Source organism: Salvelinus alpinus, chromosome 33 (assembly GCF_045679555.1).
Source record: "Salvelinus alpinus chromosome 33, SLU_Salpinus.1, whole genome shotgun sequence".
In the NCBI taxonomy this organism is placed as follows: domain Eukaryota; kingdom Metazoa; phylum Chordata; class Actinopteri; order Salmoniformes; family Salmonidae; genus Salvelinus; species Salvelinus alpinus.
In genome coordinates, this window is record NC_092118.1 from 26,069,348 (window position 1) to 26,141,436 (window position 72,089).

The 72,089-nt window shown below is 42.9% G+C and overlaps 1 protein-coding gene across 4 annotated transcripts; it reads left to right on the top strand.

Annotated features, from left to right (window-relative positions):
* Positions 1-5,340: 5,340 nt before the first annotated feature.
* On the top strand, positions 5,341-37,194 carry LOC139563320 (ubiquitin carboxyl-terminal hydrolase CYLD-like). 4 transcript variants are annotated; one of them, XM_071381932.1, is made up of 19 exons: positions 5,341-5,806; positions 8,576-8,952; positions 14,286-14,452; positions 17,411-17,654; positions 18,628-18,936; positions 20,458-20,563; positions 22,515-22,616; positions 23,185-23,301; positions 24,714-25,117; positions 25,371-25,536; positions 25,712-25,853; positions 26,033-26,155; positions 26,325-26,416; positions 26,515-26,581; positions 26,758-26,890; positions 29,687-29,795; positions 29,946-30,064; positions 34,864-35,080; positions 35,368-37,194. In XM_071381932.1, exons 2-19 carry the CDS (start codon positions 8,875-8,877, stop codon positions 35,550-35,552), a joined length of 2,880 nt encoding a protein of 959 aa, XP_071238033.1. In that variant the 5' UTR covers positions 5,341-5,806; positions 8,576-8,874; the 3' UTR covers positions 35,553-37,194. The 4 variants fall into 4 exon arrangements, with proteins under 4 accessions (XP_071238033.1, XP_071238032.1, XP_071238035.1 ...); XM_071381931.1 differs by having other exon boundaries at positions 5,344-5,806; positions 14,283-14,452; XM_071381933.1 differs by lacking the exon at positions 23,185-23,301 and having other exon boundaries at positions 5,351-5,806; positions 14,283-14,452.
* Positions 37,195-72,089: the final 34,895 nt, after the last annotated feature.

A 72,089-nucleotide genomic window follows, 5' to 3' on the forward strand; every position in this document is an offset into this window, starting at 1 on the left:
ATGGCTCCCAATCAGAGACAACAATAACCAGCTGTCTCTGATTGAGAACCAAACCAGGCAACCATAGACTTTCCTAGAACTCTCTCCTGAACACAACCCCATATACTATACAACACCGCCTAAACAATACACACACCCTAAACTAGACAAAACACACAAACTTCCCATGTCACACCCTGACCTAACTAAAATAATAAAGAAAACAAAGAATACTAAGGCCAGGGCGTGACAGTACCCCCCCCCCAAAGGTGCGGACTCCGACCGCACAACCTGACATAGAAAGGGGAGGGTCCGGGGTGGGCCCCATCATGGCGGCGGCTCGGGTGCGGGACGTACCCCCCACTCCACCATTGTCAATCCCCGCTTTTGTAGCCTCCTCCCAATGACCACCCTCCAAATTAACCCCACTGGACTAAGGGGCAGCACCGGACTAAGGGGCAACACCGGAATGAGGAGCAGCTCCGGACTGAGGGACGGCAGCTCCGGACTGAGGGACGGCAGCTCCGGACTGAGGGACGGCAGCTCCGGACTGAGGGACGGCAGCTCCGGACTGAGGGACGGCAGCTCATGACTGGAGGGCAGCTCATGACTGGAGGGCAGCTCATGACTGGAGGGCAGCTCATGACTGGAGGGCAGCTCATGACTGGAGGGCAGCTCATGACTGGAGGGCAGCTCATGACTGAGGGACGGATCTGGCTGCTCATGGCTGGCTGACGGATCTGGCTGCTCATGGCTGGCTGACGGATCTGGCTGCTCATGGCTGGCTGACGGATCTGGCTGCTCATGGCTGGCGGACGGATCTGGCTGCTCATGGCTGGCTGACGGATCTGGCTGCTCATGGCTGGCTGACGGATCTGGCTGCTCATGGCTGGCGGACGGATCTGGCTGCTCATGGCTGGCGGACGGATCTGGCTGCTCATGGCTGGCGGACGGCTCTGGCTGCTCATGGCTGGCGGACGGCTCTGGCTGCTCATGGCTGGCGGACGGCTCTGGCTGCTCATGGCTGGCGGACGGCTCTGGCTGCTCATGGCTGGCGGACGGCTCTGGCTGATCCTGTCTGGCGGACGGCTCTGGCTGATCCTGTCTGGCGGACGGCTCTGGCTGATACTGTCTGGCGGACGGCTCTGGCTGATCCTGTCTGGAGGACGGCTCTGGCTGATCTTGTCTGGAGGACGGCTCTGGCTGATCCTGTCTGGAGGACGGCTCTGGCTGATCCTGTCTGGAGGACGGCTCTGGCTGATCCTGTCTGGCGGACGGCTCTGGCTGATCCTGTCTGGCGAACGGCTCTGGCTGATCCTGTCTGGCGGACGGCTCTGGCTGATCCTGTCTGGCGGACGGCTCTGGCTGATCCTGTCTGTCGGACGGCTCGGGACAGACGGGCAGCTCTGACGGCTCGGAACAGACGGACAGCTCAGACGGTGCTTGGCAGACGGGCAGCTCAGACGGTGCTTGGCAGACGGGCAGCTCAGACGGTGCTTGGCAGACGGGCAGCTCAGACGGTGCTTGGCAGACGGTGCTTGGCAGACGGGCAGCTCGGACGGTGCTTGGCAGACGGGCAGCTCGGACGGTGCTTGGCAGACGGGCAGCTCGGACGGTGCTTGGCAGACGGGCAGCTCGGACGGTGCTTGGCAGACGGGCAGCTCGGACGGTGCTTGGCAGACGGGCAGCTCGGACGGTGCTTGGCAGACGGGCAGCTCGGACGGTGCTTGGCAGACGGGCAGCTCGGACGGTGCTTGGCAGACGGGCAGCTCGGACGGTGCTTGGCAGACAGCAGACTCTGGCCGGCTGAGGCGCACTGTAGGCCTGGTGCGTGGTGCCGGAACTGGTGGTACCGGGCTGGGGACACGCACCTTCAGGCTAGTGCGGGGAGCAGGAACAGTGCACACTGGACTCTCGAAGCGCACTATAGGCCTGGTGCGTGGTACCGGAACTGGTGGTACCGGGCTGGGAACACGCATCTCAGGGCTAGTGCGGGGAGCAGCAACAGGACACACTGGGCTCTCAAGGCGCACTATAGGCCTGGTGCGTGGTACCGGTACTGGTGGTACCGGGCTGAGGGCACGCACCTCAGGGAGAGTGCGGGGAGAAGGAACAGTGCGTACAGGGCTCAGGAGACGCACAGGAGGCTTGGTGCGTGGTGCCGGAACTGGTGGTACCGGACTGGAGACACGCACCTCAGGGCTAGTGCGGGGAGCAGGAACAGGGCATGCTGGACCCTGGAGACGCACATCAGGCCTAGTGCGTGGTGCCGGAACTGGTGGCACTGGGCTGGAGACACGCACCTCAAGGCTAGTGCGGGGAGCAGGAACAGGGCATACTGGACCCTGGAGACGCACAGTAGGCCTGGTGCGTGGTGCCGGCACTGGTGGTACCGGGCTGGGAACACGCACCTCAGGGCTAGTGCGGGGAGCAGCAACAGGACGCACAGGACTCTGGAAACGCACAGGAGGCTTGGTGCGTGGTGTAGGCACTGGTGGTAATGGGCTGGATACACACACAACAGGGTTAGTGCGTGGAGGAGGAACAGGGCTCTGTTGACACACAGGAGCCTGCCCAACCTTACCTGGTTGTATGCTCCCCCATATTAACATCTCTCTCTCTTCGCTCTCCTCCAATAACACCAACAACTCCTCAAATGTCTCATAATCTCCCATCCTTTCACTTTCCTCCAATCTGTCCAATAACTCCTCCACATTCTCCGACTCGTACCTTAGTTTAGCCAATTGCTACTGATGGTAAGCACGGTGAACTGGCTCAATTCTCCCACTTGACCCAGCCACACTCCCCGTGTGCCCTCCCCCAATAAATTTTTGGGGGAGCCTCTCGGGCTTCCAGCCACTCTGCCTTGATTTACGCTGCTTGGTCCGATGTGGGTGGGAGATTCTGTCACGATCGTCTTGATAAGAGAGAGAGGACCAAGGCGCAGCGCGTGAAAAATACATCTTCTTTTAATGAAGGAAAAAACAAATACTTACAAAATGAACAAAACAACCGATCGTGAAGCTAAGAAACATACGTGCTGACACTAAACACTTAGACATAGACAATCTCCCACAATCACCTAAAGCCTATGGCTGCCTTAAATATGGCTCCCAATCAGAGACAACAATAACCAGCTGTCTCTGATTGAGAACCAAACCAGGCAACCATAGACTTTCCTAGAACTCTCTCCTGAACACAACCCCATACACTATACAACACCCCCTAAACAATACACACACCCTAAACTAGACAAAACACACAAACTTCCCATGTCACACCCTGACCTAACTAAAATAATAAAGAAAACAAAGAATACTAAGGCCAGGGTGTGACAAGATTATACAAAGACCTTAAAAGATGCACATATTGATTGTTTTAACAGCTTTTTTATTAGAAGAATGTAGAATGGTCTTAATGTACTGCTTGAATTCCTTATAGAAAACACGTAAGAGTGTTTTTTTATTAGTGAATTTACATTTATGATTATGACATTTTGCCATTAGCACAATTAGATTTATGAGATAAAATTGTTTTTCATTATCCTTATTATAGTTAAGGAAACCGAGCAGCATATTCTCCCATAAAAAACAAAGTCATCAAGAATATTAACAGTTATAAAACTGTGAATACCTTTCCATAATTGTTTTACATGTAGACAATGCCAAAAGAAATGCAAAACTGTTTCTGGATGCTCAACACAAAAAGTACAGTCAATGTTAATGTCTTTTTTGAGTTTCTTCAGGTAATGATTCGAAGGGTAATACTTATGGATTATTCTGAAAGAGACCTCTTTGACCTTGTTAACAAGCAGGTATTTGTGTGGTAATAACCAAACTTTTTTCCAACAGATATTATTGACAAATGTATTCCAGTAAATTGTGACAAGGAATGGATACAATATCAATTTGAAATAAAGCACGTATAGAACTGTTGTTCTGAGGGAGTAAGCAGAAACAAATGTCTCCTATTGGAGAGTCAACTGGATTAAGCGAGGGTAGGTCAAGAAGGTGAGGTCTGGTTACACCTCTAAACAACATGATAGTTCCAGATGGAATAGCATCAAAGACTATGGCGAACTCTAGGTGTAACAGGGATATTGTAACAAGAAAAATTGAGTAACAATCCTGCATTAAAAAGTTGACTCACCAGCAGGATATGATTATTATACCAGTTCTAAAAAAATGAAGACTTGTTTCTATACAAAATATCCGTATTGTTTCAAATGGAATACCTATGCGGGGAAGCAATGTGTTAATATAATAACTACCACACTAAGAATGCTTGTCTATGAAAAGCAGATAATTTTGTAGGAATCTTATCAATGTTATAGTTACAAAGTAACTTAAAATTGAGGCCACCAAAACGGGATAAGTTATATTGAGGGATGAAATTCCAAAATTAAATTGGATTCTTTAAGAAATGTTTAGCACAATTTATCTTAAAAGAATTATTCAAAGTAGGAAAATCACCATATTCTTATGTGTTCATAACGACAGATTTCCAAATTATAATGTGTATGATTTTTACAGCTGAAGTTGAAAAGCATATGGTCAACAGCTTTAACTATTTTGTTGTCAACATGTAGAGGCCGGGCTGCATAAGTAAGTCTGGAGATACATTCAGCTTTAGAAAGCAATACTCAACCTTTCAAGGATAAATCCCTCTGGTTCAATTTATTTTAGTTTTTTTCAATAAAATGTATGAAATTTAATAAGCATCTTTCATGTTGATCCTTATATTTCTTTATTTTATCTTTATTTAACTAGGCAAGTCAGTTAAGAACAAATTCTTATTTTCAATGACAGCCTAGGAACAGTGGGTTAACTGCCTTGTTCGACAGCTCGGGGATTTGAACCTTTCGGTTACTAGCCCAACGCTCTAACCACTAGGCTACCCTGCCGCCCCAAATATATAGTAATCCCAAGGTATGTTACTTTCTTCTTGACTGGAATATTGCATATAGAGGGTATCACTTTAAGATCAGGCCAAGATGGAGGCACAGTGGCTTCAACACAGCGCCCCCTATCAGTAATCTAGTGTACAGGGTCTGCCAGGGTTATCACTAGTTACCACAGCGTCAAAATGGGCAATTCCGTAAAAATTCACGAAAACGAAAATGTGCCTTTTGGTCTTCATTTAAGGTTAGGCATAAGGTTAGCAGTGTGGTTAAGGTTATGGCTAGGTTTATATTCACTTTTTAAGAAGATACATTGTAGAAATATGTGGGTTTTAAGACTTTGTGGCTGTGGTAACTAGTGAAGACCGTCTGCCAGAGAGACTAGTAGCACGGTTTTGAAAATGCTAGTAGACAACCCCTCATTCGCAGATTCTTCAATACCCGTCAACCAAACTCGTGGGAAAACCCCGGGGGGTGGGACTTAATGACTAACCTGAAGCCCAGCCAATTGGCACTTGTGATGGATGCAGATTGGCCAATGTTTTTTTAATTGGCACAATCTCAGGCGACACACATTTCGGTGTCTATTGGTTCTGTAAATAATATTTATTCCTCTCGCTATAAGGGCTGCTTCGTTTGTCTGTCAGTATTTAATAGTATAGTCTAAGAGTCGTTCAGAAAAATAGTTATCTACATTAAATGCCGTAGATACCATGTTCTGTGTTGCATGGTGGCAGCTAGCTAGCCAGCAATACTAGCTACTTTGGCTAGCTAATTTCGAGGCTGTCATATCAGTTCTCAGCTGGTTTGCTATCAACAAACTAGCCAGTTAATTGTACAAACGTATCAAAACCTCAGCTACTAAAGGACAGCATTGGAATGAGCAGGTGACATGACACTCCAGCACCGAACTGACGTTTGAATAAGGTAAGAAAACGAGCTAGCTAACGACGTTATGTCAAAATGATAGCTACATTTCGTGTTTGCTTCCTCGTCATACGTCAGATTGCATGGTTTCCTATACTGGCTAGTTAGCCCTACAGCAAACATGTGCTAGTATATGTGCTGTTTTACACTAATTGACATGTTCCATGGGTGTATTCTCAATGAGTGTCCTTCCTCAGCCATGATTTAGCAAGGCCTGGCAGTGACACATTCTTCCTTCTTCTCTCACGCGTCATCATCACTCGCTGCTGCTGACTGGCTTTATTCAGTGATGTCACTGATGGAACTTGCAAGACAACTGCAATAATGATACAATTACTCTGCTGTTAATAATATTGTATTTAATCTGTTGGGGCTTTTGAATGTTGTGATTGAAAATGGAAACATGATGGTGTGTTGTTTAGATAGTCAGTGTTGCATCCCAGTCATTTTATATTCAGGATGTCATTTTGTAAGTCGCTCTGGATAAGAGCGTCTGCTAAATGACTTAAATGTAAATGTAATGTCAGCACCATCAGTACGTGGCAACGTTATACATCACACATTCACACTGTTAAAAGGCAAAGCAAACGGGACCAGTGGGCTACTTTCAGATGTAGTTGTCATGTCAGATAATGCCCAAGTAAGCAGTGCTTCTTATTTGGGCATTATCTGACATGCAGTAGTGCATGTTGTTGACCAAGGGTCATTCAATAATGTGTATTTTGAAAGGGCAAAAGGCCACTCCTTCCTTATGGTAGACTGCTAGAATAACATCACAACATAGTAAAATTCTGTCACGTTCTTTTGCTCACTCCATGCTCCCTCCTCAAGCTCAAATAGGGGCATGGTCAACATTGCATGATAAACAACAAGTCCTCTGTGAAATTTGAAATGTGAAAATTGATGTTAAGCACAGATACACAGCCTAAGAGGAGTTGCAATGCAAACCAAGGCTAACACAGCTGCACCCTGTCATAGATTTTTTTTTTTTTTTAAATAAGGTTTTATTTAACCTTTATTTAACTAGGCAAGTCAGTTAAGAAGAAATTCTTATTTACAATGACGGCCTACCCCGGCCAAACTCTAACCTGGACGACGCTGGGCCAATTGTGCGCAGCCCTATGGGACTCCCAATCATGGCTGGTTGTGATACAGCCTGCAATCGAACCAGGGTCTGTAGTGAAGCTTCTAGCACTGAGATGCAGTGCCTTAGACTGCTGCGCCACTCGAGAGCCTAAAGTTGCTTGATTGATGCTTGATGCACAGACATGAGGTGTGAATAGCCTAGATGTGAGAGTGGCCAGAGAACCATAAAGAGGAGTCATGTCAGTGGTGCTTGGATCCCCCTTTCATATTGGGTTTGTCAAACAAGTCGCCACTGTAATACAGGTGACTCTATTGTTTGTCAGGAAGAGGCGTTTGACTGCTTTAGTCTGTGAATTCCCCCTCACAGCTCCCTTAACACATAGCTAGGGGAAATCCAAAATGTGTTTTGAGTAACATGTTTATAACAGTGTGTTTGAATAACGCTTGGCTTAGATTCCATTTCTGTTAATACTGACAGTAGTACCAAGGCCTGTGTGGCATCACCCATTTCTCATCTTAAGAGGAGAGTATCAACAGGTTTTGAGCATATTATCTGCCTGCTTCAAAATTGCCTTCAGGGTAAAGCCATTTGAATTCAATCAGTTTTTGGACAGCATCCCTGTCAATTTTCTATGCACTTCCATGTTTGCCCATGGAAGAAGTGTTAAGAAAGTTACTTTTTGTACCTGAATGCCAAAACATTCAGGAGATAAAAGTGCTCAAAGTTGATCCATTTTGCATACCCCACCACACCATGAGACATCCGTGTCTTCATCACTGGAAAAGATAAGCGGTTCAGCTTGATATCATTTAAAAGCTTGTCAAACTATTTGATTATTTCTTGAAAAGAAATGTAATATAATTGCCATTTTCTTTTTCCAGAAACTATTAAATAGTTTGACAACCCTGTTTGTAAGCTTTTAAATTATATCAATCCCAAACTCTTTATTTTTTCCAGTGATGAAGACATTGATGTTTCATGGTATGGTGGGGTATGCAAAGAAAGTCAACTTTGAGAACCTTTATCTCCAGAATGTTTTGGCATTCAGCTACAAAAAGTCACTTTCTGAGCACTTCTACAGTGGGCAAATATGTATGGAAGGTTTCGTTCAAATCAAAAGGGGAGCTGTCAAAAAGTGATTGAATTCAAATCGATTTTACCCTTATGTCAAATAGGTTTGTCAGGAATCAGAATACAGGTAGTAAATTTTTTTTGGCCTATTTGGTTGCAAGATACCGGTAGTACACTAGGTTAGGCCTAATCATGTTTGTGCTCAACTGGTTTTCACCGTCAGTTTTATGAGGTACAGTAGCAGCCTGTAGCTAATGGTGCAATCAGGCTTCACTCAGATATTAGGCCTACATTCTAATGAGGCTACATCCTGTTTGTTTAGATACCAATTTTAATCTTTGAATGCCATTTATTCAGAGCTTATCCCAGATTTCTATTGCCTAAATGTTTTGTTCTTTTCCCGAAAAGGCCAATTTCTTGCAAATCTTTGAAAAACAACTCAATACTTATTTGGGTTAATATAGCCTAGCCATAGGCCCATTTTTTTGGGGGGGGAGAGAAATTGATCTGGGATTTATAAGTCAGTGATTTAATAGAATTAACCTGGAGGCTTTCCATTACCTTTTAACAACATTTTCATAATAACACCATGCCTTTCTTTTCATACACAGGTCCTTCGAAGTACATTGGGGCATGCAGGCAGACAGTTGAGACCGTTATGAGGGCACCCCAGGCCAGCAGGAGCCTGTGAGCGACCATAACACCCTCTCTGTCGACTCTCTAACCAGACAAACTTCCCTTCAGGTGGTAGGCCTAGTTTCTCTCTCACCCTTGCTATGCCCTTGTCACTGCTTTGGGGATAGAGGAACGTCCATAAAGGGAAGCGAGAGGGGCTTCATATTGGGTTAGTTAGACAGGCGGACCCTGTATTTCCCCCTGCTATGCCCCAGCTGCCCCAGCCCCTAAAGCCATGAGCTCTGCCCTGTGGAGCCAGGAGAAGTCCAGTGGAGGATTCAGGGAGGACTGGCGCTTCTACATGGTGGTCAAGGTAAATATACATATGTTTAAAGAGCCACTGAACATTCCGACTGTCACGTGTGTTTTTCTGTTGCTCATTAGAAAAAAACTGATTTCACTCTTGTAATGTGGTTGTTCCACTAAAAGTTTTGAGATTATCCTTCGTTACTTAGAGTTAATTTGTGTTTAAGTACGGTACCCTGCATCACAACTTCATTACTTCAGACCAGCGCAAGGGGGAGTTAGAGCACTGATTATGCTTTTGGATAAACCTGCATAAACCTAAAACTGTTTTTACACTAAGGTTTTCATTATTTTATTTTGTTAGGATTATTTTTCTCTTACTGTAGTAGTGTAGCCCACTCCCGACCGGGCACGTTGCACAGCGTCTGAGTGGCGCAACGGTCTAAGGCAGTGCAAGCTGTGTTGCTACAGATGCTGGTTCAATACCCGTGCCGGCCTCGACTGGGAGACTGAGATGACTGTAGGTTTTTGGTTTCTCTCCCTCTAAAAACAGAAATAAATTATTCTAAATAACAAACTGGCTTTATTTACAAATTAGTAACAATGTCTCATCCCATGTTCAAGAATGGCCTTTTTCTCACTCATTTTACGTTATTTGAAAACAAAATCATCTCCAAAATATAATTTTTTAAACAAAGCGATTATTATTAATTTAGAATTATATAAAAACCCCTTGGATATTCTTACAGATATATTATTAACCCTGTTATTAGCAGGACAATACAGTTGAAGTCGGAAGTTTACATACACTTAGGTTAGAGTCATTAAAACTTGTTTTTCAACCACTTCACAAATGTCTTGTTAACACACTAGTTTTGGCAAGTCAGTTAGGACATCTACTTTGTGCATGACACAAGTCATTTTTGCAACAGTTGTTTACAGACAGATTATTTAACTTATATCTTACTGTATCACAATTCCAGTGGTTCACTAAGTTGACTGCCTTTAAAAAGCTTGGAAAATTCCTGAAAATTATGTCTTGGCTTTAGAAGCTTCTGATTGGCTGATTGACATCATTTGAGTCAATTGGAGGTGTACTTGTGGATATATTTCAAGGCCTACCTCCAAACTCAGTGCCTCTTTGCTTGGCATAATGGGAAAATCAAAAGAAATCAGCCAAGACCTCCAGAAGTTGTAGACCTCCACAAGTCTGGTTCATCCTTGGGATCAATTTCCAAACGCCTGAAGGTACCACATTCATCTGTACAAACAATAGTACGCAAGTATAAACACCATGGGACCACGCAGCCGTCATACCGCTCAGGAAGGAGACGCGTTCTGTCTCCTAAAGATGAACGTACTTTGGTGCGAAAAGCGCAAATCAATCCCAGAACAACAGCAAAGGACCTTGTGAAGATGCTGGAGGAAACCGGTACAAAAGTATCTATATCCACAGTAAAACGAGTCCCATATCAACATAACCTGAAAGGCCACTCAGCAAGGAAGAAGCCACTGCTCCAAAACCGCCATAAAAAAGACAGACTAGGGTTTGCAACTGCACATGGGGACAAATATCGTACTTTTTGGAGAAACGTCCTCTGGTCTGTTGAAACAAAAATAGAACTGTTTGACCATAATGACCATTGTTATTAGAGGTCGACCGACTATGATTTTTCAACGCCGATACCGGTTATTGGAGGACCAAAAAAAGACGATACCGATTAATTAGCCAATTTTATTTCGTATTTGTAATAATGACAATTACAACAATACTGAATGAACACTTATTTTAACTTAATATAATACATCAATAAAATAATTTTAGCCTCAAATAAATAATGGAACATGTTCAATTTGGTTTAAATAATACAAAAACAAAGCGTTGGAGAAGAAAGTAAAAGTGCAATATGTGCCATGTAAAAAAAGCTAGCGTTTAAGTTCCTTGCTCAGAACATGAGAACATATGAAAGCTGGTGGTTCCTTTTAACATGAGTCTTCAATATTCCCAGGTAAGAAGTTTTAGGTTGTAGTTATTATAGGACTATTTCTCTCTATACAATTTGTATTTCATATACCTTTGACTATTGGATGTTCTTATAGGCACTTTAGTATTGCCAGTGTAACAGTATAGCTTCCGTCCCTCTCCTCGCTCCTACCTGGGCTCGAACCAGGAACACATCGACAACAGCCATCCTCGAAGCAGCGTTACCCATGCAGAGCACGGGGAACAACTACGCCAAGTCTCAGAGCGAGTGACGTTTGAAACGCTATTAGCGCGCACCCCGCTAACTAGCTAGCCATTTCACATCGGTTACACCAGCCTAATCTCGGGAGTTGATGGGCTTGAAGTCATAAACAGCGCAATGCTTGAAGCATTGCGAAGAGCTGCTGGCAAACGCACGAAAGTGCTGTTTGAATGAATGCTTACGAGCCTGCTGGTGCCTACCATCGCTCAGTTAGACTGCTCTATCAAATCATAGACTTAATTATAACATAATAACACACAGAAATACGAGCCTTTGGTCGTTAAAATGGTAGAATCCGGAAACTATCATTTCGAAAACAAAACCTTTATTCTTTCAGTGAAATACGGAACCGTTTCGTATTTTATCTAACAGATGGCATCCCTAAGTCTAAATATTGCTGTTACATTGTACAACCTTCAATGTTATGTCATAATTATGTACAATTCTGGCAAATTAACTACGGCCTTTGTTAGGAATAAATGGACTTCACACAGTTCGCAATGAGCCAGGCGGCCCAAACTGCTGCATATACCCTGACTGCTTGCACGGAACGCAAGAGAAGTGACACAATTTCCATAATTATAAGAAATTCATGTTAGCAGGCAATATTAACTAAATATGCAGGTTTAAAAATATATACTTAAAGAAAGGCATTGATGTTTATGGTTAGGTACATTGGTACAACGACAGTGCTTTTTTCGTAAATGCGCTTGTTAAATCATCACCCATTTGTTGAAGTAGGCTGTGATTCAATGAGAAATTAACAGGCACCGCATCGATTATATGCAACGCAGGACGCGCTCGATAAACTAGTAATATCATCAACCATGTGTAGTTAACTAGTGATTATGTTAAGATTGATAGTTTTTTATAAGATAAGTTTAATGCTAGCTAGCAACTTACCTTGGCTTCTTGCTGCAAATGCGTAACAGGCTCCTCGTGGAGTGCAATGTAAGGCAGGTGGTTAGAGCATTGGACTAGTAACCGGAAGGTTGCAAAAACGAATCCCCGAGCTGACAAGGTAAAAATCTGTCGTTCTGCCCCCGAACAAGGCAGTTAACTCATCGTTCCTAGGCCGTCATTGAAAATAAGAATGTGTTCTGAACTGACTTGTCTAGTTAAATAAAGATGTTAAAAAATATATATATTTTTAAATCGGCAAATCGGTGTCCAAAAATACAGATTACCGATTGTTATGAAAACTTGAAATCGGCCCTAATTAATCGGCCATTCTGATTAATCGGTCGACCTCTAATTGTTATGTTTGAAGGAAAAAAGGGGAGGCTTGCATGTCGAAGAATATTATCCCAACCGTGAAGCACGGGGGTGGCAGCATCATGTTGTGGGGGTGCTTTGCTGCAGGAGGGACTGGTGCACGTCACAAAATATATGGCATCATGAGGAAGGAAAATTTGTGTTTTTATATTGAAGCAACATCTCAAGACATCAGTCAGGAAGTTAAAGCTTGGTTGCAAATGAGTCTTCCAAATGGACAATGACCCCAAGCATACTTCCAAAGTTGTGGCAAAATGGCTTAAGGACAGCAAAGTCAAGGTATTGGAGTGGCCATCACAAAGCCCTGACCTCAATCCCATAGAAAATTTGTGGGCAGAACTGAAAAGGCGTGTGCGAGCAAGGAGGCCTACAAACCTGACTCAGGTACACCAGCTCTGTCAGGAGGAATGGGCCATAATTCACCCAACTTATTGTGGGAAGCTTGTGGAAGGCTACCCAAAATGCTACCAAATACTAATTAAGTGTATGTAAACTTCTGACCCACTGGGAATGTGATGAAAGAAACAAAAGCTGAAATAAATCATTCTCTCTATTACTGTTCTGACATTTCACATTCTTAAAATAAAGTGGTGATCCTAACTGACCTAAGACAGGGAATTTTTACTAGGATTAAATGTCGGGAATTGTGAAAAACTGAGTCTAAATGTATTTGGCTAAGGTGTATGTAAACTTCCGACTTCAACTGTATATACTGGTCATGGTTCCAGAGTGGCGCACAATGGGATTGCCTTGCCGTTCTCCAGCTGTATCCACTGAAAGCGCATGAGGTTCAAGGCAGGCGGCATGGGTTTGGGCTGCAGAGCCTCGCACAGAAGACAGACCTAGCCCATGGGGGAGGAAGGGGGGTGGTCCCCCACCCCGCCACACTGGGTAGCACAGAACAACACTTTAAGGGGCATTGCACTAATAATGCTGCTGACTAGGGAAACGTTCCCGCTGTTCTTAGTGCCAGTCTGCACGTTCAAACTAAAACAATGTAACTAATAATGGCATCTTTATGCTTTCGTTAATAAAATAATGATAAAAATACTCTTTCAAAATACCGATGTTTGTTTATTTAGTTATGGATCCATAATGAATTACTATGGGAATAAATATCACTGAATTACAGAAATATTGGAACAAAGTTGTCTAATAAAGGTAAACAAATGGTTTCTTACTGGAAAATACTCTTTCAAACACACACACACACGGTCACGTTGTACAGCGCCATTATGGCTATTAGTGAGACTGTTTAAATAAGCTACCTGCTGTCTATGCTATGGGGTAGAGAGTAATCACCGCAGCTGTTCACCCCATGTTAGTGGACTAATGGACATCATCAAATCAAAACCCTATCTTCATTTACCCATTGACGCACAGATGTTCCAAACTCTGTTTTAGACTGACTTTATGAGCAAAATTATCCTATTTACACTTTGTAGTCTGACACTAGAAAAACTTTTTCTGGCTCACAACAATAGCCGAAAAAACAAAATGCCACATAGGTTTAAAAGGGATTTGTTGCTTTTTAAAAGCAGTTGCTCTTTAAGAAATTCCTGAATTTTGCTGGGTTTATTCAAGATTTTGTTCATATTTATTTATTTATCAAGGCCTGTGTATCGAAAAGGGTTTATTTTTTGTGCTTCATATTTTGTTTTTTCGGCTATTGTGTGTTTGAGAGTCAACTCAGGAAGGTAAGTCCTGATGTACTAATGGGTATCTTCGATTATGTTTGAATTGGCTCTTTATTCCCTATATAATGCACTACATCAGCCCAATGGGCCCTGGTCAAAAGCAGTGTACTAAATAGGGAATAGGGTGCCATTTCTAACACAGCCTGAGTCCCTTAATAAGTCAACACAATTCTGCTAAGGAGTGTACAGTGGAGAAGCCTCCCCAGAAGACCCAGAGGATACCCCGGGGCAGCCTGGGACAGGCCTGCCAGGAGAGGAACAGCCTGGGGCGCACGCTACCCCCCAGCAAGGGCAAGAGGAGCCTACGCGTCCTGGACCAGACCAACGTGGTGCTGAGCCTGGATGAGCGGTTGGTCTAATTAATGGATAGTGACACTATCATGCTATATAGCAAATTTAAAAAAGACAAGACAAAGTTCGAAAAACAACAATACTCACATTTGACATACAGTCGTGACCAAAACATTTGAGAATTACATAAATATACATTTTTACTAAGCCTGCTGCCTCAGTTTGTATGATGGCAATTTGCATATACTCCAGAATGTTATGAAGAGTGATCAGATGAATTGCAATTAATTGCAATGTCCCTCTTTGCCATGCAAATGAACTGAATCCCCCAAAAACATTTCCACTGCATTTTAGCCCTGCCACAAAAGGACCAGCTGACATGTCAGTGATTCTCTCGTTAACACAGGTTTGAGTGTTGACGAGGACAAGGCTGGATATCACTCTGTCATGCTGATTGAGTTCGAATAACAGACTGGAAGCTTCAAAAGGAGGGTGGTGCTTGCCATCATTGTTCTTCCATGGTTACCTACAAGGAAACACGTGCCGTCATCATTGCTTTGGACAAAAAGGGCTTCACAGGCAAGGATATTGCTGCCAGTAAGATTGCACCTAAATCAACAATTTATCGGATCATCAAGAACTTCAAGGAGAGCGGTTCAATTGTTGTGAAGAAGGCTTCAGGGCGCCCAAGAAAGTCCAGCAAGCGCCAGGACTGTCTCCTAAAGTTGATTCAGCTGCGGGATCGCGGCACCACCAGTACAGAGCTTGCTCAGGAATGGCAGCAGGCAGGTGTGAGTGCATCTGCACGCACAGTGAGGCGAAGACTTTCGGAGGATTGCCTGGTGTCAAGAAGGGCAGCAAAGAAGCCACTTCTCTCCAGGAAAAACATCAGGGACAGACTGATATTCTGCAAAAGGTACAGGTATTGGACTGCTGAGGACTGGGGGTAAAATCATTTTCTCTGATGAATCCCCTTTCCGATTGTTTGGGGCATCCGGAAAAAAGCTTGTCCGGAGAAGACAAGGTGAGCACTACCATCAGTCCTGTGTCATGCCAACAGTAAAGCATCCTGAGACCATTCATGTGTGGGGTTGCTTCTCAGCCAAGGGAGTGGGCTCACTCACAATTTTGCCTAAGAACACAGCCATGAATAAAGAATGGTACCAACACATCCTCCAAGAGCAACTTCTCCCAACCATCCAGGAACAGTTTGGTGACGAACAATGCCTTTTCCAGCATGATGGAGCACCTTGCCATAAGGCAAAAGTGAAAGCTAAGTGGCTCGAGGAACCAAACATCGATATTTTGGGTCCATGGCCAGGAAACTCCCCAGACCTTAATCCCATTGAGAACTTGTGGTCAATCCTCAAGAGGTGGGTGGACAAACAAAACCCCACAAATTCTGACAAACTCCAAGCATTGATTATGCAAGAATGGGCTGCCATCAGTCAGGATGTGGGCCAGAAGTTAATTGACAGCATGCCAGGGCGGATTACAGAGGTCTTGAAAAAGAAGGGTCAACACTGCAAATATTGACTCTTTGCATCAACTTCATGTAATTGTCAATAAAAGCCTTTGACACTTATGAAATGCTTGTAATTATACTTCAGTATTCCATAGTAACATCTGACAAAAATATCTAAAGACACTGAAGCAGCAAAGTTTGTGGAAATTAATATTTGTGTCATTCTCAAAACTTTTGGCCACGACTGTACACTACATGACTAAAAGTATGTGGACAACTGCTCATCAAACATCTCATTCTAAAATCATGGGCATTAATATGGAGTTGTACCCACCCCCCTTTCGCTTCTATAAAAGCCTCCACTCTTCTGGGAAGAATTTCCACTTGATGTTGGAACATTGCTGCGGGGACTTGCTTCTATTCAGCCACAAAAGCATTAGTGAGGTCGGGCACTGATGTTGGCCGATTAGGCCTGGCTCGCTGTCGGCGTTCTAAATCATCCCGAAGGTGTTTGATGGCGTTGAGGTCAGGACTCTGTGCAGGCCAGTCAAGTTCTTCCACTCAGAGCTTGACAATCCATTTCTGTAAGGACCTCGCTTTGTGCACTGGGACATTTGTCATGTTGAAACAGTAAAGGGCCTTCCCCAAACTGTTGCCACAAAGTTGGAAGCACAGAATCATCTAGAATGTAACTGTATGCTGTCGTGTTAAGATTTCCCTTCACTGTGACTAAGAAGCCTAGCCCGAACCATGAAAAACAGCCCCAGACCGTTATTCCTCCTCCACCAAACTTTACAGTTGGCACTATGCATTGGGGCAGGTAGCGTTCTCCTGGCATCCGCCAAACCCAGATTTGTCTGTCGGACTGCCAGATGGTGAAGCGTGATTCATCACTCCAGAGAACACGTTTCCACTGCTCCAGAATCCAATGGCAGTGAGCTTTACACCACTCCAGCCGATCCTTGGCATTGCGCATGGTAATCTTAGGCTTGTGTGCGGCTGCTCAGCCATGGAAACCCATTTCATGACACTCCCGACGAACAGTTCTTGTGCTGACGTTGCTTCCAGATGCAGTTTGGAACTTGGTAGTGAGTGTTGCAACCGAAAACAGACAATTTTTACACCCTTCAGTACTCGCGGTCCTATTCTGTGAGCTTGTGGCCTACCACTTCGCAGCTGAGCTGTTGTTGCTCCTAGACGTTTCCACTTCACAATAACAACACTTACAGTTGATTGGGGCAGGGCAGAAATTTGACTAATTGATATGTTGGAAAGGTGGCATCCTTTGACTTCAGTAAGACCATTCTACTGCCAATGTTTGTCTATGGGGATTATATGGCTCTGTGCTTGATTTTATACACATGTCAGCAACGGGTTTAGCTGAAATAGCAGCATCCACTAATTTGAAGGGGTGTCCACATACTTTTGTACCTATAGTGTATTGATATATTGACATGTTTTTGTAACTTTCAAATTTTCTTGTGTTTTCCTCTGGGATTCAAATGTACATGTTGTTGTGTGTTTGATTTGCAATCAATTCATTCAATTCAGGGACGTCCTGGAGCTGGATGAGAAGCTAGCTGAGCTGCTGTTCCCCATCACCAACTGTGAGGAGCGCTATGCCCTGCTGTGCAACAAGCCCCGGCTAGAGCGGGCCAGAGACATCGACTGTGGCTCCAAGGTGCGCGTGCAGCTGCGTTCGGGGGATGAACCTTTGCCTGGGGTAGTCCGATTTAAAGGATCTCTTCTCCCAGACAGGGCTCTCTCCGGGGTCTGGTTTGGAGTGGAGCTGCTGGTGAGAAACCTCATCTTTACTGTTCTTTTAAAATGCACTTTGTAAGCAATTGACCCTCAGTTACGTATATAGAATAACTTTATTTGTCACAGAGGGAACTTCAGTTATGTGTGATATCGCCTGTAATTTGATTTTTGTGAAATGTTCCCTGAGGATTTCATAACAGTTAAGCTAGTAAATGGACTCTCTCTCATGCCGTAGCCTACGTTCTGTAAAGATGCAGTAAAATAGCGGGCTACAAATGCTTGTTTATTGGAGCACAATGTTGTAGGCTGGGTGAGTGGGTGAAGGAGCCGGACGAGAGGCTGACCCTTGCTCACTATAAAGGGTTTAGCACATTATTGGGTTTCAGATCAGCGTCTTGATTGAATGCCAGACTTGTATCACGATTGAGAATACTAACCACACATTTACAGTCAACAATGTTTACTTATCTTGATCATACAAACATAAATTGAATGATGCCAATACTGAAAAGCCTTACATGGCACACAAGAAGAAGTGCAGTGTTGCAGTGTATAGGATCATGTAACTACACCCTCTAACTGTCCATTATCCCTGTGTAAGATTATTCACTTCGGTGCCTGCCGGCTACTCTCTGCAATGAAACATTTTGAGTATGCTGTTATGCCCTCCGCACTATCGATCTGAAACCCTCATCATCCCAGATGTATGATGATCACTTCCCTGTTCCCTCCCCTGTGGAATGCTGAATAGGCAGGTTACTGTAGCTGAGCTCACCTCACTGTAATGACAGCTCATGCCTCTTGTATCAGCTCAGCCCAGTGCTAGGCTTTTCCTGTGATGGTTAGTGTAAGGGTTACTGAAGAGGTTAAGGGTCAGGGAAATTCTTTGGCATTACTGTGTGAAGGATTAGGGGAAGGATTAGCGTGTCTGAGTAAGCCACATGCGACTGGCACTCACAGGTTATCCCACGTGTAACATACTGTATGTAACCTATGCCTCTACTTAGGAGGAGGGCAGAGGCCAGGGCTTCACAGAGGGCTCCTACCAGGGCCGACAGCTGTTCCGCTGTGAGGATGAGTGCGGGGTGTTTGTTGCCCTGGACAAGCTGGAGCTGTGGGATGACGAGGAAGAGGAGCTGGGAGAGCTAGAGGTGGATCACGTCACCCTGGTGGAGGAGGAGATGGATTTCCATCAGCTGGAGATCAACTCCAGGGTCCTGGTCCAGACCAGAGAGGGACCGGAGAGAGGAACCATCATCTTCTGTGACCTGCTGCCTGGGAACGAGAGCCTGGGGTACTATGTGGGAGTAGACATGGTAAGGCTTGAGACGCTGGTCCCATACTGGGGCCTTACTGAGTGGGACCTCTTCAACCTGCTCCTGTCTGCTGTAGAATGGCGGACTGGCAATGTAAATACTGTCAGAATGGAGGTTACCTTCTCCTCTGCTGTTAACACTAGGTAAACATATATAATAATGCTGTATTTATAGAACATGGCGTAAAAGGCTAGTTCAAGTAGCCCCTGTAATGTTGTTTGTATGATTTGATTTTCTATCCAGAAAAGCAAAGATAATTCATAATGTTTATTTAGCCAGCTGTTGGTGTCGATGTTGCCAATGTAATCAGATGGCATAGCAGTTAAGGAAAGGGAACATGCATAATGACAGAGGCATTTGACTGAAGGTTGTTAGTAGCAGCAGCAGTGAGCCTACTCGGTCTACTCTGGCCTGGGACACACACAAAGGGCAGTAGTCATGCGGGGAGCTGGGGAGTGAGGTAAAGTTGCAGGCTGCGTCCCCAATGGCACCCTATTCCCTATGCAGTGAACTACTTTTGACTAGAGGCCAATGGGCCCAAATGTAGTGCACTAAATAGGCAATAGGGTGCCATAGGGGACGCAGCTACAGCACTGGGCTGTATGACCAGTAGCATGGCACAGGGCCAGCGGGTTGGCCCGGCAGCCGAGGAAAGGAGAGGAGAGTCCACTGCTCCATCCACTCTGCTCCAGCCTCGCCCAGCATACAGGGAACATCAACAACACTCTGACACGCCATATACAAAACAGCTTAGCATTAGGTGATATTTGTGTAACGTTTTTGTTTATTTGGATCTATTTTTGCCAACAATGGGGCCAACCTTCCAAGAGTACATAGATTAGTGTGGTGGAGTGGAGCAACCAGTACTGGAGAACTTTGACCCTGCTTCCTGGGGATTGGAATAAGCACCCCTCTGTTTTGAGATGCGGGGAGGTACATTTTGAGAAATGAGAGAGGGAAGGTTAAGAGGGGTGTTGAAGTTCAAGTGCAGACAGAGGACCATTACTGGGTGGAGGAGGTAGTTGACTGGAGAGAGAAGAGCAGACAGAGGACCATTACTGGGTGGAGGAGGTAGTTGACTGGAGAGAGAAGAGCAGACAGAGGACCATTACTGGGTGGAGGAGGTAGTTGACTGGAGGGAGAAGAGCAGACAGAGGACCATTACTGGGTGGAGGAGGTAGTTGACTGGAGAGAGAAGAGCAGACAGAGGACCATTACTGGGTGGAGGAGGTAGTTGACTGGAGAGAGAAGAGCAGGCAGAGGACCATTACTGGGTGGAGGAGGTAGTTGACTGGAGAGAGAAGAGCAGACAGAGGACCATTACTGGGTGGAGGAGGTAGTTGACTGGAGAGAGAAGAGCAGACAGAGGACCATTACTGGGTGGAGGAGGTAGTTGACTGGAGAGAGAAGTGCTATAGTAGTGATGACAGGACTGCTGCTGAGACTGGGACTGTAAGTACAGGTTGTAGGAGATGAGGAACGCCCGCAGCAGTAATCGGTTGCTGTCTCCGCCTCTTCCAGGACAATCCTATTGGGGACTGGGATGGTGTTATCGACGGGAAGCTGCTATGTAATTTTGCCAGTCTGGAACACACCCGTCTAGTGCCCATCTGTGACGTAATGCCAGGTGAGTCCAGCAGTCCGGTAGTCTATTCTCATTTTTTTCCTCACATCAAATGTATATAGTTATTTCAATTTATAGCAATTTCACCAAGTGCAAATCTATATATTTTTAATATTCTCTCCCTTATCCTATGAATGATAACTGAAGAAGCTTCAGGTATTGCCTATTAGCCATATAGTCAGTCAGGCAGTTATGAGTGTAGTATTTGTGGTGGGGTGTGAGTGCACACCAGAGTGTTGTTTGTTAGTGTTTTGCTGGCAGCAGTAGCAGTAGCAGTAGCAGTAGCAGCAGCAGCAGCAGCAGCAGTAGCAGCAGTAACAACAGCAGCAGCAGCAGTAGCAGCAGTAACAACAGCAGCAGCAGCAGTAGCAGCAGTAACAACAGCAGCAGCAGCAGTAGTAACAGCAGCAGCAGCAGTAGTAACAGCAGCAGCAGCAGTAGTAACAGCAGCAGCAGCAGTAGTAACAGCAGCAGCAGCAGCAGTAGTAACAGCAGCAGCAGCAGCAGTAGTAACAGCAGCAGCAGCAGTAGTAACAGCAGCAGCAGCAGCAGCAGTAGTAACAGCAGCAGCAGCAGCAGTAGTAACAGCAGCAGTAGTAACAGCAGCAGCAGTAGTAACAGCAGCAGCAGTAGTAACAGTAACAGCAGCAGTAGTAACAGTAGCAGCAGCAGTAGTAACAGCAGCAGCAGCAGTAGTAACAGCAGCAGCAGCAGTAGTAACAGCAGCAGCAGCAGTAGTAACAGCAGCAGCAGCAGCAGTAGTAACAGCAGCAGCAGCAGCAGTAGTAACAGCAGCAGTAGTAACAACAGCAGCAGCAGCAGTAGTAACAACAGCAGCAGCAGCAGTAGTAACAACAGCAGCAGCAGCAGTAGTAACAGCAGCAGCAGCAGTAGTAACAGCAGCAGCAGCAGTAGTAACAGCAGCAGCAGCAGTAGTAACAGCAGCAGCAGCAGTAGTAACAGCAGCAGTAGTAACAGCAGCAGCAGCAGTAGTAACAGCAGCAGCAGCAGCAGTAGTAACAGCAGCAGCAGCAGTAGTAACAGCAGCAGTAGTAACAGCAGCAGTAGCAGTAGTAACAGCAGCAGTAGTAGTAGTAGCTGTAACAGTAGCAGTAGCAGCAGGAGTAACAGAAGCAGCAGGAGTAACAGCAGCAGCAGGAGTAACAGCAGCAGCAACAGCAGTAACAGCAGCAGTAACAGCAGTAACAGCAGCAGCAGCAGCAGTAACAGCAACAGCAGCAGTAACAGTAACAACAGCAGCAGCAGTAACAGTAACAGCAGCAGTAGTAACAGCAGCAGCAGCAACAGAGGCTCTTTTGTTTGATGGCTCTGCTTGTTTTTGAAAGTCAAGTGAGATGCTGCTCCTCTCAGCCTCTTGTTCTCGCCATTGGTTTTATTGATTTGTTTGTGTGTTCTGTCTGACTCTGAACCCCAAAAATGGTTCAGATGCTTTGACATTCTTGGTCTTCTTGGACATACTTGAAGCGTGTGTGTGTTGTGGGGGGAAGGGGGCGTATATTTCGTTAATGCATATTCTCTTTGAAAAGCTTTTTGCTCTCTGAAAAGTAAGACTGATAATGTTCACCTGTACTTGAAGTCTATGGTATTGAGTGAAAGTATGCTTTTCACTTTGCATTAGTAACTGAGTAAATTAACTGAGTAAATATTGCTATTTTGCACAATTATAAAGCCCTTCCCACTGCTTTACCAGGCTCCACAGCCACCAATCATTATTAGGCCTATTTCCTGTTGTAGCAGGCCTGTACTTTGTAATGGTGCTATGATGGGGGGTGTATATATATACTATATATATACTATATATATATATATATATACTGTATATCTGCCAGCACCTACAACAAGACACACGGCTGTGCACTGTAGGGTTTTAGCACAGGGGGATGGGTATATCAGTGTTGTTCCACACTTGTTATACTGGACTGTTTGTTTGCAGAGTACTCCATGCAGGACCAGAGGCTGCAGAAGCACAGTTTTACCCCCAGAGGCAGCAGCAGTGACAAGTCCTCCTCTGGCCAAAGCAAACCAAAGAGCAAAGGTACTGCTGCTGGCTTAAAGTGCATGTACTAGCTAACACTATAACACTTTAACATGGTGTTAGTGTGCTGATGTGATATTGGTTGAGGGTTCTGTCATTGGAATGTTGTGAGGGAAATCATATCTGGAATGTTGAGGGAAATCATATCAATGAGGCATGATGACTCAATTTTGGAAAATATAAGTTTTGCCAGATTACATCTGTGTGAATGGCCAATTTGGATTCCAGAGCTGATGTGGAGTGGTGAGAGTTACCGAACCTTTGTGTTCCTTGCATGGCTACTGACCTTCTCAGTGTGCTGACGATCTGCCTCCCGTTCCCTCTCTCTATGCCTTTCTCTCGCCCTCCTCTCCCCACCTATCCCGCTGTCATTAAAGAACGCCTCATAATAATGGCTGCATTGGAGTAAATGGAATGGTATGAAAAACATGGTTTTCATGGGTTTGATACCATTCCATTCACTCCATTCCAGCCATTATTATGAGCTGTTCTCCTCCCAGCAGCCTCCACTGCAGCAAACACATACCTGCTTCTTTTCTGTTTCTCTGTTGACTTGTGTTATCTCCAGGCTTAGGTCTTCAGTGTGGGAGTAGAAGCAAGTCAGAGTTTTATTATACTTTAAATGGCAGCTCTGTTGACCACCCAGTCCAGGCCAAATCCAAAAGCACATGGTACATTGATGAAGGTAAAGCCCCAGCAAGATACAGTACTGAGACTCCCATCTGTCTTGATAGCAGGGTCCCGTTAATGCATGGTTGTTCTACAGTATTCATTTACCAATCAGTGAACAAATAAAGAATGCGTTTGATCTTTAACTTGATTAAAAAAGCTTGCTATCAAGACTAGGGCTGTGACGATACCAGTATCTAGATACTTTTTCCATGGCAAAAATAAAAACATGAAGCAGATCAAACTCTTTTGGTCCTTTTTAAAATACCTGCTGTATGTAAAATAGTGTGTTCTATAGTTTGGAAAATAAATACATGTGACCGGATGACAACATAATGAGGATTATTTTTCTAAAGAAGTTAAATCCGCTTTGTGTTTTGTTTCCTTGCCACGATACTAATGAGTATCGTGATACTGGTTTTGTCCCGGCCCTGATCAAGACCCTTCACTGAGAGTCCTCTATCTATTCATTCCCATTAACTGTGAGGTCCACCTGCATGGTGTAATTGCTGTGGCATGGTCTTTATCAAATCACAAAAAGGCTTTTAATAATGTCTTGCATTTTTTCTCCCTCAGAATAATTAAATTAGGTAAAGTACTGTACTTTATTCTTGATAGTTTCCTGTAAGCATTAGTGAAAGCCTTCAGTACTGGGTTTAAGTGAGGACATGTAGATATGTTTCATGGGGGATAGTGTGGGGTAGTTTAGGTAGGTAGTTTACGTGGGGTCAAAGATCATGTTCCTTACAGCATGGTGGTGATGAATGGATAATTACACAAGTGAAACCAAGGGATTAAAAATCATTGAGTCATGTAAAGCCTGTGTGTAAAGTTATGGAGCTATCAGTGGACTCTAGGGTGAGGAAGACCCAGTGGAGATGACTCCTCTATGTCGTAGGAATGAGAAATCCTGTCACAGCTGTTTCCTCTGTTCTGTTTCATCACCTCTGTTTTGTTTTTCATCACTGCCTTCTTACCCATATGTTCAGGTCCATTATATTCATATTTGATGGTGTATTGTATTTTCCATTGGTGACGTGATGATCTTGTGACTCACCCATCTCTTCTGGATTATTCTGTGGCTGTCTCCATGTGGAGGCATTTAGATTTTCTCAGCACATTCTCACAGTGACACAAATATTTACATTTTTCAACTCTCATGGGAGGTTGTCACACAAGGTACATTTTGTGGTTATGTTTACAGTGAATGTAAAAATGTGTATACACTTTATAGTGAAAGTGTTTATAAGTCAACTTTACATTTGGTTTGCTAATGCTGATATGAAGCTGTGACACCACCTCCACACTCCCTATTCACAACGTTGTCAAAAAAGTCAAATTAATATCTGATGAGTCCACAATGATAGAAGATCTCTGTCAGTGTAATGTCTGCTGCAGTGAAAATTGATTGTCTGTTTTCCTCTGCAGTCGGAGAGGACCCTGCCAAGTCCCTCACAGACACGCCCCCTGACTTCAATGAAGCCACACCTCCTACCAGGGCCCCGCCCTCTGCTTCCTTGTCCAATGACAACAAGTTCCACTCCCTGCCCTTCAGCCTGAGCCGTAAGACGGGGCCCAATGGCAGCATGAGCCATGGACCCCTCTCCCTCTCCGTGCAGTCAGTGATGGGAGAGCAGATGCAGATGCCAGAGCCCCCGTCCCCTACCCCTCCCTCTCCGCGGCCCCCCTCACCCCCCAGCTCTCGTGGGGGTGTGCCTGGTCTGGAGGTGGGGTCCCTGGTGGAGGTGAAAGAGAACCCGCCCCTGTGTGGGGTTATCCGCTGGGTGGGGCTGCCCCCGGGACTACCAGAGCCACTGGCTGGCCTGGAGCTGGTGAGAGATCATTACACTGACTGGAAGGATTGTCTCTTTGTAGCCTCTGAGACCTGGCTGTTTTGTCTTATGTTTATCCCAATAACATTGTCACAACAAGTGTACTAAGGATTTAAGGAGAACTTCAGAGAAACCAATTTTTTTTTCATAGAATTGTAGAATCATCCAAATCCAGTATCATTACTAGCTATATGTTTGGTGTAATAGCATACAGCTAACTGCACTCTGGCCTTGTCTGGTTCTGCTCTCTCAGGAGGAGGAGTGTGTTGGCTGTACAGACGGCACCTTTCAAGGTACCCGCTACTTCAGCTGCGCGCCCAAGAAGGCCCTGTTTGTGAAGCTGAAATGCTGCCGGCCTGACTCCCGTTTCCCCTCCCTACACCACTCCTCCAACCCCATAGAGAGATGCAACTCTATTGGTGAGTCACTGGTGTCACCTGTCAGTCCTATGCTGAATTACAAATTGACCGCTAGCCCCTATCCTAGGTACTTCCTAGGATTGGACAGGTAAAGGCAATACATGGACATTTCCACCCAGCTAAGCAGTCCTGCCCAGGATTGTCAACTTAAACTTCACTGTTTGTGTCTGTCCAGCTTTCGGCGGTTATCTGAGTGAGGTGGTGCATGAGAACACTCCTCCACGCACTGAGAATGACGGTCTAGACATCATGGTGGGCAAGAAGAAAGGTATCCAGGGACACTACAACTCCTGCTACCTGGACTCCACACTCTTCTGGTGAGGACATATTCCTTGCGTGTATTATTATAGAGTTCTTAACCTCATTCCTATGTCACTGTAGTTAAAGGCCCAGTGTAGTCAAAAATGTGATTTTCCATTTTTATATATATATATATTATGACCAGTCAAAAGTATGGACACACCTTTTTCCTCTTTCCCTCCTTTCCCCCCTTTAGCCTGTTTTCCTTCAGCTCAGTCCTGGACACAGTTCTGTTGAGGCCGAGGTCCAAGACTGACGTAGAGTATTACCGAGAGACACAGGAGCTGCTACGCACAGAGATAGTCAACCCCCTGCGCATGTAAGTAGGACACTGCTCTTCGTGTTTTGTTCAGACACATTCATTCAGTATAATATCATGTGGCAAACCAATGCTTAACATGTCATTTATAAGCACGTTCATTAGTTTTCTAGACCCAGCCAAGTATCATAACTGAGATTTGTCTTGTCTATTTTATTTGTCTTGGTAGACATGGCTATGTGTGTGCCACTAAAGTGATGAAGCTCAGAAGGATACTGGAGAAGGTAGAAGCTGCCTCAGGGTTCACGTCTGAAGAAAAAGGTGTCCAATGCCTTTATCAAAATATTAAAGTGTTGGGGTTTTGTTATACATGTCATGAACTTGTTCTAAGTGTTATAAACTCAATTGTCACCTAACAGATCCTGAGGAGTTCCTCAATATTTTGTTCCATCACATATTGAGGGTGGACCCCTTACTCAAGCTGAGGTCAGTCTACATTAAACATACTCCTCAACATATCATCTTGTTATTGCTTTTCTAAACTATTTCTGCTAATAATATATACATTTAAGAATATTTAGACATAAATCTAATCTGAGCTCAAATGAGTATGATTTCTAATGTAATACACATGATATCCTGTTTGTGTCTGTCGTATCTAGATCGGCAGGTCAGAAGGTTCAGGACTGTTACTTCTACCAGATCTTCATGGATAAGAAGGACAAAGTGGGCGTGCCAACCAGCCAGCAGCTCATAGAGTGGTCCTTCATCAACAGTGACCTCAAATTTGCTGAGGTGACCTGTCTGTCTGTATGTCTTTCTGGCTGGCTGACTGTCTGTCAGTGGTTGTGTTGCTCAGGGGTGAATCATTTGCTGATTGCAATCAAGAAGCAATTCATTCTAGGAGCATGAAGGGAGAGTCAACTTGACTATCAATTCTAATGATTAGCTGAGTTAATCAATGAAAGGCTGAGGTACTATGGGAAATTGGCAGGATTAGTAGCTTGTAGAGAACACACAGTTCTCTTTTGGAGAATTTAAGTGGGATGTTGTTTGCTCTGCTGTCACCAATCAAGTGCTTTATATTCAGGATTTGTTTGTTATTTAACGGCTGTTCCTCAGTAAGGTAAGATGGCGCCGACAGATATGGCAGCTCTGCTCCTAGCTCCAAAGCAACTTTGCTGTATTTAGATTTTTTGTATGTTATTTATTACGTTATTAGCCCAGAATTTTTGGGGTGTTATTACATACAGCCATAATAACTTTTGGATATCAGAACGGCGGTAACTCGCCAGCATTATGACCAGGAATACGACTTTCCCGAATTGGATGTTCGTACCCCCCAGGGCAATTGAACTTATTCCAGAGCCTGCTCCAAAACACCGCTGGCGGAGAAGAGGTATTCAGAGTGGAATTCTAGTCCAACTCAGGAGGCGTGCACACCATCCACTGCTTATATTACTCGCTAATGCTCAGTCTCTGGATAATAAAGTAGATGAGCTCAGGGCAAAAATGAAAGCGCGAACCACCGCATTTAACCATGGTAAAGTGACTTGGAATATGGCCGAATACAAACAGTGTAGTTATTCCCTCCATAAGGCAATCAAACAGGCAAAACATCAGTACAGAGACAAAGTGGAGTCGCAATTCAATGGCTCAGACACGAGATGTATGTGGCAGGGTCTACAGACAATCACGGACTACACTGTCTTGCTTCCGGACAAGCTAAACACCTTCGCCTGCTTTGAGGATAACACAGTGCCACCGACGTGGCCCGCTACCAAGGACTGTGGGCTCTCGTTCTCCGTGGGCAACATGAATACGACATTTAAGCGTGTTAACCCTCGCAAGGCTGCCCAGACGGCATCCCAAGCCGCGTCCTCAGCGCAGACCAGTTTGCTGGAGTGTTTACGGACATTCAATCTCTTCCTATCCCAGTCTGCTGTCCCCACATGCTTGAAGATGTCCACCATTGTTCCTGTACCCAAGAAAGCAAAGGTAACTGAACTAAATGACTGTCATCATGAAGTGCTTCGAGAGGCTAGTTAAGGATCATATCACCTCTACCCTCACCCTAGACCCACTTCAATTTGCTTACCGCCCCAATAGATCCACAGATGATGCAATCGACATCACACTGCTCACTGCCCTATCCCATCTAGACAAGCGGGATACCTACGTAAGAATGCTGTTCATTGACTATAGCTCAGCATTCAAAACCATAGTACCCTCCAAGCTCATCATTAAGCTCGGGGCCCTGGGTCTGAACCCCGCCCTGTGCAAATGGGTCCTGGACTTCCTGATGTACTGCCCCAGGTGGTGAAGGTAGGAAACAACACCTCCACTTCGCTGATCCTCAACACAGAGGCCCCCACAAGGGTGCGTGCTAAGCCCCTTCCTGTACTCCCTGATCACCGATGATTGCGTGGCCACGCACTCTTCCAACTCAATCATGAAGTTTTCAGACGACACAACAGTAGGCCTGATTACCAACAATGACGAGACAGCTTACAGGGAGGAGGTGAGGGCCCTGAGAGAGTGGTGCCAGGAAAATAACCTCACTCAACGTAAAAAAAACAACAACAGCGCAACAGCTTCTCTTCAACCTCAGGAGGCTGAAGAAATTTGGCTTGGCCCCTAAAACCCTCACAAACTTTCAGATGCACAATTGAGAGCATCCTGTCGGGCTGTATCATCGCCTGGTACTGCCACTGCACCGCCCTCAACCGCAAGGCTCTCCAAAGGGTGGTGCGGTCTGCCCAACGCCTCACCGGGGGCAAACTACCTGCCCTCCAGGACACCTACAGCACCCGATATCACAGGAATACCAAAAATATCATCAAGGACATAAACCACCTGTTCACACGGCTATCATCCGGAAGGCGAGGTCAGTACAGGTGCATCAACGCTGGGACCGAGAGACTGAAACAACTTCTATCTCAAGGCCATCAGACTGATAAATAAACATCACTAGCTGTCTTACACCTGGTTACGCAACCCTGCACCTTAGAGGTTCCTAAGTGGCGCAGCGGTCTAAGGCACTGCATCTCAGTGCTAGAAGCTTCACTACAGATCTCGGTTCGATTCCAGGCTGTATCACAACTGGCCGTGATTGGGAGTCCCATAGGGCGGCACGCAATTGGCCCAGCGTCGTTAGGGTTTGGCCGGGGTAGGCCGTCATTGTAAATAAGAATTTCTTCTTGACTGACTTGCCTAGTTAAATAAAGGTTAAATAAATACAATTAAAAGATGCTGCTGCCCTATATACTGTACATAGACTTTGAATCACTGGCCACTTTAATAATGGAACACTAGTTTAATAATGTTTACATACTACTTTACTCATCTCATATGTATATACTGTATTCTATTCTATTTTAGTCAATGCCACTACCACATTGCTCGATCTAATATTTAGATATTTCTTAATTCCATTCTTTTACTTTTAGATTGTTGTGAATTGTTAGATACTACAGCACTGTTGGAGCTAGGAACACAAGCATTTTGCTACACCCAATAACATCTGCTAAATATGTGTATGTGACCAATAAAATTTGATTTGGTGACTTCATGCGTCTTCTCTCTGTTCAGGCTCCTTCCTGCCTTATCATCCAGATGCCTCGCTTTGGGAAGGACTTCAAGATGTTCAACAAGATCTTCCCCTCACTAGAGTTAGACATCACAGACTTACTTGAAGACAGTGCGTAAAACTTTATTTTATTTGAATATGGTTGTAGTTGGATTATCATTATTGAATGTGATAACTGTTTTCCATATCAGAAATCTACTGTTCTCGATTGACATTGTGGGTGTGTAATAGTCAACCCTCAACCCTGTGCTTCTCTCTCAGCTCCCAGGGAGTGTCGAATCTGCGGGGGTCTGGCTCTGTATGAATGCAGGGAGTGCTACGAGGATGGTGACATCACTGCCGGGAAGATAAAACAGTTCTGTGAAAAGTGCAATACACAGGTAACAGAGGGTGCCATTCCACCAACATAGAAACTAAGGGGATCTCATCAGGGACTCATCAGGGACTAGTTGTAAAGCAGTGTAGTTCCAGTACAATCCACTTGGGGGCGACAAGTCCTAAGGAATGACTGAGTTTCTAAGTTGTATTATATACTGGGTGGTTTGAGCCCTGAATGCTGATTGGCTGACAGACGTGAAATATCAGACCGTATACCACGAGTATGACAAAACATTTATTTTTACTGCTCTAATTACGTTGGTAATCAGTTTATAATAGCAATAAGGCACCTCAGGGGTTTGTGATATATGACCAATATACCATGGGCTGTATCCAGCCACTCCGCGTTGCGTCGTGCATAAGAACAGCCATTAGCCGCGGTATACCAAGTTTATTCACCCATTGGGTGAACAGCTGCCTTAGACAAGGAACATATTCACACAAACACTGGTATTTAACCCTTTCTCCTATGCTGAGCCCCTCCTTAGCCATCTGAACATCTCTGTTGCTATCCAGAAGATTAGTGATATATGTATGATATATAGCAGCAGCAGCTGAAAAGATGAGCTCCTACAAATATTGAAATTTAAATGTTTTTTTTTTAGAGTAAAGTACATCGAAAAAAAATCAAAAGAAAACTGCAAACTGAATAGGAGACCAAACAAGCAGCAAACAAAGAAGAAAGGCTTTTGAAAAAGTAACAATTTTTCATAAAATTATACCGTTTTCTTAGCTAGCTAAGTTGTTTACCTGTTGCTAGGCAGTTGCTAGGGACATTCCTGAAAGAAGCTAGCTAGCTAACAAGGAGTGTCTAGTTGGCAGAAGAGAAGAAGGGACAAAGAAGGGACAAAGTGGGACAAAATAAGGACAGAAGAAAAGGGAAAGGGGACATTAAGGTGAAGCAGTCCTCTAAAGACACAAAAGACAATAATACAAGAAACAACACTTCTATTGCCTCTCCCTCTACGATACGCACTTCCGGTTTGGTTTGGAGCGAGTAGTTGCATTCCGCTTTGCTCCACAGGTAGTATTACAGGTAGTATTACATTTCATTTCATTACAGTACAACAGTTTGATTTGTTTGATCTTAGCTGGCTACATAGCCGTCTTTGTATCCAAGATAATTGTGTAGTCTAGAGTAATTGTCGAGGTTACCTAGCCAGTTAGAGGTTACCTAGCCAGCTACACTTTCAAACAAAGTCAACAACGCAGCCACTGCTAGCTAGCCTATTTCACCAGCCAGCAGTACTATATCATTTTAGTCAATAAGATTTTTTGCAACGTAAGCTTAACTTTCTGAACATTCGAGACGTGTAGTCCACTTGTCATTCCAATCTCCTTTGCATTAGCGTAGCCTCTTCTGTAGCCTGTCAACTATGTGTCTGTCTATCCCTGTTCTCTCCTCTCTGCACAGACCATACAAACGCTTCACACCGCGTGGCCGCTGCTACTCTAACCTGGTGGTCCCAGCGCGCACGACCCACGTGGAGTTCCAGGTCTCAGGCAGCCTCTGGAACTGCCGATCTGCGGCCAACAAGGCAGAGTTCATCTCAGCCTATGCTTCCCTCCAGTCCCTCGACTTCTTGGCACTGACGGAAACATGGATTACCACTGATAACACTGCTACTCCTACTGCTCTCTCCTCGTCTGCCCACGTGTTCTCGCACACCCCGAGAGCTTCTGGTCAGCGGGGTGGTGGCACTGGGATCCTCATCTCTCCCAAGTGGACATTCTCTCTTTCTCCCCTGACCCATCTGTCTATCGCCTCCTTTGAATTCCATGCTGTCACAGTTACCAGCCCTTTCAAGCTTAACATCCTTATCATTTATCGCCCTCCAGGTTCCCTTGGAGAGTTCATCAATGAGCTTGACGCCCTGATAAGTTCCTTTCCTGAGGATGGCTCACCTCTCACAGTTCTGGGTGACTTTAACCTCCCCACGTCTACCTTTGACTCATTCCTCTCTGCCTCCTTCTTTCCACTCCTCTCCTCTTTTGACCTCACCCTCTCACCTTCCCCCCCTACTCACAAGGCAGGCAATACGCTTGACCTCATCTTTACTAGATGCTGTTCTTCCACTAATCTCATTGCAACTCCCCTCCAAGTCTCCGACCACTACCTTGTATCCTTTTCCCTCTCGCTCTCATCCAACACTTCCCACACTGCCCCTACTCGGATGGTATCGCGCCGTCCCAACCTTCGCTCTCTCTCCCCCGCTACTCTCTCCTCTTCCATCCTATCATCTCTTCCCTCTGCTCAAACCTTCTCCAACCTATCTCCTGATTCTGCCTCCTCAACCCTCCTCTCCTCCCTTTCTGCATCCTTTGACTCTCTATGTCCCCTATCCTCCAGGCCGGCTCGGTCCTCCCCTCCCGCTCCGTGGCTCGACGACTCATTGCGAGCTCACAGAACAGGGCTCCGGGCAGCCGAGCGGAAATGGAGGAAAACTCGCCTCCCTGCGGACCTGGCATCCTTTCACTCCCTCCTCTCTACATTCTCCTCTTCTGTCTCTGCTGCTAAAGCCAATTTCTACCACTCTAAATTCCAAGCATCTGCCTCTAACCCTAGGAAGCTCTTTGCCACCTTCTCCTCCCTCCTGAATCCTCCTCCCCCTCCTCCCCCCTCCTTCCCTCTCTGCTGATGACTTCGTCAACCATTTTGAAAAGAAGGTCGACGACATCGGATCCTCGTTTGCTAAGTCAAACGACACCGCTGGTTCTGCTCACACTGCCCTACCCTGTGCTTTGACCTCTTTCTCCCCTCTCTCTCCAGATGAAATCTCGCGTCTTGTGACGGCCGGCCGCCCAACAACCTGCCCGCTTGACCCTATCCCCTCCTCTCTTCTCCAGACCATTTCCGGAGACCTTCTCCCTTACCTCACCTCGCTCATCAACTCATCCTTGACCGCTGGCTACGTCCCTTCCGTCTTCAAGAGAGCGAGAGTTGCACCCCTTCTGAAAAAACCTACACTCGATCCCTCCGATGTCAACAACTACAGACCAGTATCCCTTCTTTCTTTTCTCGCCAAAACTCTTGAACGTGCCGTCCTTGGCCAGCTCTCCTGCTATCTCTCTCAGAATGACCTTCTTGATCCAAATCAGTCAGGTTTCAAGACTAGTCATTCAACTGAGACTGCTCTTCTCTGTGTCACGGAGGCGCTCCGCACTGCTAAAGCTAACTCTCTCTCCTCTGCTCTCATCCTTCTAGACCTATCGGCTGCCTTTGATACTGTGAACCATCAGATCCTCCTCTCCACCCTCTCCGAGCTGGGCATCTCCGGCGCGGCCCACGCTTGGATTGCGTCCTACCTGACAGGTCGCTCCTACCAGGTGGCGTGGCGAGAATCTGTCTCCGCACCACGTGCTCTCACCACTGGTGTCCCCCAGGGCTCTGTTCTAGGCCCTCTCCTATTCTCGCTATACACCAAGTCACTTGGCTCTGTCATATCCTCACATGGTCTCTCCTATCATTGCTATGCAGACGACACACAATTAATCTTCTCCTTTCCCCCCTCTGATAACCAGGTGGTGAATCGCATCTCTGCATGTCTGGCAGACATATCAGTGTGGATGACGGATCACCACCTCAAGCTGAACCTCGGCAAGACGGAGCTGCTCTTCCTCCCGGGGAAGGACTGCCCGTTCCATGATCTCGCCATCACGGTTGACAACTCCATTGTGTCCTCCTCCCAGAGTGCTAAGAACCTTGGTGTGATCCTGGACAACACCCTGTCGTTCTCAACTAACATCAAGGCGGTGACCCGTTCCTGTAGGTTCATGCTCTACAACATTCGCAGAGTACGACCCTGCCTCACGCAGGAAGCGGCGCAGGTCCTAATCCAGGCACTTGTCATCTCCCGTCTGGATTACTGCAACTCGCTGTTGGCTGGGCTCCCTGCCTGTGCCATTAAACCCCTACAACTCATCCAGAACGCCGCAGCCCGTCTGGTGTTCAACTTTCCCAAGTTCTCTCACGTCACCCCGCTCCTCCGCTCTCTCCACTGGCTTCCAGTTGAAGCTCGCATCCGCTTACAAGACCATGGTGCTTGCCTACGGAGCTGTGAGGGGAACGGCACCTCCGTACCTTCAGGCTCTGATCAGGCCCTACACCCAAACAAGGGCACTGCGTTCATCCACCTCTGGCCTGCTCGCCTCCCTACCTCTGAGGAAGTACAGTTCCCGCTCAGCCCAGTCAAAACTGTTCGCTGCTCTGGCACCCCAATGGTGGAACAAACTCCCTCACGACGCCAGGTCAGCGGAGTCAATCACCACCTTCCGGAGACACCTGAAACCCCACCTCTTTAAGGAATACCTAGGATAGGATAAAGTAATCCTTCTAACCCCCCCCCCCTTAAAAGAGTTAGATGCACTATTGTAAAGTGGTTGTTCCACTGGATATCATAAGGTGAATGCACCAATTTGTAAGTCGCTCTGGATAAGAGCGTCTGCTAAATGACTTAAATGTAATGTAAATGTATATTGGCCATATACAACACCCCCTTGTGCCTTATTGCTTAAATAACTTATAGATGAAGACAAAATATTTACCTTGAACTTTGAGGCACATTTGTGAATATTTTTGCCAAACTCAGTGAATATATGTGTAATTAGATTTTTTTTAAACTAATGAATTGTGAAACTTGTCATTCTCCAGTTTATTCTTTACTCTGTAGTTGCCATCGATCTGTGAGAACTGTTATTAGACCGATTTATAACTAGTGCATAGAAATACTTACAAAATCCCCAAGAAATAGGTAAATACTTATTTCCAACAATTATGTCATACGTGTATGTGTTCTCTCAGGTTCACCTCCACCCGAGGAGGAAGGCCCATCGCCACGGCAAGTTGTCCGTCCCCAAGGAACTGCAGGAGGGTGTGTGGCGGCAGGGTAGCTACCCTCGCCAGCGGATGGAGCTGTTCGCCGTGCTCTGCATCGAGACCAGTCACTACGTGGCCTTCGTCAAGTACGGCCACCAAGACTCTGCATGGCTCTTCTTCGACAGTATGGCCGACCGCGACGGTATGGAGAGAAAAAGTTATTGGATAACTTTTTGTTTTTTGTTGTTGTGGGGGAAGCAATATTTTGAATCATTTACAAAGTTATTATGAACTGTCAAACCAGCTATTTTTCTGATATTGGCTGTTTGTCTCATTGTTCATAATTATGAGTAGATATTCAGCTCAATAGTAAATATTTTGGATTCATTCACAAATAGAAATTATATTGCATAGAAATATAACTAGAAGACTTGCCATTGCTTTAATACCACAGATCTGAGTGCTCTGTCTGTGTTTGTTGTTCCACAGGAGGGCAGAATGGCTTCAACATCCCCCAGGTGTCTCCATGTCCGGAGGTGGGGGCCTATCTGAAGATGACCCCTGAGGAGCTGCACGCCCTGGACCCCAAGAGCATCCAGGGCCAGGCCCGCCGTCTGCTGTGTGACGCCTACATGTGCATGTACCAGAGCCCCACCATGAGCCTGTACAAGTAGAGCCCCCGGGGCAAGAGACTCCCAGACAGACAGACGGGAGAGCTGCAGTCCAGAGCTCTCTCCCTGTGTCCCCACCACCTCCTCAATGCCTGCCCCTGTCTCCTCAGTCTACTCTGCCCAAAGTGAAGAGACCTTAAAAGAGAAAAGCTTATTTGCACTGTGCATTTGTTGAAGTGTTGTTCTTCTTGTTTCCCTCTGTGGTGAACAACAAAACAAGCTGATCTTGACGTCAGTAGCTTCCCTGTGCCTCGTAGCTGAGTGGTGGGGGACGGCGGTCGATGGAGACACGAGAAGCCCGCTGAATATTATTCTCTTCCTGTGGAGAGGAAGAGGAGAGAGAGAGGGGGACGGCATGCTCTCCTCAGCTGACCAAACATGCGAAACAAAAACAAGCCATGTTAATGGAAGGACAGAGGCCACCTCATTTACCTAAAGCAGGGGGAGTCCTGCTTTTCTTAATCAGTGTAAGAGATTGGAGCGCTCCATAATTCAACTCATAGTGGAAATAATGCCATGTTCAAAACCCTCAACCAACTATGTATACTGTTTAAACAGCGTGTCTTAAGACATCCTTAGTTAGTACCATGATCCATTATGTCAGATGTGTACCACCACCAACAGTATATTTGTGTCAACCGAATATAGCATTAGGATCAACCAGAATACTTTGGGTGGCATATTTCCCTATTATACCCTGTAGATTTCATGAAAGTGTGTGTGTTCCAAATGGATATATGGTAAAGGCGGCTGTATGACAGTTCTCCGTGCAGTCAGAGGACAGGTCAGGTACTCTAAAGCCTGGCAGGTGTTTTTGAATTAACAGTTTGTGGAAAAATTCAACTGAAATTTTCTATTTAGATTTTTCTGTTTTGTAAGTCTCAAAGCGTTGTGTGTCAGAAAACAACATTATTTCATGTCTAAACTTTTAACTGCACTCAAAACAGCAAAACCCCTGCTTGCCATTTGTCATTTTCAATACTTATCTATCTGATGAGACAATAGTATATGCCTTTTGTGTCTTTTTCATACATTTGTGACAGTTAACTCCCCAACCGTGGATCAAAATCAAGTAACTTTAAAATACAGTATATTCCTAATTTATATTTTAATCTGAATATATTTACATTCTCGTATTTTTATTTTTTGAAGGAAATTTAAAAAATATATTAAATATAAGCTATCTGGAACTCCTCCTCCCATCTCTCACCAGATATTGAAGTGAGTTCTTGTGATTCATGCCGTCCCATTAATACTACTGAATGTTACCACCAGTGGCATGCTGGGTAGTGTAGTTTAATGTCATGATGTAGGCCTGATTTAGGAGGTTCTATGCTGGTTTCCTGATGATTACAACCTCCACAAAGCCCCATTGTGATTGTTTTCCCAGGGACCCTCAAAGGGGACATTATTACTGTGTGTGCTTGTTTCTGCACTGCTGAAGTTTAATGCTCGTCACAGACAGACAGGAGGACTTTCTTTACTCCACGGGAGCCTGTGAGTCTCTGATATGGATATCTATGAACATTTGACTTGTGCATCTATCTGTAAAGTATAAAACGTATATAACGGATGGAAATGAATGTCAATGCTGTTCTCGTAAATGTTAACAAAATTAAAACCCCCGTTTTGAAAGGTATGAAAAGTGTTTATTTGTGTGTTGGAGATGTTTGCCATGTGCCTGGCAGTTTGCTTTGTTTTGTGCATCTGAGTATGCGTGCATTGGGGTACGCTTGTCGTGTAGTTTGATGACAACTCTGGTGTCTGTGTCCTCACCTGTCACAGAGGTGCAGGTCTCATTAGCATGGTGCCTCTGCAGGGGCTCAGCACAGCGGGGATTCTGCTCTGGTCGATGCGTTTGTCAGAGAGACGGGGTGCAGATGGGACTAACCTCCCCGTGGGCAGAGACACAGCAGCTGGACACTGGTCCGACAGGGAGCTCGAGGCCAAGACAGCACATTTAACACAAGGTTCTATTTTCTTCTCTTTATCACCTCAAACTAGTCTACTGGAAAAGGCAGAAGTACTTTACATGTTTTAAACATATCTCTGATCAATCATTGTTAAAATGGGGAAAAGGGTATGCTTTTTGAGTTAGTCATAACTCACTGGGCACAGACATCAATTCAATGTTTATTCCACGTGGTTCAATGGTATTTTATTGAAATGGTGTGGAAACAACGTTGATTCACCCAGTGTGTGCCCAGCGGGTGCATGGCTACATTTCCAGCTTAGTGAGTGACTTGCAGTGCCTGTCTGAGGGCTGCAGCATTTCAAGCGCTTGAGAAAAGTCTCATCTGCGTTTCAGCAGTTGACAATGTGTGAGCAAGTGGGTTTATGCCTTTAGTCATAGGATTATTACAATATGGGCCCCAGTTTAGGCCTCTTTAAAACAACAGTCAATCATCTGCTGTCCAGGAAATAAATACAAATTAGGTGCAATATTCTTAACAATAAAGAATGACAGATCTGTTTTAAGATGGCAGTTTGTTTGACCACTTGTGTGACTGGCTTTTCATTGTTATTATCCCCGTGGCCTATATGTTGGGATTGAGTTCCATATACCCTATGACCCAATTCCCCAGACACTTAGCAACAAAGAGAAATCAGCCTATATTATACATGCATTTCCCCCACAGTAACCCTCTTACACACCTTACACCCATTTAGTTTTTAGTCAAACTTGAAACCAGCTTAGCAAGCTGACTTCAGAAGTGCCAGATAAGTATTTGTCAACACAACAGCTGGCGCCACAATGCCCTCTTGTATCTTAATGCCACAGCATATGCCAGCCGCTCGTAGCGTGTGATAATTTAGCTGGGACTGGTACTTCAGGAGCAGATGGGCTCAAGTATTGTTATTCTCACTCCAGCTCAGAGGCCCTGGGGGAGAATGCAAAATAAAATCAAAGCAGATGGACCTTGCTGGGCTGTTTATGATAAACAGCCAGTGGCCCTCCAACACCGCTGGGTTGGGGCTGCTGGGAAAGGGGCAGGGTCTACAACCTATATTCTCTCCACTGGACAGGAGCAAATATTACACTGGTGGATTGGGCCTCTGGAAAGACCTAGAACTTACTTAGACTGGAAAACACACAGAATATTGCTTTTACTACTGTGCTGTTTAGGTGAAGTGAAGCAAAGCGATATTCATTGCGGATCCCAGGCTATATTCTTCTCCAACCCCTGTCTACTTATGGTACGGTCACACACAACAGAAGCCCAGACAGACACTCTCAGGATCACTTTCTCACTTTTATTTTGGTGTTGTGTTTGAAGTATTTTTTTTTATGTCTGAATTTCCTGTTCTTTCTCACTCATAATAGTCAGTCCCGAGTTAAAATATGGGACTATTTTGTTATTTTTTTTATACTTTCCCAAGATTGGCTGATGTTGTTCTTGGTATTCTCCCATCTACTCCATGGACGGGACCTTGAAAAAGACATGGGCGGTATGGTTTTTATTGTAAACAGCCTCCCATCACATCAGGTTGTGATTCTGCTGCCTGTCTACTATACATAGGAATGCAGAATGGTTGGTTTGCTCTCAGCATTCATTGCACTTGAAATCCAGTCTCATTCCCATGGGAAAGACAGCCAGTAAACAAAGAAATCCTATCAGAGCCTGGAGAGAGAAGGTAAATGTAAAAGCCCATTCAGACAACAGGAAAACAGTGATTTCCGACACTAAAGATGAAAAGGGAGCTGAGAGAGAACAATTTCAAGCCAATCAGTCCTAACTCAATATACCACTTAGGTGCTGTTTTAACTCTATTGTGATAAGGGGTTTTATTTAGTGGCTTTAAAGGTCACAGTCTGATGAAGTCAAAGCAGTGCAATCAAACTAATGTTTAGAACTGAAAGTATTAACTCTGCAGTTCTTCAATCACTTTGAGACCTTTTAAATATGTGTTGTAAGGTAGTTTCCATTCATTCGCAATCCTGTTCAAATGGCCAGCTGCAGAAGCAGTTATTTTTCATACTTAAATTAAATGACATGTTTTTGCCACAGAGAAACTACTCCAACTCTAAACACTAATCTAATTCAAATACTATTCCCTGCCAAAATGAGTTTGTAATCATACCTCAACATTTTGATGTAGGAATGACGCATGCGTCTTCGAACAGAAAACATTGTTCTATTTGATGCAACATGAGGGTCAAGTACTACACCTCCCTTCTGCTCTCCACAGATGAACCGGTTCTCTCACTTATGTATGTATCTCTTCACATACCTGTGTTGCTTACACAACATCTCCCCCCTCTGAAATGATGTTCAGTAGGAGGATGCTAGTGACGGATGAAGAATTAATTGCCTCTAAAGCAACCGTTGCCAGATGTTGTTCCTTCTAACAGCCAGGTGTGGGCAAATTGCATATGCAGGATGTGCGTAAAATATTTTAAGTCGTATCTTTCACTTAAGGTGTGAAGTGTTTTTATTGCCCATCACTGCTCTGTAGTGTGTGTGTGTACGGGGGGGGGGGGCAGGCTGGGCTGGTGGCCCCCCACCGGGGTCTGTATGGCGCTGGGCCGGTGGCCCCAACTGGGGGTCTGTATGGTGCATGTAATGATAAGAGGGCTGGGAGTGACAGCAAGACGTGGCAGCAATGGCAGTGGGATGGGACTGGTGGTGTCTGTGTGTGTGCGTGTAGGCCCACACACCTGTGTACTGCCTATTCCCCTCCTGCTGCTACCTTTAACACTGCATTGTTTACAGGTGCTGACTGGATTGGCATGCAAGCTGCTTTCCAGATTAAATATGAGTGAGTGTTTCAAGTTTTAATGTCACATGCACAAGTACAGTGAAAGGCCTTTCTTCCAAACTCTAACACCAACAATGCAGTAATCAATAACAATGTAATACTAAAAATAACAAGGTAGAACAAAGACACACAAGACATAAAATAAGAAATAAGAAGAACACGATAAAGTAAGTAAGCATACAGGGTCAGTTCCAGTAGCATATTTATAATGTGAAAGGATACTGGATCATTAGGGGTAGATATGTATAGGGGTAAGGTGACTAGGCATCAGGATATAGAGTCAGTGTAAAAGTATGTATATGATGGGAGTGAGTGTTTTGTGTGTTGGAGTATCAGTGTGCATAGAGTGTAGGGCCCTCTGAGTCCACAGAGACAGTGCAAAAATAAGAATAAAATACAAAGGTCAACTCAGATAGTCCTTATAGCCACACCATTATGTGTGTGTGTTTTAGCCCTCAGCCACCTACTTTCTCAGTCCTGTCTTACTGTTCCTGGAAGACGTTTGCACCAATACCATCTGTCTGCTGTATGGGGTATAATGCATGTTGGATAGGAGAAACTCAGAGTTTCTATACCATTTCTAATATAGCACAGTTGCCCTGAACAGTGCCTCCACATGTTAAATTCACTTTCCATTCCAAATAACATTGGTCATGATCAATCATTATAAACTGGGTGGTTCGAGCCCTGAATGCTGATTGGCTGAAAGCCGTGGTATATCAGATCGTATACCATGGGTATGAAAAAAAAACATTTATTTTTTACTGCTCTAATTATGTTGGTAACCAGTTTATAATAGCAATAAGGCATCTCGGGAGTTTGTGATATATGGCCATATACCACACCTGCTTGGGCCTTATTGCTTAAATGTACTGAGGGTCATTAAAAGGTTAATAATTAAAAACCAAACAATGATCAGACTATTTGGAATTCATCCCAGAACCATTTTCAATGGTATCAATAACATTAGAGCTCTGATTGAAACCCATGACTGGAGTTTTTTTTACAGAGCTTTTAAATGTGCTATTTACAGTTGACCCTCTGCAAATACCAAGAGCCAAGACATCAGACATAACATCAGCAAAGCACATGCTGAGTGATTGGCCTTTGGTCTTAACTGAAGCAATATGTACACAAAAGACCTGTTGTTTGGGTTGTATGGTGGCCTCTGACTATACACATTCCAGGATGATACTTCTAAGAAGTACATGTCATGTGGGGGGTGCGGAGGAGGGCAGGTTAGAACTACTCTGTTTACAACTGATCTCTGAGAGAGCATCTGCCTGTCTGGATGTTTACCAATAACAGTCTCTGAGAACCCAGGAGAACTCAGCCCTGCTCTCAGAGAGGTGTAAGAAGAGAAATGAGTGTGATCATTTCAGAAAAGAGAAAAGCCCTTTTTTCTGTATTAAGATCAGTGTCCCCACCGTGGGACGGTGGAGCTAATGTGATTAGCATGACGTTGTAAGTAACAAGAACATTTCCCAGGGCATAGACATGTCTTAAATGGGCAGAAAGCTTAAATTCTTGTTAATCTAACTGCACTGTCCAATTTACAGGATATATTACAGTGAAAGAATACCATGCTATTGTTTGAGGAGAGTGCACAGTTATGTACTTGAAAATGTATCAATAAACCAATTAGGCACATTTGAGCAGACTTGATACAACATTTTGAACAGTAATGCAATAGTTCATTGGATCAGTCTAAAACTTTGCATATATACTGCTGTCATCTCGTGGCCAAAATCTAAATTGTGCCTCGACTCCTAAATCATATAATGGCCTTTCTCTTGCATTTCAAAGATGATGGAACAAAAAAAATAGAAAACACATGTTTTTTTCTTTGTATTATCTTTTGCCAGATCTGATGTGTTATATTCTCCTCCATGAATTTCACATTTCCACAAACTTCAAAGTGTTTCCTATGCATATCCTTGCTTCAGGTCCTGAGCTACAGGCAGTTCGATTTGGGTATGTCATTTTAGGCGATTTTTATTTTTATTTTTTAAGTGTCCGATCCTTAATTAAAGAAGGGGGATGGGGACAGACTAAGTATACAATGTTGTCTCATGGCAATTCGTATTATTCTGTACGTAAATCTGTGGTGACCTTTCATATGATATGTTACGTTATGAATGGAATAGCGGTCGTACAAAATATAATAGGAATTTGAGGATGTATAGTATCATACATCTTACCCGGTCGTAGCATACGAATTGGATGGCGTAATTTATACATTATGGAGGGCATTTAGTATTGCAAGTCTTTATCTGAAACTAGGTTGTTTGTTGCGTGCTAACAACAAAGGAGAATTATGGGGAGAATTTACGTTGCAGGTTAGGGGAACAAACTACAAAGGTTAGGAGAACTAAAAAAACAAAAGTTAGGGGAATTGGCTTAAGGGCAGTGGCAACATTAGGCCTGGGGTTCTGGGCTTTAACCCCGGATGTTTATGGTCCAGCCCCGAACCTTTTGATGGTAAAAAATGTTATTTTACATTTCAGTCTGTTTCCATAACCACACATCATGCTAGCATTAGAGTTCAGCATCCTTAATCTATTGGGTGTCAGTCAGAGTTATTTAACTGTATATTCAGTGAATGGGCAAGCTAAGGAGAGCTTATATAAGGAAAAAAGTGAGGAAAAGTTTTTTTTCCAGCGAGTGTATTCGATGGGTTTCGTTTCTGTAGCTAGATTCGACAACTTGATTGGAGTCCTCCTGTGGTAAATTCAATTGATTGGACATGATTTGAAAAGGCACACACCTGTCTATGTAAGGTCCCACAGTTGAAAGTGCTTGTCAGTGCAAAAACCAAGCCATGAGGTCAAAGAAATTGTCCGTAGAACTCCGAGACAGGATTGTTTCGAGGCACAGATCTGGGGAGGGTACCAAAAAATGTATGCAGCATTGAAGGTCCCCAAGAACACAGTGGCCTCCATCATTATTCAATGGAAGAAGTTTGGAACCACCAAGACTCTTCCTAAAGCTGTCCGCCTCGCCAAACTGAGCAATCGGGGGAATAGGGACTTGGTCAAGGAGGTAACTAAGAACCCGATGGTCACTCTGACAGAGCTCTAGAGTTCTTCTGTGGAGATGGGAGAAACTTCCAGAAGGACAATCATCTCTGCAGCACTCCACCAATCAGGCCTTTATGGTAGAGTGGCCAGTTGGAAGCCACTCCTCAGTAAAAGGCGCATGACAGCCCGCTTGAAATTGGCCAAAAGGCACCTAAAGACTCTCAGACCATGAGAAAAAAGATTCTCTGGTCTAATGAAACCAAGATTGAACTTTTTGGCCTGAATGCCAGCCACACGTCTGGAGGAAACCTGGCACCATCCCTACGGTGAAGCATGGTAGCGGCAGGGACTGGGATCTCTCTGCAAATTATAGAAAGATCCTTGACGAACACTTGCTCCAGAGCACTCAGGACCTCAGACTGGGGCGGTTCACCTTCCAACAGGACAATGACCCTAAGCACACAGCCAAGACAACGCAGGAGTGGCTTCAGGACAAGTCTTTGAATTTCCTTGAGTGGCCCAGCCAGAGCCCGGACTTGAACCCGATCGAACATCTCTGGAGAGACCTGAAAATAGCTGTGCAGCGACGCTCCCCATACAACCATCCAGCTTTGTCATTATGGGGTATTGTGTGTAGGTTGATGAGGGGGAAAAAACTATTTAATACATTTTAGAATAAGGCTGTAACATATCAAAATGTGGATAAATTCAAGTGGTCTGAATACTTTCCGAAGGCACTGCATCTTCTGACAGTGACAAAGTCCCCCCCTGTGGACTGAAGCTGAACTTTACTACAACATTATAGTTAACCCTGTTTAAATGAGCAATGTTGAGGTGGTAGAACTGACTAAATGAAATGAATCATAGAGGTCTTATAAACTGTCCATTCTACTGGTAAACATTCTTGTATCATGATTCTTATGCTCCCGAGTGGCGCAGCGGTCTAAGGCAATGCATCAGTGCTAGGGGCGTCACTACAGACCCTGGTTTGATCCCGTGCTGTATCACAACCGGTCGGGATCGGGAGTCCCATATGGCGGCACACAATTGGCCCAGCATCATCCCGGTAGGGGAGGGTGTGGCCGTGGTTTGCCGTCATTTTAAAAGAAGAATTTGTTTTTAACTGACTTGCTTAGTTAAATAAAAAATGTCTTATTTCCATATAGACTATGTAACTATTTATAAAAGTGTATTAAATTGGTGAAATTATTTAATTGAGCTTTTATTTTTATTACTCTTTCTATTCACTTAGCTATTTACTTTTTCTATTGCATTATTGAGAGGTTAACCTGCAAGTAAGCATTTCATTGCATGGCTCAGTTAGTAGAGCATGGTGCTTGCAACGCCAGGATTGTGGGTTCAATCCCGATGTAAAATGGATGCATGTATGACTGTAAATCGATTTGGATAAAAGCATCTGCAAAATGGCATAAATGATATACTGGAAAAAAATGGAAACGCAACAATTTCAACAGTTTTACTGAGCTACAGTTCGTACAAGGAAATCAGTCAATTTAATTAAATTCATTAGGCCCTAATCTATGGGTTTCACATGACTGGGCAGGGGCACAGCCATGGGCCCTAATCTACGGATTTCACATGACTGGGCAGGGCAGTCTGTCTCGTCCAAAACTGAGTTTTGTAAGAGTTGTGGTTGTGACTGCATCACAATTTAAATTAAGGTTGGGTTTGTTTCAGTCCTGTCCACAGCTGGCAGCACACAAGTAATCATCAATTAGGAGTGCAGCTGCACATGACACGATCATAATGCCTGTAATATATTTGGGTTGACTTTGGATATCCCTATGGGGCTAATTAGGGACCATAGGTAAATTACACAATGTACATGGGACAATATGTTAAAATCCCAATAGCTCCAAATTTCAATGACTGAAAAACCTAAAACTAACTATAAATTGTAGAAAATCATATACAAATACTAAAAGGTGTGCAACATGAAAATATTGTCTCATTTAATTGTGTAATTTATTGACGGCCCCTAACTAGCCTTGGACAGCTAGGTTATCCAAAGTCAAGAGACACACCAGACAAGACACAGAGACAGCAACAGAAGAGTAGGTGATGGAGAGAGACACACCAGACAAGACAGAGAGACAGCAACAGAAGAGTAGGATATGATGGAGAGAGACACCAGAAGAACAGAACAGACCATTACAGAAGAAGATAGACAAAGGAGATGGTAACAAACAAGAACCTGAGACTGCAACAGACAAGACACAGACAAAGTGACAGAAGAGGGCAGGTGGAGAGAGAACAGAGGTGGGTTGAGCACACAGTAGACTGTATCACTTCAAGCTGCTCTATAGATTATAATTAGTCGTATTTATTTGCACAAATTATAACAGGTGAAATATAGACAGTGAAGAAGTAAAACATGGTTTACAAAGAATTGCAGTTGAGGTGAAAAAGCCTGTGAAATGACTATTAAAACAAAAGTTTACTTTTAAACTTTTTACAACCAGGACGAGTGAGGGTAGACAAGAGACAGCAACATAGAATAATAAGAGACAGCAACAGAAGAGGGCAGACGAGCGACAGCAACAGACAACACAGAGAAAGTGATGGAGAGATGCAGACAATAGACTTTCTCTCTCTCTAGCAGCAAATGAGAGAGAGAGAGAGTGTGTTTGGGTACTGTGGGATTCTTTAATCAGTTTGGTTCATTGGACAGGTCAGAGTCAAAACTATGAAATAACACGTATGGAATCATGTAGTGACCAAAAAAGTGTTAAGCAAATCAAAATATATATTCTACTAAGTAGCAGTTCCTTTGCCTTGATGACAGTGTTGCACACTCTTGGCATTCTCTCAACCAGCTTCACCTGGAATGCTTTTCCAACAGTCTTGAAGGAGTTCCCACATATGCGGAGCGCTTGTTGGCTGCTTTTCCTTCACTCTGCGGTCCAACTCATTCCAAACCATCTCAATTGGGTTGAGGTTGGGTGATTGTGGAGGACAGGTCATCTGATGCAGCACTCCATCACTCTCTTCCTTGGTCAAATATCCCTTACACAGCCTGGAGGTGTGTTGAGTCATTGCCCTCTTGAAAGACAAATGATAGTCCCACTAAGCGCAAACCAGATGGGATGGCATATCGCTGCAGAATGCTGTTAAGTGTGCCTTGAATTCTCAATAAATCACAGACAGTGTCACCAACAAAGCACCATCACACCTCCTCCTCCATGCTTCACGGTGGGAACCACACATGCGTAGATCATCCGTTCACCTCCTATGCGTCTCACAAAGACACGGCGGTTGGAACCAAAAATCTCAAATTTGTATTAATCAGACCAAAGGACAGATTTCCACCGGTCTAATGTCCATTTCTTGGCCCAAGCAAGTCTCTTCTTATTGGTGTCCTTTAGTAGTGGTTTCTTTGCAGCAATTCAACCAAGAATGCCTGATTCACGCAGTCTCCTCTGAACAGTTAATGTTGAGATGTGTCTTTTACTTGAACTCTGTGAAGCATTTATTTGGGCTGCAATTTCTGAGGCTGGTAACTCGAATGAATTTATCCTCTGCAGGAGAGGAAACTCTGGGTTTTCCTTTCCTGTGGCGATCCTCATGAGATGCAGTTTCATCATAGCGCTTGATGGTTTTTGCGAGTGCACTTGAAGAAACATTCAAAGTTCTTGAAATCTTCAGAATTGACTGACCTTCATGTCTTAAAGTAACGATGGACTGTCGTTTCTCTTTGCTTATTTGAGCTGTTCTTGCCATAATATGGACTTGGTATTTTCCCAAATAGGGCTGTCTTCTGTATACCACCCCTACCTTGTCACAACACAACTGATTGGCTCAAACGCATTAAGAAGGAAAGAAATTTCACAAATTCGCTTTTTACAAGGCACACGTTATCGGAAATGTATTCCAGGTGACTACCTCATGAAGCTGGTTGAGAGAATGCCACAAGTGTGCAAAGCTGTCAAGGCAAAGGGTGGCTACTTTGAAGAATCTCAAATAAACAAATCTAAATATATTTTATAACACTTTATTTCATAGTTTTGATGCCTTCACTATTATTCTACAATGTAGAAAATAGTAAAAATAAAGAAAAACTGTGGAATGAGTAGGTGTTTCCAAACTTTTGACTAGTACTGTATGTGTTCCAGAGTAGAGAGTACCCACAGTAGCCACTGTAATTGAGTAGTGGAGTGTCTGCTGTGGCAGGTGGTAAAGTGAAGTACCTGAAAAAGATCTAATTTCTCAATATTCTAATCTCTCAATGTTAATCTCAAAGTGCACTAAATTCATGCATTTAGCTGTTTAAATTAATATTTTTTTTTGCGTAAAGCTGAAGCATTACAGATTCTGCAATTAAAAATGTAAAGGTAATTTCCGATTGAGCCGACATATGCAGCGTTTACCTTGAATGCAGTCCCCTTTAAAGCGGGAACTTTGCCTTTAAATTTCAATCACGCTTAATTCTGCAATGTGGATTCAATAGAGAGAAATTGTCATGAAGTCTTTTTTGTAGGCACTAACTCCACCATGGTTCGTTGGACAAAGCCTATGAGGAAAACTTATCAGCTAACGTCTCTTTTTGTGAATTTTGAAGAATTTTTGTATTAATAAAAAACATAAATCACACAAAGGCTTCATAATTCATAAAGGTCATGTTAACTGACTGCTATTATCTCATAGAACAAAATGTATAAATCTCCTAAGCCTCAGACCTTATTTTCAGCGTTAATTTCAAAACCCTATTCTATCCCCATTCATTCCCATAGGGATGGCTGAACGAACAAGAGGTAACTTATTTCAGGGTTCTAGGCTACAAGCTGTCAAGCTCTATAGAGCCTTAACTTTGGAATAAGAGTTAGGGGAAGGGTTAGCTTTGACACATTTGGATTGCTAGACTGTCACGAATTACGCCAACCCTTCCTGCCTGACTAACCAACCTACTTTTGTTTCTGTCTGAAGTAACTAGATCATTAGTAGGTATCATACGTCTTGGAGGTGCTCAGAAATACGTGAAGTATATTTCGTATGGCTCTGAGGCCAGGCTGAAGTACTACACCACCCAAACGCACAGCCAACGCATAAACACTGCTTGTACCCAGACAAAAGCATCAAGCAGGCATTTCATCAGGCCTTTGTGTGATATGGCAGGCCGGCTACTGTGAATGTATTTATTAGTTTGCGATACATCCCTTTTCCTGTTGTTCCCAGGTCAGTGGATAATGCTGGTTTTGTTCGACGCCCAGTATGTGCAGCCCTCCGCCTGCCAGCTGTCAGAGCTGATACCGTCTCATTTGGATTCCCAGCACTGCCTGTCTGAATGGTTAATTACGTTGCCATTTCCAATCCGCTGATTGCCATACATAATAGGACAAAGGAGCTGACAGCGTGTAGCGTTCAACTATAACTGTAACAATTAATAATGGTATTAATTAACATGTGTCTTTGGCACCATTGATTATGACATTACCTGCCTAACGGATGACCTGCCCATGCCATTTCATTAAGGAGCACAGATATAGATTGATATTAATAAACTGCTTTGTCCCGGTCGAAACAGGGTTATTAATTACACAAATTAGCGGGTGCAAAGGGGTAATCAAGTTAAACCTGTTCAGTTTGCAATAATTGATCTAATTTTTACTGACCATTCCTGTTGGGTCTTGTCTGACGCAATTCCAGGAAGAGAAATCACCTCATTAGCTGAAAGTTTAATCCTAATCATAGTTCTTAGATCGCCTCGTTTTAAGGTCATATCTGAATGTCAGAACCATTTCAAATTGATTGGTGTTAAATTGAATCAATGTAATGTTTAGGGAAAACAATAACATTAATGGATGAGGTTGAGCCAGACCCAAAACAAACATGTTTATTGAGGGGTGTGAGGGAGGAGGATGAGTGGGGGACGACGACGACTGCTCAGTCACTTTCATAATTCATTATGTCCATAATAAGAGACATGTCAGTGTCTGGTCTGGGCAATTAGCTGCAGCAAGGACCTGTTGGCTCAAGGGCCCAGGGGGAGAGCTGGGTGCCAGATAGACAGAGAGGCAGGGCAAAGGCGGGGAGCAGAGCAGAGAGAGAGGCGGGGCAGGGAGAGAGCTGTATGACAGAGAGACCAAGAGAGGCAGAGCAGATTTGTGGCACATTTGTGGCCTGCTGGAGGTCATTTTGCAGGGCTCTGGCAGTGCTACTCCTTGCAGAAAGGCGGAGGTAGCGGTTCTGCTGCTTGGTTGTTGCCCTCCTACGGCCTCCTCCACGTCTCCTGATGTACTGGCCTGTCTCCTGGTAGCGCCTCCATGCTCTGGACACTACGCTGACAGACACAGCAAACCTTCTTGCCACAGCTCGCATTGATGTGCCATCCTGGATGAGCTGCACTACCTGAGCCACTTGTGTGGGTTGTAGACTCCGTCTCATGCTACCACTAGAGTGAGAGCACCGCCAGCATTCAAAAGTGACCAAAACATCAGCCAGGAAGCATAGGAACTGAGAAGTGGTCTGTGGTCACCACCTGCAGAATCACACCTTTATTGGGGGTGTCTTGCTAATTGCCTATAATTTCCACCTTTTGTCTATTCCATTTGCACAACAGCATGTGAAATTTATTGTCAATCAGTGTTGCTTCCTAAGTGGACAGTTTGATTTCACAGAAGTGTGATTGACTTGGAGTTACATTGTGTTGTTTAAGTGTTCCCTTTATTTTTTTGAGCAGTGTATATCCCAATGCCCCAGGGCAGTGTTTGGGGACATTGCCCTGTGTAGGGTGCCATCTTTCAGATGGGATGTTAAACTGGGGTCCTGACTTTCTGTGTACACTAAAGATCCCATAGCACTTATCGTAAGAGTAGGGGTGTTAATTTGGCCCTCATACCATCACAGTCACTTAATCATCCCCAGCTTACAATTTGCTCATTCAACCCCCTCCTCTCCCCTGTAACTATTCCCCAGGTTGTTGCTATAAATGAGAACTTACCTGGTAAAATAAGGGTTAAATAGAAAGAAAGAAAAAGCCGAGCAGAGACAGAAAGAAAGACAGAGGCAGGGCGAGAGCTGTGTGCCAGAGAGACAGAGAAAGAAAGAGACAGAGATAGGCAGGGTGGGGACAGCAGAGCAGACAACTCCAACAGGGTTGTGGCTGAGTGTTAGGGTTGTGGTTGAGGGCTAGGGTTAGGGTTGTGGTTGAGGCTAGGGTTAGGGTTGTGGTTGAGGGTTAGGGTTGTGGTTGAGGCTAGGGTTAGGGTTGTGGTTGAGGCTAGGGTTAGAGTTGTGGTTGAGGCTAGGGTTAGAGGTGTGGTTGAGGCTAGGGTTAGGGTTGTGGTTGAGGCTAGGGTTAGGGTTGTGGTTGAGGCTAGGGTTAGGGTTGTGGTTGAGGCTAGGGTTAGGGTTGAGGGCTAGGGTTAGGGTTGTGGTTGAGGCTAGGGTTAGGGTTGTGGTTGAGGCTAGGGTTAGAGTTGAACCAGGATGTAGACATGAAGTTAGGGTTAGTTTTACACTTTCACACCTTCTTGAAGTGACTACAAGGAACTGTGTCTTAGTGGGATTTGCATTGGTTAGGGGACAGTTTAAGAGCATTTCTGAAACCCAAATGTCCCTTTCCCTCCCATTTTCTCCTTTGTCTCAGGTGACTGGAAGGTTGCCAGCGGAAACAAATCCTCTTGATCCTTACAAATCTGTGAAACACAGAGAAAAAGGCCAGTCTTTATCATTCTGATGACCCACTGTGGAGCCTACACAATGAATGAGCATCTGGAGGGGCTCTTCTCTCTCTCCCTCCCTCCCCCTATAAAGTAGACTATAGAACACACTGCATTTCCTCTCTCTAAACCTGTGTACATACAGTACATGCGTCAGATTTCCACCGCTCCATCTGAGCCCACCTGGAAAAACAGCAGCCATTTTCATCCGGTCTAGGGAGTGTGTGAAATTTCACACTTGTTTTTCACAACACATTTTTTAATATGCACTGTGCCTTTTTTCTTCCTCCCTTTTTTCTTCCTCCCCCCTTCATTCCTGTCTGCCAACAACCAACCACACCAAACACACTGCCAATCATCCCAGAGTGACGGCAGTTACAATTTTCCTTAGAACAATTTGCTCCCTTAAGAGGAAAATTGCTTTCGATATAACCTCTCTTCTGAAAGACAACAACAATAATAAAAAAAAAGAGCTACAACTGTAGTCATACCATTCCCTCTGTCAGCACTTAGCCAGGACAGGCGTATATACTAGGACAAATGTATGACTGTGAGATTAAGTGTTTTTATAACAAAGTCGCTCCTCTGTAATATCAACACCTGTGAGAGAATGAGACAGGTCCGGCAAATGAACCCCACTCTGAACATAACAGGCTGGCATTGTGTTGAAAATGACTGCTATGAGCAGTAGGTGTCAGATATGCTCTGGCCATTGTGATGGTGAATTGTCATTTATTATATGTTGTGCCTTCATCTGTCAAGGTGTTGTTGACTGTGTGTATTGATTTGCGAAGCGCAGAGAACAGGGACAAAGGTCACTTTGATCAACACTCTGCGACACGGGGGAACCGGCAGAGAGTTGACATTTCATTACCAGAGAAAACAGGCCTCAAAATAAAGTGGAATATGTTAAGGGACAGCAGACTTCAATAGGGCGATATGACTATAATTAACAGAAGAGATGGCTGGCTGCTGATGTTGAACAGAATGGATTCCTTCTGCCTTTCTGCACCAGGGGACAATTGTTTGCCTGATATTATTCTTTCTGCCTTTCTGCTCCAAGGGACTATTGTTCACCTGATGTTCCACTGATATTATTCTTTCTGCTCCAAGGGACTATTGCTCCCCTGATGTTCCACTGATATTATTCTTTCTGCTCCAAGGGACTATTGCTCCCCTGATATTCCCCTGATATTATTCTTTCTGCTCCAAGGGACTATTGCTCCCCTGATATTCCCCTGATATTATTCTTTCTGCTCCAAGGGACTATTGCTCCCCTGATATTCCCCTGATATTATTCTTTCTGCTCCAAGGGACTATTGCTCCCCTGATATTCCCCTGATATTATTCTTTCTGCTCCAAAGGACAATTGCTCCCCTGATATTCCCCTGATATTATTATTTCTGCTCCAAGGGACTATTGCTCCCCTGATATTCCACTGATATTATTCTTTCTGCTCCAAGGGACTATTGCTCCCCTGATATTACCCTGATATTATTCTTTCTGCTCCAAGGGACTATTGCTCCCCTGATATTCCCCTGATATTATTCTTTCTGCTCCAAGGGACTATTGCTCCCCTGATATTCCCCTGATATTATTCTTTCTGCTCCAAGGGACTATTGCTCCCCTGATATTCCCCTGATATTATTCTTTCTGCTCCAAGGGACTATTGCTCCCCTGATATTCCCCTGATATTATTATTTCTGCTCCAAGGGACTATTGCTCCCCTGATATTCCACTGATATTATTCTTTCTGCTCCAAGGGACTATTGCTCCCCTGATATTCCCCTGATATTATTATTTCTGCTCCAAGGGACCATTGCTCCCCTGATATTCCCCTGATATTATTCTTTCTGCTCCAAGGGACTATTGCTCCCCTGATATTCCACTGATATTATTCTTTCTGCTCCAAGGGACTATTGCTCCCCTGATATTCCCCTGATATTATTCTTTCTGCTCCAAGGGACTATTGCTCCCCTGATATTCCACTATATTATTATTTCTGCTCCAAGGGACTATTGCTCCCCTGATATTCCCCTGATATTATTCTTTCTGCTCCAAGGGACTATTTTATTAACCTTTATTTAATTAGGCAAGTGAGTTAAGAACAAATTCTACCCCGGACAACGCTGGGCCAATTGTGTGCCACCCTATGGGACTCCCAATCACGGCCAGATGTGATACAGCCTGGATTTAAACCAGGGACTGTAGTGATGCCTCTTGCACTGAGCTGCAGTGCCTTAGACGGCTGCGCCACTTGGGAGCCCTGAAGTTGTTCGCTTGATGTTCCCCTCATATAATTCTTTCTGCCTTTCTGCTTCAGGGGACTATTGTTCGCCTGATGTTCCCCTGATATTCCCCTGATGTTCCCCTGATAGGTGTTTGGTAAGACTGTAGACTCACATCAAGCATCCTCAATCCAAAATTAAATCTAGAATCGGCTTCCTATTTCGCAACAAAGCATCCTTCACTCATGCTGCCAAACATACCCTATTAAAACTGACTATCCTACCGATCCTTGATTTCGGCGATGTAATTTACAAAATAGCCTCCAACACTCTACTCAGCAAATTGGATGCAGTCTATCACAGTGCCATCCGTTTTGTCACCAAAGCCCCATATACTACCCACCACTGCGACCTGTATGCTCTCGTTGGCTGGCCCTCGCTTCATATTCATCGCCAAACCCACTGGCTCCAGGTCATCTATAAGTCTTTGCTAGGTAAAGCCCCGCCTTATCTCAGCCCACTGGTCACCATAGCAGCACCCACCCGTAGCACGCGCTCCAGCAGGTATATCTCACTGGTCACGATAACAACACCCACTTGTAGCACTCGCTCTAGCAGGAATATTTCACTGGTCACCCCCAAAGAAAATTCCTGCTTTGGCCGCCTTTCCTTCCAGTTTTCTGCTGCCAATGACTGGAACGAACTGCAAAAATGACTGAAGCTGGAGACTCATATCTCCCTCACTAACTTTAAGCACCAGCTGTCAGAGCAGCTCACAGATCATTGCACCTGTACATAGCCCATCTGTAAACAGCCCATCCAACTACCTCATCCCCTGTTATTTATTTATTTTTCTCTTTTGCACCCCAGTATCTCTACTTGCACATTCATCTTCTGCACATGTATCACTCCAGTATTTAATTGCTAAATTGTAATTACTTCGCCATTATGGCCTATTTATTGCCTTACCTCCCTTATCTTACCTCATTTGCACACACTGTATATAGACTTTTTCTATTGTATTTTTTGACTGTATGTTTGTTTATTCCATGTGTAACTTCTTAGTTGTTGTTTGTGTAGCACTGCTTTGCTTTATCTTGGCCAGGTTGCAGTTGTAAATGAGAACTTTTTCTCAGCTGGCCTACCTGGTTAAATAAAGGTGAAATAAAAAAATACATTAGTATTTCTGCTCCAGGGGATTATTGTTCACCTGATATTACATGCTTGATCTTTTTGCTTTCCCACTCTCCTTGCTTGTCACATTTTTACCACTTCTTGAAAAATCTAATACTGTCCTTTCCAGTGCTTAAAAGTCACCAGCAGTCCTAGGCTGTGATTGGATGCATAGGTCCAAATACACCTGTTTTCATTAACTTCAAAGAAATAGCTCATGCAAAATGATTTATACAGTATGTACCTCATCGTGAGGATGCCTAGAAAGTTATCTATGAACCCAGAGAAACAGTAACAATGTTTCAAAATGCAAGGATAAATCATCTCAAGACAAGTTCAAGTTACATAGCAAAATATATATATATTTTTAAGGTGAACATGTTTACATTTACATTTAACATTTAAGTCATTTAGCAGACGCTCTTATCCAGAGCGACTTACAAATTCATTGATGATACGTCTTAACATTAATGTATGTTATAGATTTAGAGCATTTTAAAGTATGTCGAAATTCTCTTTGTGATTTCTGAAAAGTGTCACTACTCTTTTGTGAAACAAAACAAGGGTCTGCTGGTAATTGCGAGCATTATCAGAGGTGGTGTTTGCTTTGATCATGCTGTCACAGTGAAAACCACAGTGTGTGTTATTGTATGGGCCGGCTCGGCGCTGTCTGTCATGCCTGTCAAAGTCATGAAAGGATCACTTTATCATCGTTTGTCTGTGGGCTGGTCAGATGACACTTTGTAGTGTGGGCGTGGCCCCTCGGGGGTGGCTTCTGTATTTGCTGTGTATGTACCTCTTTTAATTGAGTGTTTTCATCAGGATTCAGCCTCCATGCAGTTTGCCAATTGTTCTGTGAGCAAAAAAATGTGGTTTGTCACACACTCCTCAGAAACGGGTGCCTGGCCTGATGTGGTATGACATAGTATGACGCTCTGCAATGTATTCAGTGTGACTAATACAAGGGGGCTCTGTGTGGACGAGTGCCATGCCTGAGAGAGTGTGATATCCCAGGAGGCTGAGACACAGATGGACACACACGGATGGAATCCATCTCACCACTTATAACAAACCTTAATGAGGCCAAGGCCTGTCTGAGTCATTCTGCGTACCACTGCCTGGTGTGTGTGTGTGTGCGCGCGTGTGTGCCGTAACTCTGCTAGCAAACATGGCACAATGTTTAAGCTCATTAGTGTTCTCTTATAATGCCGTGTTGGACAGTAAACAGCATTAAGGCATAAGCACGATTCAAATCAAGGGAATCTCCTTACACATAGCAGTATAGTAGTATTTTATTCAGCTATGACATTTATGAATAGGCAATTTCCTGTAACTTAATAATGATGTTGCAGTCCATTGGACAAGTTGTGACTGGTGTTAGCGAACTGTATCAGAATAACAAAATCTGTTGAAACAGTCTGCCAACTGGGCAGAAACTGGTTGAATCAATGTTGTTTCCACGTCATTTCAACAAAAAGATTCAATGTGATGACGTTGAATCAACGTGTAAAACTGACTGGTTTTGCAAAAAGTCATCAACGTAAGGGATTTTTGTATTTTTTTCATCCAACTTTTAATCTAAATCCAATCACATGGTAATGTTTTGTTGATTTCACGTTGAATTCACGTTAGTTGACAACTCAACCAAGTGTAAATCAAAACTAAACGTTGAACTGACGTCTGTGCCCAGTGGGTGGTATGACTCAGGCCAGTTTGTATTACTAAAGTCTTAAATACTGTATGACTCGAACAGGTCTGAAAAGGCATTAACTGTAATTCTATAACGAGTCACTGTGAGTAAACACACACTGCCAGTACACTCCCAACATGTCAGCTGGCTTTTCAACTCATCCATGAAGAAGTCATAATCCCAGTTGCTATGATGAATTTATTTTATGATTATTCCTCTACAATATCTCCATAATGAGCAATAGGACTGAGTGAGTCTACTTCCTATGACTGATCATAGGATAAGAGAGAGAAGCATCAAGTCCTAGCTGTTAGCCCCAGATCTGGGCAGGGCAACTGTGCTCTCACGTGATAAGGAGGCTTATGCCTTCGTCTGCTCCTGATGAATGTTCATCCACTCCTTAATTATCTTCATAAGTTTGAACAGAGAAGTACGTGAAGAACCATCCAGACAGAGAAACAGCCACACTATCGCCCATTACGCACAGCTTGGGGGCAATTCAAGACGCAAAATTGATTAATATTTGCCTTCAAAATGACACGGCATGATGCATGGGCACTCTCCAGATGCAAATGAACACTTAAAAAGAGATGAATGGCCTGAACTGAAAGATTGTAAAGTTCAAGCAGGGAGATTTGCATATATTACAAGTTACTGATAATAAGCAAGGCAGTGAGGAGTAAATGCAATCCGTTTGTCAATGTAAGCCTCCTACATTACAAAAGTATACCTTATTAACTTCTGTGAACTGATATGTTCAATTATTTGCCACAATAGCAGCTTTGAAGATGTATTTTGACTGTAAAGCACAAGAGAGAACGAGGACAAGATATGGTTCAATTGATGATACACCTAGAAGGATACAAGAGCTGTATTATGAAGGGAAATACCTCAGAGCAAAACACTCCATTATTTCAGCCTGACCATGTCGTTAAAGGAAATAGGCATTGGTGGAATGTTCAAACAATAAAGACCATATAAAATGACAGCTTTCTATCAGAAGCATACAATTGTCATTATACCTTCAATCTTTTACATTTGGGATTTATGCAATTTATGCTTTACTAAACCATTATTGTATACCAGTGTTGCCTAATTTGGCACAAGTTACCTCTCTCTGACATCACTATGTTTCTGAGGGATGTCGTCGACTCTACCCATACTGAACTTCCTGGTCCTGAGGAGTGGTTTAAAAGCTGACCACTGTTGAGTGGAAACTGCTCAAGCAGACCCAGGAGGACAGAACAGGAAATGGGACCAGTAGTAGTATCCTACCCACACGAGATATTGCAGCAGTATGTCTCTGGAGGAGAATGTTGTCATTTCCCCTTTCTCTTTCACTTCACTTCATTGGTTCAGAGCTCTCTGTATTCTTCTTCTGTTGTCCCTTGTCACAGCTTTATACAACTGCAGCAAACAGCGGACTGCAGCAATGCACAAAAGGCCTTATTTTGAGCAAACACAGTGATCGCAGAGTACTCATTGTAAGAGGCAGAAAACAGTTAAGTTAAGATCAGTGCTTATTCCAAGCCGTGTCTCTAAAATACTTCAAGGCTATACTACACTATAATGCATGCTATCAAATATCTCACAAGTTTACCACCATACGTGATATGGGAAATTGGAAAACATATGTGGCATGCACTCTATGAGAAAGATGATACACAAAACAATCTTATGCCACATATGAGTAATCCGATAGACCATATGTTATACAAGGTAGAGGCCCTCTTCTCAATTGCTTAAATGTACAAATAAATCAGGTATCAAAACATATGACTGAGAGCCCATTAAATGACTGGTTATAGCTTAACTGCACAATAACCCTAACCAGGGCCTCTTCTAAATGGCCCATTTTTGTGTTCGCCGACATTCGATATCTCTTTTTTTATCAGGTGAATTGCCCCTATTGAGCCCCCTTTAACAATTCATTATGCTGCAGCACTCAGAGAGCCCAGCCAGGACTCCAGGTGTTAAGACGCATTTGGCAGCAGGGGACCAGGACCAGGCCAGCCAACCCTCCCCAGCCCGCCCCTCTCCTCCTTGGGCCTGTGTGAGAGAGAGATGGTCCAGGTCTACCCCCCACCATCAACACTATACCAACCAGCTCACTGCCTCACAGCAAAACCTGCATCTGTGTCACCCTCTGGGAGTGGGAGACCAAAACCTGCATCTGTGTAACCCTCTGGGAGTGGGAGACCAAAACCTGCATCTGTGTCACCCTCTGGGAGTGGGAGACCAAAACCTGCATCTGTGTAACCCTCTGGGAGTGGGAGACCAAAACCTGCATCTGTGTAACCCTCTGGGAGTGGGAGACCAAAACCTGCATCTGTGTAACCCTCTGGGAGTGGGAGACCAAAACCTGCATCTGTGTAACCCTCTGGGAGTGGGAGACCAAAACCTGCATCTGTGTCACCCTCTGGGAGTGGGAGACCAAAACCTGCATCTGTGTAACCCTCTGGGAGTGGGAGACCAAAACCTGCATCTGTGTAACCCTCTGGGAGTGGGAGACCAAAACCTGCATCTGTGTCACCCTCTGGGAGTGGGAGACCAAAACCTGCATCTGTGTAACCCTCTGGGAGTGGGAGACCAAAACCTGCATCTGTGTAACCCTCCGGGAGTGGGAGACCAAAACCTGCATCTGTGTCACCCTCTGGTAGTGGGAGACCAAAACCTGCATCTGTGTCACCCTCTGGGAGTGGGAGACCAAAACCTGCATCTGTGTAACCCTCTGGTAGTGGGAGACCAAAACCTGCATCTGCGTAACCCTCTGGGAGTGGGAGACCAAAACCTGCATCTGCGTAACCCTCTGGGAGTGGGAGACCAAAAACTGCATCTGTGTAACCCTCTGGGAGTGGGAGACCAAAAACTTGTTGAAAGGGTTTGCTAAAGAACAACATTCCATTTTGTGAGGGTATAAATTATGTTCTGTGCTCGATACGCAACACACTATTCCGTGATAATTATCATATTCTTTACTATTGATCTAACAAGTAATGGAACAGTAAGCTCTCATAGATGATAGACAGTTTGATTTACTGTCGTTTAATATCTGTGAAAACAACGGTTACGTGAAAACATGGAGAGTTTATTTAAGAAGCTGAAGAACTGAGGAGACAAGCGACGAGACTCAGGCCTTGTGGTTTCTCAGTCATAAATCTAGATCACTTTAACAAGAAGAGACAGGAACCAATTTGTGGGATTAATGTTTCTTCTCTGAAATATGAATGAAGAACAGACATATCTGTGCTACAGTGATGATAACGCTAAATCTAATCAAAGAGTGGAACATTGATTTTAAAGGGCTTGTCTACAATTGAAAGCTTATAAGAAGCTATTTCTGCTGGCCACGTTAATTTAATTCTCCATAGACATGATCCCTGGAGACCGCAGAGAGAAACTCTAACTTCTGAAACATAAAGAGGTCCTGTTTGGGCTATAGGGGGCGAATTGGAAAAACTGGAAAATATGCGCAAATTTTCAAACGGCTTTTTAATCAATTTCTGCTCTTACAATATGCATATTGTTAATAGTATTGGATAGAAAAGAGTCTCAAGTTTCTAAAACCGTTTTAATTTTTTCTCTGAGTGGAACACAAGTCCTTTGGCAGCACTTTCCCCGACCAGGAAGTAAAATGCAAGATGTTTATGCTCGCTTCAACGCTCTGCCTATACATGGTCATGCCACTTATGACCCGAAACACACCTCGTACGCCTTCCTCTGGGTGTCAAGAGGACGTCAGAGGAGAAATCATGCGTTTATCTTGTTCTGACGTGAAATAAGACCTATTTCTTTGACGTGACCGTCAATTTCAGGAAGTCAGAAGCGTGCGACTTGGGAGAGATATCATGTTTTGTTTTGCTGCCGTTTCGGATGTGAACTATCTCCAGCTCGGATTTGATTTGATAAATGAGACCATGTCATCGTAATGTATGTTTTTTCAATATAGTTTAATCAGATTATTTGAATTTTTTCGGGAGTTTTGCCGTGTTCCGTAATGTTTACTTTGTTTACGTTGGAGAGTTCCGTGCCACTCGACGAGTACCCCTGCTAAATGAAGATGGAAAGTTGCCATTCTGAATGGATTGAACGACTCTTCTGGACTAAGGACAACTTGATCAACATTCTGATGAAAGATCAGCCAAAGTAAGACCAAATTTATAATGTTATTTCATATATCTGTCGTGCATGTCAACTGGTCGCGCGCGCCCAAGTGTGTCTGTCTGGCGTGGCTATGCTAATTTAGCGCTACATTTAGTTTTCGATGTAAAACATTTAATAAATCGGAAATATTGTCTGGAATCACAAGAATCCTGTTTTTCAATTGCTGCACAGTATGTATTTCTCAGAAATGTTTTATGAGTAATTAGGTATTTGATGTTGGTGTCTGTAAATGTTATGGCTGCTTTCTGATTGTAGCTGAAATGTAATTTATGATTTATACCATAAATATACACATTTTTCAACAAAAAAAAAATGCTATACAATAAATATGTTATCAGACTGTGATCTTATGAAGTTGTTTCTTGGTTAGTGGCTATATATATCTTCATTTGGTCGAATTAGTGATAGCTAGTGACGGAGTAAAAAACTGATGCAGTTAGAAAAGTGCTCTCTTTTGCTGACGTGGTTAGCTAATAGATTTACATATTTTGTCTTCCCTGTAAAACATTTTAAAAATCGAACATGGTGGTTAGATTCACAAGATGTCTGCCTTTCATATGCTGTATTGGACTTGTTAATGTGTAAAAGTTAAATATTTAAAAAAATGTTTTTTTGAATTTGCCGCTCTGCCTTTTCAGTGGAATGTGGGAGGAGTGCCGCTAGCGGCACCCCTGGCCTAAACAGGTTTTTAAGGGCTATGGCATTTTAACATCCTATGTTTGACAAGGAGAGTTATATACTGTGAGGGTATAATAAACAATGCTTCAATTGCATTATGGTTATCCAGAGTAAATGGATTATAGAAAAAATGCAGGCCACATCATAATAACACATACAGAAATGGATTGAGAGCGGGATGCTGGTCATTGACCGGGGACAGGAAGAGCTGTGTTGAAAAGTGGTTCAACTCTCTGGCTGTCCCACTCTCTCCGCGCTGCCTCCAACACAATGGTGGTCTCACGCTTAAGAAAGCTCATGCACACAGAAATGTACACGAACACGCAGAAGTACACACAGAGAGAAGCACACACACACATGGACACACACACACACACATGGACACGATGCATGCCCTCAAATGAAGTGCATGACAAAAAGACCTACAAACACAGACATGCACACAAATAAGCTGTGCATGCTCAAACTAAGTTACCCTCACATTTTCAGGGTCAAGATAAACGCGTAGAACAAAATGTGGTTAGCATAATCCACAGAATATTCTGGTCCTTTGATGGCGGTGTCTGAAAATGGTATTACAGATGAAAGAGAAGGCTGTGAACTTTGAGGAGGATTAACATGTATCTCTCATGTAGAAGAGAAGAAGAAACAACACAGAGATGTGGGGGGAAGGGGAACTGGTGGCCAAATTCAATCTCTTTCAATTCTTTATGGGGAAATTAAACCATATCTTATCTTGAGTGAACAACAGCGGAGGCTGCTGAGTGGAACGGCTCATAATAATGTCCGGAACGGTGTAAATGGAATGGCACCAAACATATAGAAACCATGTCTTTGATGTATTTGAATCCATTCCACTGATTCCGCTCCAGTCATTACCGCGAGCCCGTTCTCCCTAATTAAGGTGCCACCATTGCAGTATGTATGTACTGAGCTGGCTCTAAATATGAATTGCAGTGTGTATGTATTGAGCTGGCTCTAAATATGAATTGCAGTGTGTATGTATTTAGCTGGCTCTAAATATGAATTGCAGTGTGTATGTATTGAGCTGGCTCTAAATATGAATTGCAGTGTGTATGTATTGAGCTGGCTCTAAATATGAATTGCAGTGTGTATGCATTGAGCTGGCTCTAAATATGAATTGCAGTATGTATGTATTGAGCTAGCTCTACATATGAATTGCAGTGTGTATGTACTGAGCTGGCTCTAAATATGAATTGCAGTGTGTATGTATTGAGCTGGCTCTAAATATGAATTGCAGTGTGTATGCATTGAGCTGGCTCTAAATATGAATTGCAGTATGTATGTATTGAGCTAGCTCTACATATGAATTGCAGTGTGTATGTACTGAGCTGGCTCTAAATATGAATTGCAGTGTGTATGTATTGAGCTGGCTCTAAATATGAATTGCAGTGTGTATGCATTGAGCTGGCTCTAAATATGAATTGCAGTATGTATGTATTGAGCTAGCTCTACATATGAATTGCAGTGTGTATGTACTGAGCTGGCTCTAAATATGAATTGCAGTGTGTATGTATTGAGCTGGCTCTAAATATGAATTGCAGTGTGTATGTATTGAGCTGGCTCTAAATATGAATTGCAGTATGTATGTATTGAGCTGGCTCTAAATATGAATTACAGTGTAGTGTGTATGTATTGAACTGGCTCTAAATATGAATTGCAGTGTGTATGTATTGAGCTGGCTGTAAATATGAATTGCAGTGTGTATGTATTGAGCTGGCTCTAAATACGAATTGCAGTGTGTATGTATTGAGCTGGCTCTAAATATGAATTGCAGTGTGTATGTATTGAGCTGGCTCTAAATATGAATTGCAGTGTGTATGTATTGAGCTGGCTCTAAATATGAATTGCAGTGTGTATGTATTGAACTGGCTCCAATTATGAATTGCAGTGTGTATGTATTGAGCTGGCTCTAAATATGAATTGCAGTGTGTATGTATTGAGCTGGCTCTAAATATGAATTGCAGTATGTTTGTACTGAGCTGGCTCTAAATATGAATTGCAGTGTGTATGTATTGAGCTGGCTCTAAATATGAATTGCAGTGTGTATGTATTGAGCTGGCTCTAAATATGAATTGCAGTGTGTATGTATTGAGCTAGCTCTAAATATGAATTGCAGTGTGTTTGTACTGAGCTGGCTCTAAATATGAATTGCAGTGTGTATGTATTGAGCTAGCTCTAAATATGAATTGCAGTGTGTTTGTACTGAGCTGGCTCTAAATATTAATTACATTGTGTTTGTACTGAGCTGGCTCTAAATATTAATTACAGTGTGTTTGTATTGAGCTGGCTCTAAATATGAATTGCAGTGTGTTTGTACTGAGCTGGCTCTAAATATTAATTACAGTGTGTATGTACTGAGCTGGCTCTAAATATGAATTGTAGTGTGTATGTATTGAACTTGCTCTAAATATGAATTGCAGTGTGTTTGTACTGAGCTGGCTCTAAATATGAATTGCAGTGTGTATGTATTTAGCTGGCTCTAAATATGAATTGCAGTGTGTATGTATTGAGCTGGCTCTAAATATGAATTACAGTGTGTATGTATTGACCTGGCTCTAAATATGAATTGCAGTGTGTATGTATTGAGCTGGCTCTAAATATGAATTGCAGTGTGTATGTATTAAACTGGCTCTAAATATGAATTGCAGTGTGTATGTATTGAGCTGGCTCTAAATATGAATTGCAGTGTGTATGTATTGAGCTGGCTCTAAATATGAATTGCAGTGTGTATGTATTGAGCTGGCTCTAAATATGAATTGCAGTGTGTATGTATTGAGCTGGCTCTAAATATGAATTGCAGTGTGTATGTATTGAGCTAGCTCTAAATATGAATTGCAGTGTGTTTGTACTGAGCTGGCTTTAAATATGAATTGCAGTGTGTATGTATTGAGCTAGCTCTAAATATGAATTGCAGTGTGTTTGTACTGAGCTGGCTCTAAATATTAATTACAGTGTGTTTGTACTGAGCTGGCTCTAAATATTAATTACAGTGTGTTTGTATTGAGCTGGCTCTAAATATGAATTGCAGTGTGTTTGTACTGAGCTGGCTCTAAATATTAATTACAGTGTGTATGTACTGAGCTGGCTCTAAATATTAATTTTAGTGTGTATGTATTGAACTGGCTCTAAATATGAATTGCAGTGTGTATGTATTGAGCTGGCTCTAAATATGAATTGCAGTGTGTATGTATTGAGCTGGCTCTAAATATGAATTGCAGTGTGTTTGTACTGAGCTGGCTCTAAATATTAATTACAGTGTGTATGTACTGAGCTGGCTCTAAATATGAATTGTAGTGTGTATGTATTGAACTGGCTCTAAATATGAATTGCAGTGTGTATGTATTGAGCTGGCTCTAAATATGAATTGCAGTGTGTATCTATTGAGCTGGCTCTAAATATGAATTGCAGTGTGTTTGTACTGAGCTGGCTCTAAATATGAATTACAGTGTGTATGTACTGAGCTGGCTCTAAATATGAATTGTAGTGTGTATGTATTGAACTGGCTCTAAATATGAATTGCAGTGTGTATGTATTGAGCTGGCTCTAAATATGAATTACAGTGTGTATGTATTGAACTGGCTCTAAATATGAATTGCAGTGTGTATGTATTGAGCTGGCTCTAAATATGAATTGCAGTGTATGTATTGAGCTGGCTCTAAATATGAATTGCAGTGTGTATGTATTGAGCTAGCTCTAAATATGAATTGCAGTGTGTTTGTACTGAGCTGGCTCTAAATATTAATTACAGTGTGTTTGTACTGAGCTGGCTCTAAATATTAATTACAGTGTGTTTGTACTGAGCTGGCTCTAAATATTAATTACAGTGTGTTTGTATTGAGCTGGCTCTAAATATGAATTGCAGTGTGTTTGTACTGAGCTGGCTCTAAATATTAATTACAGTGTGTATGTACTGAGCTGGCTCTAAATATGAATTGTAGTGTGTATTTATTGAACTGGCTCTAAATATGAATTGCAGTGTGTATGTATTGAACTGGCTCTAAATATGAATTGCAGTGTGTATGTATTGAGCTGGCTCTAAATATTAATTACAGTGTGTATGTACTGAGCTGGCTCTAAATATGAATTGTAGTGTGTATTTATTGAACTGGCTCTAAATATGAATTGCAGTGTGTATGTATTGAACTGGCTCTAAATATGAATTGCAGTGTGTATGTACTGAGCTGGATCTAAATATGAATTGCAGTATGTATGTACTGAGCTGGCTCTAAATATGAATTGCAGTGTGTATGTATTGAGCTGGCTCTAAATATGAATTGCAGTGTGTATGTATTTAGCTGGCTCTAAATATGAATTGCAGTGTGTATGTATTGAGCTGGCTCTAAATATGAATTGCAGTGTGTATGTATTGAGCTAGCTCTAAATATGAATTGCAGTGTGTTTGTACTGAGCTGGCTCTAAATATTAATTACAGTGTGTTTGTACTGAGCTGGCTCTAAATATGAATTGCAGTGTGTTTGTATTGAGCTGGCTCTAAATATGAATTGCAGTGTGTATGTACTGAGCTGGATCTAAATATGAATTGCAGTATGTATGTACTGAGCTGGCTCTAAATATGAATTGCAGTGTGTATGTATTGAGCTGGCTTTAAATATGAATTGCAGTGTGTATGTATTTAGCTGGCTCTAAATATGAATTGCAGTGTGTATGTATTGAGCTGGCTCTAAATATGAATTGCAGTGTGTATGTATTGAGCTGGCTCTAAATATGAATTGCAGTGTGTATGCATTGAGCTGGCTCTAAATATGAATTGCAGTATGTATGTATTGAGCTAGCTCTACATATGAATTGCAGTGTGTATGTACTGAGCTGGCTCTAAATATGAATTGCAGTGTGTATGTATTGAGCTGGCTCTAAATATGAATTGCAGTGTGTATGTATTGAGCTGGCTCTAAATATGAATTGCAGTGTGTATGTATTGAGCTGGCTCTCAATATGAATTGCAGTGTGTATGTATTGAGCTGGCTCTAAATATGAATTGCAGTGTGTATGTATTGAACTGGCTCTAAATATGAATTGCAGTGTGTATGTATTGAGCTGGCTCTAAATATGAATTGCAGTGTGTATGTATTGAGCTGGCTCTAAATATGAATTGCAGTGTGTATGTATTGAGCTGGCTCTAAATATGAATTGCAGTGTGTATGTATTGAGCTGGCTCTAAATATGAATTGCAGTGTGTATGTATTGAGCTGGCTCTAAATATGAATTGCAGTGTGTATGTATTGAGCTAGCTCTAAATATGAATTGCAGTGTGTTTGTACTGAGCTGGCTCTAAATATGAATTGCAGTGTGTATGTATTGAGCTGGCTCTAAATATGAATTGCAGTGTGTATGTATTGAGCTGGCTCTAAATATGAATTGCAGTGTGTATGTATTGAACTGGCTCTAAATATGAATTGCAGTGTGTATGTATTGAGCTGGCTCTAAATATGAATTGCAGTGTGTATGTATTGAAGCTGGCTCTAAATATGAATTGCAGTGTGTATGTATTGAGCTGGCTCTAAATATGAATTGCAGTGTGTATGTATTGAGCTGGCTCTAAATATGAATTGCAGTGTGTTTGTACTGAGCTGGCTCTAAATATGAATTGCAGTGTGTATGTATTGAGCTGGCTCTAAATATGAATTGCAGTGTGTATGTATTGAGCTAGCTCTAAATATGAATTGCAGTGTGTATGTATTGAGCTGGCTCTAAATATGAATTGCAGTGTGTATGTACTGAGCTAGCTCTAAATATGAATTGCAGTGTGTTTGTACTGAGCTGGCTCTAAATATGAATTGCAGTGTGTATGTATTGAGCTAGCTCTAAATATGAATTGCAGTGTGTTTGTACTGAGCTGGCTCTAAATATTAATTACATTGTGTTTGTACTGAGCTGGCTCTAAATATTAATTACAGTGTGTTTGTATTGAGCTGGCTCTAAATATGAATTGCAGTGTGTTTGTACTGAGCTGGCTCTAAATATTAATTACAGTGTGTATGTACTGAGCTGGCTCTAAATATGAATTGTAGTGTGTATGTATTGAGCTGGCTCTAAATATGAATTGCAGTGTGTATGTATTGAGCTGGCTCTAAATATGAATTGCACGTGTCAGTGTTATGTACTGAGCTGGCTCTAAATATTGAATTAGCAGTGTGTTTGTACTGAGCTGGCTCTAAATATGAATTGCAGTGTGTATGTACTGAGCTGGCTCTAAATATGAATTGTAGTGTGTATGTATTGAACTGGCTCTAAATATGAATTGCAGTGTGTATGTATTGAGCTGGCTCTAAATATGAATTGCAGTGTGTATGTATTGAGCTGGCTCTAAATATGAATTGCAGTGTGTATGTATTGAGCTGGCTCTAAATATGAATTGCAGTGTATGTATTGAGCTGGCTCTAAATATGAATTGCAGTGTGTATGTATTGAGCTGGCTCTAAATATGAATTGCAGTGTGTTTGTACTGAGCTGGCTCTAAATATTAATTACAGTGTGTTTGTACTGAGCTGGCTCTAAATATTAATTACAGTGTGTTTGTACTGAGCTGGCTCTAAATATTAATTACAGTGTGTTTGTATTGAGCTGGCTCTAAATATGAATTGCAGTGTGTTTGTACTGAGCTGGCTCTAAATATTAATTACAGTGTGTATGTACTGAGCTGGCTCTAAATATGAATTGTAGTGTGTATTTATTGAACTGGCTCTAAATATGAATTGCAGTGTGTATGTATTGAACTGGCTCTAAATATGAATTGCAGTGTGTATGTATTGAGCTGGCTCTAAATATGAATTGCAGTGTGTATGTACTGAGCTGGCTCTAAATATGAATTGTAGTGTGTATGTATTGAACTGGCTCTAAATATGAATTGCAGTGTGTATGTATTGAGCTGGCTCTAAATATGAATTGCAGTGTGTATGTATTGAGCTAGCTCTAAATATGAATTGCAGTGTGTTTGTACTGAGCTGGCTCTAAATATTAATTACAGTGTGTTTGTACTGAGCTGGCTCTAAATATGAATTGCAGTGTGTTTGTATTGAGCTGGCTCTAAATATGAATTGCAGTGTGTATGTACTGAGCTGGATCTAAATATGAATTGCAGTATGTATGTACTGAGCTGGCTCTAAATATGAATTGCAGTGTGTATGTATTGAGCTGGCTCTAAATATGAATTGCAGTGTGTATGTATTTAGCTGGCTCTAAATATGAATTGCAGTGTGTATGTATTGAGCTGGCTCTAAATATGAATTGCAGTGTGTATGTATTGAGCTAGCTCTAAATATGAATTGCAGTGTGTTTGTACTGAGCTGGCTCTAAATATTAATTACAGTGTGTTTGTACTGAGCTGGCTCTAAATATGAATTGCAGTGTGTTTGTATTGAGCTGGCTCTAAATATGAATTGCAGTGTGTATGTACTGAGCTGGATCTAAATATGAATTGCAGTATGTATGTACTGAGCTGGCTCTAAATATGAATTGCAGTGTGTATGTATTGAGCTGGCTCTAAATATGAATTGCAGTGTGTATGTATTTAGCTGGCTCTAAATATGAATTGCAGTGTGTATGTATTGAGCTGGCTCTAAATATGAATTGCAGTGTGTATGTATTGAGCTGGCTCTAAATATGAATTGCAGTGTGTATGCATTGAGCTGGCTCTAAATATGAATTGCAGTATGTATGTATTGAGCTAGCTCTACATATGAATTGCAGTGTGTATGTACTGAGCTGGCTCTAAATATGAATTGCAGTGTGTATGTATTGAACTGGCTCCAATTATGAATTGCAGTGTGTATGTATTGAGCTGGCTCTAAATATGAATTGCAGTGTGTATGTATTAAACTGGCTCTAAATATGAATTGCAGTGTGTATGTATTGAGCTGGCTCTAAATATGAATTGCAGTATGTTTGTACTGAGCTGGCTCTAAATATGAATTGCAGTGTGTATGTATTGAGCTGGCTCTAAATATGAATTGCAGTGTGTATGTATTGAGCTAGCTCTAAATATGAATTGCAGTGTGTTTGTACTGAGCTGGCTCTAAATATGAATTGCAGTGTGTATGTATTGAGCTAGCTCTAAATATGAATTGCAGTGTGTTTGTACTGAGCTGGCTCTAAATATGAATTGCAGTGTGTATGTATTGAGCTGGCTCTAAATATGAATTGCAGTGTGTTTGTACTGAGCTGGCTCTAAATATTAATTACATTGTGTTTGTACTGAGCTGGCTCTAAATATTAATTACAGTGTGTTTGTACTGAGCTGGCTCTAAATATTAATTACAGTGTGTTTGTATTGAGCTGGCTCTAAATATGAATTGCAGTGTGTATGTACTGAGCTGGCTCTAAATATGAATTGCAGTGTGTATGTACTGAGCTGGCTCTAAATATGAATTGTAGTGTGTATGTATTGAACTGGCTCTAAATATGAATTGCAGTGTGTATGTATTGAGCTGGCTCTAAATATGAATTGCAGTGTGTATGTATTGAGCTGGCTCTAAATATGAATTGCAGTGTGTATGTATTGAGCTAGCTCTAAATATGAATTGCAGTGTGTTTGTACTGAGCTGGCTCTAAATATGAATTACAGTGTGTTTGTACTGAGCTGGCTCTAAATATTAATTACAGTGTGTTTGTACTGAGCTGGCTCTAAATATTAATTACAGTGTGTTTGTACTGAGCTGGCTCTAAATATTAATTACAGTGTGTTTGTATTGAGCTGGCTCTAAATATTAATTACAGTGTGTTTGTACTGAGCTGGCTCTAAATATGAATTGCAGTGTGTATGTACTGAGCTGGCTCTAAATATGAATTGTAGTGTGTATGTATTGAACTGGCTCTAAATATGAATTGCAGTGTGTATGTATTGAGCTGGCTCTAAATATGAATTGCAGTGTGTATGTACTGAGCTGGCTCTAAATATGAATTGCAGTGTGTATGTATTGAACTGGCTCTACATATGAATTGCAGTGTTTATGTACTGAGCTGGCTCTAAATATGAATTGCAGTGTGTATGTATTGAGCTGGCTCTAAATATGAATTGCAGTGTGTATGTATTGAGCTAGCTCTAAATATGAATTGCAGTGTGTTTGTACTGAGCTGGCTCTAAATATGAATTGCAGTGTGTATGTATTGAGCTAGCTCTAAATATGAATTGCAGTGTGTTTGTACTGAGCTGGCTCTAAATATTAATTACATTGTGTTTGTACTGAGCTGGCTCTAAATATTAATTACAGTGTGTTTGTATTGAGCTGGCTCTAAATATGAATTGCAGTGTGTTTGTACTGAGCTGGCTCTAAATATTAATTACAGTGTGTATGTACTGAGCTGGCTCTAAATATGAATTGTAGTGTGTATGTATTGAACTTGCTCTAAATATGAATTGCAGTGTGTTTGTACTGAGCTGGCTCTAAATATGAATTGCAGTGTGTATGTATTTAGCTGGCTCTAAATATGAATTGCAGTGTGTATGTATTGAGCTGGCTCTAAATATGAATTACAGTGTGTATGTATTGACCTGGCTCTAAATATGAATTGCAGTGTGTATGTATTGAGCTGGCTCTAAATATGAATTGCAGTGTGTATGTATTAAACTGGCTCTAAATATGAATTGCAGTGTGTATGTATTGAGCTGGCTCTAAATATGAATTGCAGTATGTTTGTACTGAGCTGGCTCTAAATATGAATTGCAGTGTGTATGTATTGAGCTGGCTCTAAATATGAATTGCAGTGTGTATGTATTGAGCTGGCTCTAAATATGAATTGCAGTGTGTATGTATTGAGCTAGCTCTAAATATGAATTGCAGTGTGTTTGTACTGAGCTGGCTTTAAATATGAATTGCAGTGTGTATGTATTGAGCTAGCTCTAAATATGAATTGCAGTGTGTTTGTACTGAGCTGGCTCTAAATATTAATTACAGTGTGTTTGTACTGAGCTGGCTCTAAATATTAATTACAGTGTGTTTGTACTGAGCTGGCTCTAAATATTAATTACAGTGTGTTTGTATTGAGCTGGCTCTAAATATGAATTGCAGTGTGTTTGTACTGAGCTGGCTCTAAATATTAATTACAGTGTGTATGTACTGAGCTGGCTCTAAATATTAATTGTAGTGTGTATGTATTGAACTGGCTCTAAATATGAATTGCAGTGTGTATGTATTGAGCTGGCTCTAAATATGAATTGCAGTGTGTATGTATTGAGCTGGCTCTAAATATGAATTGCAGTGTGTTTGTACTGAGCTGGCTCTAAATATTAATTACAGTGTGTATGTACTGAGCTGGCTCTAAATATGAATTGTAGTGTGTATGTATTGAACTGGCTCTAAATATGAATTGCAGTGTGTATGTATTGAGCTGGCTCTAAATATGAATTGCAGTGTGTATGTATTGAGCTGGCTCTAAATATGAATTGCAGTGTGTTTGTACTGAGCTGGCTCTAAATATTAATTACAGTGTGTATGTACTGAGCTGGCTCTAAATATGAATTGTAGTGTGTATGTATTGAACTGGCTCTAAATATGAATTGCAGTGTGTATGTATTGAGCTGGCTCTAAATATGAATTACAGTGTGTATGTATTGAACTGGCTCTAAATATGAATTGCAGTGTGTATGTATTGAGCTGGCTCTAAATATGAATTGCAGTGTATGTATTGAGCTGGCTCTAAATATGAATTGCAGTGTGTATGTATTGAGCTAGCTCTAAATATGAATTGCAGTGTGTTTGTACTGAGCTGGCTCTAAATATTAATTACAGTGTGTTTGTACTGAGCTGGCTCTAAATATTAATTACAGTGTGTTTGTACTGAGCTGGCTCTAAATATTAATTACAGTGTGTTTGTACTGAGCTGGCTCTAAATATGAATTGCAGTGTGTATGTACTGAGCTGGCTCTAAATATGAATTGTAGTGTGTATGTATTGAACTGGCTCTAAATATGAATTGCAGTGTGTATGTATTGAGCTGGCTCTAAATATGAATTGCAGTGTGTATGTACTGAGCTGGCTCTAAATATGAATTGCAGTGTGTATGTATTGAACTGGCTCTACATATGAATTGCAGTGTTTATGTACTGAGCTGGCTCTAAATATGAATTGCAGTGTGTATGTACTGAGCTGGCTCTAAATATGAATTGC

Bases quoted from the DNA above. Each gene is read 5' to 3' on its own strand.
- LOC139563320 (XM_071381931.1), top strand. From the start codon at position 8,875: ATGAGCTCTGCCCTGTGGAGCCAGGAGAAGTCCAGTGGAGGATTCAGG. The intron at 8,953-14,282 runs GTAAATATACAT...AATTCTGCTAAG, and splicing joins GCTTCTACATGGTGGTCAAG to GAGTGTACAGTGGAGAAGCC. The intron at 26,417-26,514 runs GTGTCCAATGCC...GTCACCTAACAG, and splicing joins GTTCACGTCTGAAGAAAAAG to ATCCTGAGGAGTTCCTCAAT.